This window comes from Cervus elaphus, chromosome 1, assembly GCF_910594005.1.
Source record: "Cervus elaphus chromosome 1, mCerEla1.1, whole genome shotgun sequence".
Lineage (NCBI taxonomy): Eukaryota > Metazoa > Chordata > Mammalia > Artiodactyla > Cervidae > Cervus > Cervus elaphus.
In genome coordinates, this window is record NC_057815.1 from 68,706,866 (window position 1) to 68,777,974 (window position 71,109).

Here is a 71,109-nt window from a genome sequence, read left to right on the forward strand (position 1 = left end):
CAGTTTTCATTCCAATGCCAAAGAATGTCCAAACTACCACACAATTGCACTCATCTCACACCCTAGTAAAGTAATGCTCAAAATTCTCCAAGCTTTCAACAATATGTGAACTGTGAACTTCCAGATGTTCAAGATGGTTTTAGAAAAAGCAGAGGAACCAGAAATCAAATTGCCAACATCCACTGGATCATCGAAAAAGCAAAAGAGTTCCAGAAAAACATCTATTTCTGGTTTATTGACTATGCTAAAGCCTTCGACTGTGTGGATCACAATAAGCTGTGGAAAATTCTGAAAGAGATGGGAATACCAGAACACCTGACCTGCCTCTTGATAAATCTGTATGCAGGTCAGTAAGCAATAGCTAGAACTGGACATGGAACAACAGACTGGTTCCAAATAGGGAAAGGAGCACATCAAGGCTGTATATTGTCACCCTGCTTATTTAACTTATACTCAGAGTACATCATGAGAAACACTGGACTGGATGAAAGGGATCAAGATTGCCAGGAGAAATGTCAATAACCTGATATGCAGATGACACCATCCTTATGGCAGAAAGTGAAGAAGAACTAAAGAGCTTATTGATGAAAGTGAAACAGGAGAGTGAAAAAGTTGGCTTAAAGCTCAATATTCAGAAAACTAAGATCTTGGTATCCAGTCCCATCACTTAATGGCAAATAGATGGGGAAACAGTGGAAACAGTGTCAGACTTTATCTTTTGGGGCTCCAAAATCACTGCAGATGGTGATTGCAGCCATGAAACTAAAAGACACTTACTCCTTGGAAGGAAAATTATGACCAACCTAGATAGCATACGAAAAAGCAGAGACATTACTTTTCAACAAAGGTCCATCTAGTCAAGGCTATGGTTTGTACAGTGGTCATGCATGGATGTGAGAGTTGGACTATAAAGAGGGGGAGTGCAGAAGAATTGATGCTTTTGAACTGTGGTGTTGGAGAAGACTCTTGAGAGTCCCTTGGACTGCAAGGAGATCCAACCAGTCCATCCTAAGGGAAATCGGTCCTGGGTGTTTATTGGAAGAACTGATGTTAGAGCTGAAACTCCAATACTTTGGCCACCTGATGCGAAGAGCTGACTCATTTGAAAAGACCCTGATGTTGGGAAAGATTGAAGGCAGGAGGAGAAGGGGACAACAGGGGATATGATGGTTAGATGGCATCACCGACTCAATGCACATGAGTTTGAATAAACTCCGGGAGTTGGTGGTGGACAGGGAGGCCTGGCGTGCTGTGGTTCATGGGGTCGCAAAGAGTCACACACGACTGAGCGACTGAACTGAACTGAACTGAACTGAGTTCCACATGAGATCAATCATTGTAATAATGTAACTCTAGATATGGGAAGAAGCAACAAGAGGAAATATTTTCTTGGATGAAGAGGCCAATAAGACAGGTATGGTCCAGAGAATTTTTCTACTTACAAGGTCTGGTCTAGTGACAACACATTGAGTAACCTGTCAATGGAATCTTTGTTAGACCTGGGAATGAGTCTTCCCAACACCATGGGACACAATGACCATGAAATACCCCCCAAACATGGTCAAATATGTGGCCATGAAGGGGCCGTGCTGACCGGAAGTTGGCCATTGCCAGCTGCTTCTACAAAGATTAAATCATGACCACTACAAGATGTTGACCTTCAACACCCCCTTGAAAAGAGTTCAGGATGGAGACAAAAAATAAGGCACTCTGTGCTCTGGGAAAACCCCAGAAAAACAGGCCTTCAGATAGTCAGATGTTTTCAGGTAAAGATTTTTATGAGTCCACATTCTTGCCTCTTCTCATACCCAGAGAAACACTAATGTCACAAACCAATGTTCTGGCTAGCCCCCCAGCAATTTTCCTATTTCTCTTAATCTTTGTGCCATATATCTTTTAATTTTCTTGTGAAGTTTGTTTCTCCAAGTAGTAGTACCCAAGAATATCCCCCTGCCACCACCCAGACAATGCTAGAACAAGCCGCCTTATCATTCTGTGGACTCTCATCTCCCTCTGTAAATGCACCCCGAGGTCTTCTGGCTATTCTCTCTTTGAGATCTTATATGGGAGACCACCCCCAGTAGTAGAAAATCTCAAGGGAGACCACCAAAACTAGATGATCTGGAGATGTCCCGACACCTCCAGGCCCTGGAGAAGTCTTACACCATATCGACCAGGAAACTTTAAAAAGGACACCCATTCCTTTGGGCAATTGGGTTCATTCCTATCAGCCAGGAGATGAGATATGGGTTAAAGATTAAAAGAAGGAATCATTTCAGCCAGTTTCGACAGGCCCTCACACGGTTGGCCTGGCAACCCCTACTGCTGTTTAAGTTATAGGTGTCATCCCTTGGATCCACCACACCAGAGTTAAGAAGGCAGCAGCTTCCTGTGAGGACACTTGAAAACAGTTTGGGACCCCCAAAACCCACTCAAGGTCTGGTTCCAGAAACAACAACCCTCATCCATGAAGGACACTGAGCCCTGCTCTAGTTGATCTGGAAGCTGACTAGTCATCACACAGCAGAATGCTTGAGGATTCTTCAGTCTTGTTCCAGCCACACTCTGGTAGCTGGCTGATCAATGCACAGCAGAAACTTGAGGATCTGGCTATCAAAATATCAATGGATTTTCACTGTCAACCCTGGACTCTATCCCTGATTGGTATTATTACTGTGCTCTTTGCTATAGGACTAGCTTCTGTCACACCCCAGGGCTGGGATTTGGGTCAGAAGCTGCAGTTAGCTGTCTGTTATCTCACTGTAGTGGGAAGCCTTATTCTTATTAGATGTCTCTATGATCAATTCTCCCTACTAACTAAATTGCTCCACAGTATAGTGGACCCTCCTTCATGATAGGCTCAGTTGCTATAGCCATGACAACCAAAGATGAGGAGAAAACTTTTTGCTAGTGCTCAGATATCTGATATGTGCAGGCTGCTTTGCAGCCTTTTGGTGTCCCTTGTTGTAACAGGTGGTGCCGTCCCTTATCCACCATGCACCTATCAACATTACCGTCAACCCTTGGAAAAATCGCTTACTTAACCATCAACTAGGAGAGGAAACGGCAACCCCCTCCAATATTCTTGTCTAGAGAATCCCATGAACAGAGGGGCCTGGTGGGCTGCTGTCCATAGGGTCGTACAGAGTTGGACATGACTGAAGCGACTTATCATGCATGCATGGATTGGAGAAGGAAATGGCAACCTACTTCAGTATTATTGCCTGGAGAATCCCATGGACTGAATAGCCTGGTGGGCTGCCGTCTATGGGGTTGCACAGAGTCAGGCACGACTGAAGTGACTTAGCAGCAGAGGCAGCAGTAGCAACCATTAACTAGAACAATGTATAGATAGCCAATCCTATAGGCTGATCACCTAATGCCATCATAACCATGTGATGTATATCCAGGGGCCTGGGTGCCAAAAATGTTTTCCATTTACACCTCCCACTACCGCTACCTTTCCCCCACCATAGGATCCAAACCCTGGGCGGAATTCTGCCACCATGGCATTGCCAACATGCCCCTGTGCCTCCATCTACCCCTAAGTGCCATGCAGATGTTACAACCCAGAACAGGTGTCTGTCTGCCAAATAAATGGAAAAATGTACTGGACAGGGACAATAATGCAGACAAACAAAATCACAGACCAACTTTGCCCTAAAAAATCAGGCTCTGCCTATTGGCAGTATGACCCAGGTTACAGAGTTAACCCCCTCTTAGGCCCTCATCTGTACTAGGTTCTCAGAGCAACTCATCACCTTTTTAATGACACCAACCCCCAGCTGGCCAGGGATTGCTGGCTTTGCTTATCCTTTGGAGCTCCACAGTATTTAGCTACACGAGTACCATTAAATAATTCAACAGCCATGAGAACTCCTATAAATCCATCCTTACAAGGGCCAGTCTTAAGAGCAATTGAATTAACTCAAAAGACTCCAGAATGCTTTACAAATGATGGAGGAACTGAACCTGTAGGCAATTTACCCAGGGACCAATGTAATCAAACTTTAAAAGGTGAGTGGCCCACTCATCCTCCCACAAACAGAACATGTGCTGCCCTCATCGAGGCTTTTACTTTGTTTGTGGGACAGAAGCTTAACTTATGTCTACCAGTCAATTGGATGGGTATCTGCACCTTAGCTTTCCTCATTCCCCAGATGAATATTGTCCCTAACAACTAGACCCTCACTGTACCTCTGGCAGCACATACGCAGCCAAAAACAGTCATCCAGGTTATACCCCTATTAGTCGGCCTAGGAATCATGGCTGGGATAAGTATGGAAATAGGAAGAATTGCTTCATCAGCCACCTTTTACCATACACTACCCAAAGACTTCATAGATGACATTGAGAGAGTGGCCAAATCTTTAGTGGCCTTACAGGACCAACTAGACTCCCTGGCTGAGGTGGTTTTACAGAATAGAAGAGGGCTAGACCTACTGACAGCTGAAAAGGGAGGACTCTGCCTCTTCTTGAATGAAGAATGCTGCTTTTATGTAAACCAACCAGAAATAGTCAGGGACATGACCCAACAGCTAAGGGAACAAATCATAAAAAGGAGAGAGAAACTAGCTAATTCCTGGGGTAACTGGAACAATATCTGGAGCTGGGCATTGTGGCTTCTCCCTGTAACAGGTCCTCTCTTCATACTCTTTGCAACACCATTGTTTGGCCCTTGTATTCTCAATGCAATTACCCAGTTCATAACCTCTTGGGTTGAATCCATAAAGTTACAAATGGTAATAGCTCCATATAGCCCCTAAATGATGGGGAACTCTGAATGTCCTACCAAAACATGAAACGATGCTTTCTACAATGAGTGGTAGAAGCATCAAGACAAGGGAATGAAGAGGAAAAGTTAAAATTTTACATAACCTCCTGCTCCGTCTGCCTCTGTAACTCAGCTTGCTCCTTGCAAAGTCTGGGTCACATAGGTCTCAGAAAGTGGGGACTCACAATACTAGGAACTGGAGCTTATCTTGAGAGGGTAACAGGCGGGAAGGCCAAGGGTCTCCATAGGAAGGAAATAGGCTGCAAGTGTCAGACATTTTTTTCTCTCTCTCGTCAGTGGCAGGAGGAAACAAACTAGTGATGTATTTTTTCCCCTTCTCTATACAAGTTTAAAAAGGTTTCTTTTAAAATACTGTGTTGCCATAATGACACCTGGTTCCACCTGAACTTAACTTTTTACAAATCTTGAGCTAACCAGTGCATTTTTCCTATGGAAATGTTTGTCTTAAGCTCTGTTAATGTCCTATGCATTTACCCCAAACTCTGTCTTCAAGTTGGTTCTGCAATGGCTCAGAACTGACTTGACAAACCAGTATATTATACTAAGACATTGGCCCCCTAATCTATGTAAATGAAATTATTTGTATCATAATCTGCCTCTATACAAGATTCAAGTCAATCGTTTTATGGCCTGGGCTGACTCATCTGGTGCCAAGATTATCCCAAAATACATCTTATGGATGAGGGGCCTGATGCCATTCTCTGAGTTTTAAGACATTCCTTTCTTTCATTAACAGACTGCTAGTAACTATATAACATCCAGCTAAAAACTACCAGGTGGGTATTCTTTCTGCCCCCTTCTGATGTCTATGTCAGAAGCTTTCTCTGTCTCCTTTATACTTTAATAAAACTTTATTGCACAATGAATGAATTCTCCTCCAGAGGCCAAGAATCCCGGCGTGTTTACTGGTGCAGCAACAACCTTTCAATCTCACTCACCCTTGTCCTGCTCTTTGCAATTGCCCAGTTCCTGTAAACCCACAAACCCACTTAATCATGCCTGTCTCCATATAAAACAATGTGTCAGGCGAGTGTATGCTCCTCGGGTTTTGTCTCGTCACAACAAAGATTTGGAGTGATGGACATTAAAGTCCCCCTCGGCGGGTCACAGCTCTCGGGTCTTGGACAGACCGTGTTATAACTCTCAGGTCTTGAATGGACTGTGTTTAGCTCTTAAATAAGTCAGTGTTACAGCTCCATTTTATTTAGATAATAGCAGGAAAATCCATCTTCGAGGCGTGAGGGCATGTCGATCTAGAGATGCGAAGAGAAGAGCGCCCCATCGCATGGAAGAGAGGAGAGAGAAGAGAGCTTTGGCTTCTCTTTTTATATGTTTCTCTCTCCCTAGGCTTGTCCTATGTAAATTGGGCCAGCCAGGAGTGGTGTTTGTTTTACCTGAAGTTCTCACTCCGGTCCTCGGATCTTCCTTTGTTCTATTTTTGTGGGCTTTTCCCTCCCAGGTCTTTTAGCCACCGCCATTCTGGACTCCTTTTCCCTATTCTAACTACCTAACAACTGTAACCCCTTTGTTTGGGACTCAGAGCTTGGAGTGTTAACTCCTCGGGGCCCGCCGGCATAATAAACCTGAGTTCTCCATCTCTTGGAGTGTTGTGCTTGGTTTCTTGAGTACTGGTTTCTGCAACACTGTGAGCCCAGATGACTTCCTGGAGGTGTCTGTTGAACAGGCAGTAGACAGACCCCAGCTTTGATGTCACATGGGCGAGAGCGTCATGAAACAGTCCCTCCTCCTCTTTGTAGCTTCAGCCCTGAGCTTTACACAAAAGGGAGCTCCCTAAATGTCAATATATCAATGAAAGTATTCTGATTCAGCCTTCTTCCCTTCCCTTACCCTACTCCCCAATGGGGAGCCTCCCATTTAATCCCAGCCTGACCCTGCAGCCCTGCTGCTCTGTGTCCTCTTCCCAGATGGTGGATCGGATGGGCCAGAGAATGGCATGTTACCTTTTCCTCCCTGACCAGTCAACTCCAATTCATCACCTCTGGTCTGTTCTGTGGGAGACAAGGGGGAACCTATGTATAGACATAGGGTAGACCAGCCAGAGAAGGAGCATGAATAGTAAATACCCTACGTGTCTGCAAGCAGGACAGTTGGGGACAAGCCTCTGATGAGAAGAATTCTGGGTTACTGGTCTGTGACACACATCATAAGTGAGAAGACAGGGTGGTAGGGTAGGACAAAGTACTGCGAACCTCAACACCTAGTGTGGGAAAATAACTTTTCTTTCAACAGAAGCTAATCACACAAATAAATATAAAAGCAGGCCATCTCAAGAATGTAAATATGCATCCAAGCCTGGCCCAACCCTTTTTAGTGACTATGGGCAAGCCACATTCCCTCCAAACCTCAGTTTTGTTACCAGAGAAGCAAGCCTCACAATATGCACCTAGCATCTTCTCAGTGGAAAAGATATAATGAGATAATTCATCACTCTACGTCCCATGAGGAATGTTGGGCAGCAGATATAATTATAAGTCAGGCTGTATATACGCCCGGCATCTCATGATGGCCTGTTCTGACCTGATCAGGTGGGTGCTACAGTTTCCCAAGAGAAGCGGGATTCAAGAGCAAGAGGGTTGAGAGGGGGAATGATGGCTTCCACCAGGGAAGAGGGAGGAGGTGGCAGGTGGGCTGGGCCATGAAGGAAGGTCAGATTTGCCAAGAAGAGAAGTTCCCGCCCACTGCAATTTCCCCTGTTGGGTAAGGAACCACTGCAGGCCTGAGTGTGTGAAGGCAGGAAGAAGTTATTATGTTGACACTTTTGTGGATGGTTGGGAAGTTCTTCTAGAAGTTCCTGGCCTCCCACCGACTGTGTCTTGGGACCTGCTGATCTCTTTCCCAGGATGCTCTATCTCCTCAATTTGGTCAAGCTTGTGGCAGAAGGCTTTGGAGCCCTGCTTATGGGCTTTTCCATTAACCTGGCAGTTGCCACTCACCAGACTTCTCCAGAGCAAGCCAGTCACAAAGAAGAGAGAGAGACTGAGACAGAGAGAGAGAAGGAGAGAGAGAGAGTCACACATCTTCTACCACCAAACTTCTCAGTCACTCACCATCAATTCTGCATTATTCTGTCAGTTGGATGTGAGGACCTAAGTCCAAGTCACACTCAATAGGAGGGTGTGACTTGGAAGTGAAAACACTGGGGGCATCTTGCAGGTGATACAACAGTGACAGCCCAAGAGAATTCAGAGACTGGACTAGGCAGCTCCAATGTTGTGTGTACTGCAGTAGGCAGTCTGCCTGGAGGACAAAGGCTGAGAAGCCCACATAGCAGAGCCCCAGGTGGGGCAAAAGGGTGAGCACAGTTCAGAGGTGGGAATCATGGTTGTGAGCCCAGGCCTGGCTTGGATGCAGAACAAGGGTACCATCAGACTTAGGGCCCCTGGAAGGGGGGGAGATGTGGAGAGACTGGCTGTGCCAGGGTGAGGGGGATCCCTTCATTCACTGCAACCTTGGAGTCACACAAGGAGGAAGCAGAGGGCCTGATTCAGAGGAGGGCTGCCTAGTGAAGAACCTGAATAGTCATATCTGGACTGGAGTTTATGTGAACAAAAATGCTTTGATGTGTTAAGCACTGACTCTGGAGTGTTTGTTAAGCAGTTGGCATCCCCATGGATACAGAGAGCCAGGAGCTGCACTGCAAGGGTCCAACACTACACAGCGCCTGCTACCTGACAGCCCTCTGAGTCCCCAGCCTGCCCGAAGGGACTTGCCCTTGTGAGATCTCCCACCAACACACAGGCTGACTCAGACAGCCTGAGGAGCACAAGAGCTGTCAGGTATAGTAGAGAGACTCAGAGGCCCTCAAGGTTGGGGACAGCTGGAGTCTCCTCCTAAAAGCAGGCTGCTGTTGACCTGGAACAAGTTCTCAGACTTCACTACCCACAGGGGAAAAAGGCCTGCTGGGGTCTAACCTGGTGACACTCCTGGATGGTAATGATGTGACAGTTGACAAGGGGTCAGTCAGCACAGATCTGTCAGCAACCACGTGGGCTGGCCAAACCTCACCCTCTCAGGTGGAATGGATTTTGTTAGGGTCAGGAGATGGGAGAGGTGGGAGCTGTGAGAGAGCAAAGGCAGAGAGGAGGGAGCGGTCAGAGCACACATGGGTGAGATTTCATGGTAAGAGTCAGGGTCAAAGTGAGGTTTAGGAAACAGGAGGCTAAGGTTTAGGCCTTTGTGCAGCAAACTTCTATGGAGATGGGAGTGGGCAGTGCAGACAGGGTCCCTGAGAATTACCTGCCTGCTGTCGGGGAGACTATTGTCTGGTCCAAGAGTTAGGAATTCATCACCAGGTAGGGAGGAGGCCTTGGAGGTGCTTGAGTTGAAGTGAGTCATGGACCAGATAGAAGGGCAGTGGGTGCCTCAGGATGGACTGAGCATCTGTCTTAGTGACCCCACAGCAGGGCAGAGTAAGCTGCCTCTGCAACTTGCTAGTGAGCACCTACTACGTGCTGGCTCTGGGTGGATGCTACTCATGTAGTATCTCAATGTAACTAACAATGACCTCCTCATAGAGATTAGGTTCATAACAGAGGCAAGGACCTTTCGAGAATCCTGGTCCCATTATGAAACCTGTCTGCCCAGGTGTCCTGCTCTCACCTTGGCTACTGTGTCCTCAATCTTGGCAGAACTGTACACTGAAAACACCAGTGGCATCAGCTAGGTACACGCCCCCACCCACCTGACCCCCCTGATGGCTGCATGTCCCCTCACAACACTTATTGCCTCCACTTTTTCTTATTGTAGCTACCCTCAATTAGTGGGCCTCCCTTGTGGCTCAGCTGGTAAAGAATCCACCTGCAATGTGGGAGACCTGGGTTCAATCCCTGGGCTGGGAAGATCCCCTGGAGAAGGGAAAGGCTACCCACTCCCATATTCCTGCCTGGAGAAGTCCATGGACTTGTATAGTCCATGGGGTCACAAAGAGTCGATACTACTGAGCTACTTTCATGTCACTTGATTAGTGGCAAATATTACCTCAATATGTTATGTTAAAGGTTGAGATTTTTGTATTATATCTTTTTTCTAACCTTCCAAGAACTAATCTATTTTTAATTGCTTTTGTTGTTGTTTTGGTGGTAAGTCTTGTCCAACTCTTTGCGATCCCATGAAGCATAGCCCACTAGGCTCCTCTGTCTATGGGATTTCACAAGAAAAATACTGAACTCACTTGCCATTTCCTTCTCCAGGGAATCTTCCTGACCCAATTGTTGATCCTGCATCTCCTGCATTGGCAGGCAGATTCTTTACCACTGAGCTACCAAAGAGGCCATCATTAGTAAAATACAAGATAAATTACCAAAGAAATGAAGAAAACAAACAGTTCAAATCCAGTTTTTAATTATTAGTTTCATACACATAGAACTACTCGGCCACATTGCTTTAAGGCTTCTGAGGCGTTACTCTCCAACTCTGTACTTACCTTGTCAGGAACCAGTAACAGGCAGGTCATGGACAAGGCAGGTCCTCAGACCACACAGGAGCCACACTGTCCCAGGTGTGTGGGACATAAGGTGCTCCCTGGTTCTTTACTTGTTAGGGGGTTGTGAGGTGAAGGGCACAGAACCCCTGGTGGACTGCTGAGCGCTGTACATGGGTCAGTAGGGGCCCCCACCTTAGCCCCTGATACTCAGTAGGATGAGGAGCTCTGTGAAGGGAAGTAGTTGTCTGAATTCACATAGCTGGGAGGTGGCCAATAAAAGACTGGTCTCAGCTCTCATCCATGGCTCTTCCAACCTGTCTTGAGGGAGGACCCTGAAAAATGACTGCTAGATGCACCTTCAAGAAGGAGGGGTGGTCCTAGCTGCAGAGTTGCCTGCACAGGGGCAGTAATTTTGGAGCCCCCAAAATAAAGCCTGTCACCTTTTCCGCTGTTTCCCCATCTATTTGCCAAGAAGTGATGGGATCAGATGCCATGATCTTAGTTTTCTGAATGTTGAGCTTTATGCCAACTCTTTCACTCTCTTTCACTTTCTTTTTTTTTTTAAGCTAAATTTAGATTTCTTAAAATCTTTATTTTATAATGGTCTTTTTCTTTTTTTTCCCTTTGTTTTTATTAGTTGGAGGCTAATTACTTTACAACATTGTAGTGGTTTTTGCCATACATTGACATGAATCAGCCATGGATTTACACGTGTTCCGCATCCTGAACCCCCCTCCCACTTCCCTCCCCATCCCATCCCTCTGGGTCATCCAAGTGCACCAGCCCCAAACACTTGTCTCGTGCATCCACCCTGAACTGGTGATCTGTTTCTCACTTGATAATATACATGTTTCCATGCTATTCTCTCAGATCATCCCACCCTCGCCTTCTCTCATAGAGTCCAAAAGTCTGTTCTATACATCTGTGTCTCTTTTTCTGTCTTGTATATAGGGTTATCGTTACCATCTTTCTAAATTCCACATATATGTGTTAATATACTGTATTAGTGTTTATCTTTCTGGCTTACTTCACTCTGTATAATGGGCTCCAGTTTCATCCATCTCATTAGAACTGATTCAAATGCATTCTTTTTAATGGCTGAGTAATATTCTGTTGTGTATATGTACCACAGCTTTCTTATCCATTCGTCTGCTGATGGGCATCTAGGTTGCTTCCATGTCCTGGCTATTATAAACAGTGCTGTGATGAACATTGGGGTGCACGTGTCTCTTTCAGATCTGGTTTCCTCTGTGTGTATGCCCAGGAGAGGGATTGCTGGCAGTTCTTTTTCCAGTTTTTTAAGGAATCTCCACACTGTTCTCCATAGTGGCTGTACTAGTTTGCATTCCCACCAATAGTGTAAGAGGGTTCCCTTTTCTCCACACCCTCTCCAGCATTTATTTCTTGTAGACTTTTGGATAGCAGCCATCCTGACTGGCGTGTAATGGTACCTCATTGTGGTTTTGATTTGCATTTCTCTGATAATGAGTGATGTTGAGCATCTTTTCATGTGTTTGTTAGCCATCTGTATGTCTTCTTTGGAGAAATGTCTGTTTAGATCTTTGGCTTATTTTTTGGTGGGTCATTTATCTTTATGGAATTGAGCTGAAGGCGTTGCTTGGATATTTTTGAGCTTAATCCTTTGTCTGTTGCTTTGTTTGCTATTATTTTCTCCCATTCTGAAGGCTGTCTTTTCACCTTGCTAATAGTTTCCTTTGTTGTGCAAAAGTTTTTAAGTTTCATTAGGTCCCATTTGTTTATTTTTGCTTTTATTTCCAATATTCTGGGAGGTGGGTCATAGAGGATCCTGCTGTGATTTATGTCGGAGAGTGTTTTGCCTATATTTTCCTCTAGGAGTTTTATAGTTTCTGGTCTTACATTTAGATCTTTAATCCATTTTGAGTTTATTTTTGTGTATGGTGTTAGAAAGTGTTCTAGTTTCATTCTTTTACAAGTGGTTGACCAGTTTTCCCAGCATCACTTGTTAAAGAGGTTGTCTTTTTTCCATTGTATATTCTTGCCTCCTTTGTTTAAGATAAGGTGTCCATAGGTACGTGGATTTATCTCTGGGCTTTCTATTTTGTTCCATTCAGCTATATTTCTGTCTTTGTGCCAGTACCATACTGTCTTGAGGACTGTGGCTTTGTAGTAGAGCCTGAAGTCAGGCAGGTTGATTCCTCCAGTTCCATTCTTCTTTCTCAAGATTGCTTTGGCTATTCAAAGTTTTTTGTATTTCCATACAAATTGTGAAATTATTTGTTCTAGTTCTGTGAAAAATACTGTTGGTAGCTTGATAGGGATTGCATTGAATCTATAGGTTGCTTTGGGTAGATAGCCATTTTGACAATATTGATTCTTCCAATCCATGAACACGGTATGTTTCTCCATCTGTTTGTATCCTCTTTGACTTCTTTCATCAGTGTTTTATAGTTTTCTATGTATAGGTCTTTTGTTTCTTTAGGTAGATATACTCCTAGGTATTTTATTCTTTTTGTTGCAATGGTGAATGGTATTGTTTCCTTAATTTCTCTTTCTGTTTTCTCATTGTTAGTGTATAGGAATGCAAGGGATTTCTGTGTGTTAATTTTATATCCTGCAACTTTACTATATTCATTGATTAGCTCTAGTAATTTTCTGGTAGATTCGTTAGGGTTTTCTATGTAGAGGATCATGTCATCTGCAAACAGGGAGAGTTTCACTTCTTCTTTTCCTATCTGGATTCCTTTTACTTCTTTTTCTGCTCTGATTGCTGCAGCCAAAACTTCCAAAACTATGTTGAATAGTAGTGGTGAGAGTGGGCACCCTTGTCTTGTTCCTGATTTTAGGGGAAATGCTTTCAATTTTTCACTGTTGAGGATAATATTTGCTGTGGGTTTGTCATATATACCTTTTATTATGTTGTGGTATGTTCCTTCTATTCCTGCTTTCTGAAGTGTTTTTGTCATAAATGGATGTTGAATTTTGTCAAGGCTTTCTCTGCATCTATTGAGGTAATCATATAGTTTTTATCTTTAATTTGTTAATGTGGTTTATTACATTGATTGATCTGTGGATATTAAAGAATCCTTGCATTCCTGGGATAAAGCCCACTTGGTCATGATGTATGATCATCTTAATATGTTGTTGGATTTTGTTGCTAGAATTTTGTTAAGGATTTTTGTGTTTATGTTCATCAGTGATATTGGCCTGTAGTTTTCTTTTTTTGTGACATTTTTGTCTGGTTTTGTCATTAGGGTGATGGTGGCCTCATAGAATGAGTTTGGAAGTTTACCTTCTTCTGCAATTTTCTGGAAGAGTTTGAGTAAGATAGGTGTTAGCTCTTCTCTAAATTTTTGGTAGAATTCAGCTGTGAAGCCATCTGGTCCTGGGCTTTTGTTTGCTGGAAGATTTCTGATTACAGTTTCAATTTCCTTGCTTGTGATGGGTCTGTTAAGATCTTCTATTTCTTCCTGGTTCAGTTTTGGAAAGTTATACTTTTCTAAGAATTTTTCCATTTCTTCTAAGTTGTCTATTTTATTGGCATAGAGCTGCTGGTAGTAGTCTCTTATGATCCTTTGTATTTCAGTGTTGTCTGTTGTGATCTCTCCATTTTCATTTCTAATTTTGTTGATTTGGTTCTTCTCCCTTTGTTCTTGATGAGTCTGGCTAGCAGTTTGTCAATTTTATTTATCGTTTCAAAAAACCAGCTTTTAGCTTTGTTGATTTTTGCTATGGTCTCTTTTGTTTCTTTTGCATTTAATTCTGCTCTAATTTTTAAGACTTCTTTCCTTCTACTAACCCTGGGGTTCTTCATTTCTTCCTTCTCTAGTTGCTTTAGGTATAGAGTTAGGTTATTTATTTGACTTTTTTCTTGTTTCTTGAGGTTAGCCTGTATTGCTATGAACCTTCCCCTTAGCACTGCTTTTACAGTGTCCCATAGGTATTGGACTGTTGTGTTTTCATTTTCATTCATTTCTATACATATTTTGATTTTTTCTATGATTTGTTGGTTATTCAGAAGCATGGTATTTAGCCTCCATATGTTGGAATTTTTAATAGTTTTTTTCCCCTGTAATTGAGATCTAATCTCACTGCATTGTGGTCAGAAAAGATGACTGGAATGATTTCAATTTTTTTGAATTTACCAAGGCTGATTTATGGCCCAGGATGTGATCTATTCTGGAGAAGGTCCCGTGTACACTTGAGAAAAAGGTGAAATTGATTGTTTTGGGGTGAAATGTCCTATAGATATCAATTGGGTCTAGCTGGTCCATTGTGTCATTCAAAGTTTGTGTTTCCTTGTTAATTTTCTGTTTAGTTGATCTATCCATAGGTGTGAGTGGGGTATTAAAGTCTCCCACTATTATTGTGTTATTGTTAATTTCCCCTTTCATACTTGTTAGCATTTGCCTTATATATTGTGGTGCTCCTTTGTTGGGTGCATGTATATTTATAATTGTTATATCTTCTTCTTGGATTGATCCTTTGATCATTATGTAGTGTCCTTCTTTGTCTCTTTTCACAGCCTTTATTTTAAAGCCTATTTTATCTGATATGAGTATTGTGACTCCTGCTTTCTTTTGGTCTCCATTTGCATGAAATATTTTTTCCCAGACCTTCACTTTCAGTCTGTATGTGACTGTTGTTTCGAGGTGGGTCTCTCATAGACAGCATATTATAGGGGTCTTGCTTTTATATCCATTCAGCCAGTCTTTGTCTTTTGGTTGGGGCATTCAACCCATTTACATTTAAGTTAATTATTGATAACTATGGTCCTGTCGCCATCATTTCACTTTCATTAAGAGGCTCCTTAGTTCTTCTTCACTTTCAGCCATAAGGGTGGTGTCATCTACATATTTGAGGTTATTGATATTTCTCTCGGCAATCTCGATTCCAGCTTGTGCTTCATCTAGCCCGGGAATTCTCATGATGTACCCTGCATATAAGTTAATTGAGCAAGATGACAATATATAGCCTTGCTGTACTCCTGTCCTGATTTGGAACCAGTCTGTTGTTCCATGTCCAATTCTAACTGTTGCTTTTTGACATGCATACAGATTTCTCAGAAGGCAGGTCAGGTGGTCAGTATTCCCATCTCATTAAGAAATTTCCACAATTTGTTGTGATCCACATGGTCTAAGGCTTTGGCATAATCAATAAAGCAGAAGTAGATGTTTTTTTGGAATTGACTTTCTTTTTTGATGATCCAATGGATGTTGGGAATTTGATCTCTTGTTTCCTCTGCTCTTTCTAAATCTAGCTTAAACATCTGGAAGTTCACAGTGCACAGTTCAGGTACTGTTGAAGCCTAATTGGAGAATTTTGAGTATTACTTTGAAAGTGTGTTAAATGCGTGCAATTTGTGGTTGTTTGAACATTCTTTGGCATTACCTTTCTGTGGGATTGGAATGAAAACTGACTTTCCCAGTCCTGTGGCCACTGCTTTGATTGTAGTGATGCTTCCTAAGGCCCACTTGACTTTTTATTCCAGGATGTTGGCTCTAGGTGAGTGATCATACCACTGTGGTTATGTGGGTCATGAAGATCTTTTTTGGATAGTTCTTCCGTGTTTTCTTGCCACTTCTTCTTAATATTTTCTGCTTCTGTTAGGTCTATACCCCAGCAAATAAAATGTCTGACTACACAGAGAACCAGAGAAGATATGTATCTGGACACGGCATTTATTCTGGTCTAAGTCTACAGTTTTGTGCAAAGGCCTGGCACTACTGCTCCTTAGCTTGTACAATCACATACCCAGCAGTCCCTCTGGCTTATGAGTCTGTGGGAGGAATAAGGGCACAGGGACAGGGACCAGTGAGAACTTTGTCATCACAGTCCGTCGAAGTGGCTGGCTGTGGTGGTGGAAAGCAGCTTTCCATCACAAGAGACATTTAAATCAATAAAGAGTAGAGCATGAACTTGATGAAATGATATTGAATGACTTGTAAACATTTTCAAGTGTACTCACTACCATTAGGAAAGCACTGTAACCACAGTGAAATTTCCAAGGCACCTGGGCCATCAGCCATGAAAGGCAGCGTCATAAGCACTGGATGACCAGAATATCCCTGTGTGACCACTTTGGAAAGCTCTGTGGCTATGTGGAGACTGTATCAAGGGCAGGTGAGGGGAAGTCAAGTTCAGTTTTAGACAGGCTGTGATGGAGGTGTCTAGCCGACTAACAGAGAGGATGTCAAGTACCCACCTACGTAGTCAAATCTGGAGTTTGTGGGGAAGTCAGGGCTAGGGATACATTTTAGAAGTGTTCTTCCTGTAGACAGACTCCATGACCATGAGCCTGGAGGAGGTCTCTGCGGGAGGTGGGTGGGGGGAGCGTGGAGAGAAGAAGGAAGGTCCAAGGACTGAGGGGACAGAAGGGCCCTGAAACACTTAGCCTGGTGAAGAATAAGAGCCACCACGGAGACCCAGAGGTAGATGGAGGGGCAGGAGGGAAACCAGGAGAGTGTCGTGTCCAGAGATCAAATGGTTTCAAGGAGGAGAGAAGAAACAGTTGTGTCTGAGGCTGCTGAGAGGTCAAAATGAGAGCTGAGAATTGGTCACTGTATTCAGCAGTGTGGAGGACAGTGGTGAACTTGTCAAGGGCAGTTCCATAGAACAGTGGCATCTGAAGTCTGGAAAGGGGAGGACAGAATGGAGGAGAAGGCATGGAAATCAGACTGCTCTTCCCTGAGTTTTGCTGTCCAGGCAAACTGAGGAAAAGGCAGCCAGATAGAGGAGATAGATAGTGGGGTCTAGAGATATTTATATGGGAGCTCGAACTTCTTATTTGTAAAGGGGAACCATGGTCCTGGCAGGTGAATGGAGACAATTACTGCAGCCAAATAGTTGAGTAAGTGTAAAGAGGGCAGGATTGCCCTATACTCGCTGCTTTATTTGCCAAGTAATGGGCAAGATTTGAGCAAAGGTGATCTGGCAGATAATGTATTGTCTGAAGTGGCCACTGCACTTGTCTTCCTCTGTAGTAAGTTTAGTCCAGGCAAGTTGATTTTAAATATTTCACCTAGGATACTGTTCCCTGCCAGGGTAGATGCAATGAGGCTCTATGGCTGGCTGGACACCAATCACCCTCCCACCCCCCCACCCCACCCACAAATACTTAACAAGCTCTGGCAGCAACAAAACCCAGCAGGTGTCTCAGACCACACTGGAGCTCAGAGAAGCCTCCAGAGGAAGCAGAGGAATCAGCATGGTGGAGTTTGCACCTTTGTTTTTGCCACTGGAACGCAGGCTGCAGGTCTTCGCAGTCCTGCAGTTGATCTTCTCTTACTTGGCCCTGGGTAAGGAAAGCTGAGATGGATTTGGGAGGCCATGGGCACCTGCCACTTCAGGTGCACATGGTGCATTGAAGGGGGAAAGGTACAGGTCCTAAGGTGGATGCTGAACCTAGTTTCTGGGGATAATCTGGGCTGAGGGACATCTTGCTCACGTGGCCTTGGGGGAGCTTTTCCAGCATGAGTGTGTGTCTGACTGTCAATGCCCCAGCAACCCATCCTGGGACCTCAAGTGTCCAGAGGCGGACAAAGAGGCAAGTAACCTTGGGCCTGGAGATAGAAGGAGAGCAGCTGAGAAAGGGCATCCAGCCGCTCTGATGCAAGGAACAGTAGCTTTTACCTTGTCCCTTATCTCAAAGACAAAGGGGATCCCCAGGAGGGTTTTAGGTAAAGGAGTGACAAGTCCAATCTGTGGGTGACAAACTATAATTTACGGGTCTTCTGTGTTGGTGTGTTGGGGAAGAAAGATGATGGGGAGCAGTTGTTAGCAAATCAGATTTGGGTCTGCCTCTGGGAACACAGTAAAGCTCCTATACTGACATTGGGTTGTGGTGAAAGATAGTGCAGGCTTTATTGCAGGGGCCAAGGAAGGAGTCCAGGGAACTTAGGCTCAAAATGACTGGGATCTCTTAGATTACCAGGGAACAGTGTCTAGAGACTGGGTGAGGTAGAGATGCTGGGTGCATGACCAGCCCCTAGAGAATCATCTGATTGCTTGGTGGTCAGGTAACTTGGAGTCACCATCATCAACTTTCTGGTATCCTCTGGTCTGAGTCTATGGGCTGGTGAGCAACTTCTTCCACCTATTGGGAGTTTAGTGTCTGCAAAACTGCTCTGTGATGAGTCTCAATATTATCTATAGTTCTTGGGAACAAACTAAAATTGTTTAAATTTATGGAATGATTAAAGTGTTATTTATTTTCTTGCTTGACTGTTTTCTTTCTATGTTTATGTTTCTGTTAATAATTTTATTTTTGAAATTTGGTGAAGGCTTAGGCAGCTGAAGATTTACTACAAATAAGGGGCAGGCAGAGGACATGAGGGATCTTCCCCAGGAAGGCTATATAGATCTGGATAAATTACAAGGTCTCAGTCTATAACAGGGGTCACCATGTAGACCCATGAGTGAAAACCAGCCCCCTGATTGTTTTTGTGTTTGTACAGCCCATGAGTGAAGTATGGTTTTTTCATTTTAAATGTTTGCATTTTAAATGATTCTCTGCCTATGCAATATCCTCCAAGTTGCCTCTTGAAACAGTGGCCTCAGTGTCTGAAATACTTAAAATTTGGCTTGAAAAAGATTACTTACTCTTGACTAGGGAGGCTGGCAGTGGGTGGAGAGAAGGGGCTCTTTTCCTAAGATATTAAGAGATGAATCTACAAAACAGAATGTACAGGCCTTCAGGAAAGTAAGTTTTCCCAGGAGGCCAGTAAACATTGCACATATACTGAACAGATGGTACATGATGGCCTAGTGCAGTTGTTTGAGGATGAGCGAAGATGTGGCCTGAAAGGTCAACAAGGACGTGTTACTGAGGACTCAGGCTCCAGCAACAAATACTTCCCAGTGGGTTACTTGTTTAATGTGTTTCTTTCCTCGTCTCTGTAATTGACACACTCACGCAGGAAGGTAGTTCTGTTCAGTCACTCAGTCGTGTCCTACTATTTGTGACTCCATGGACTTCAGCAGGCCAGGCCTTCCTGTCCATCACCAACTCCCGAAGTTTACTCAAACTCTTGTCCATTGAGTCGGTGATGCCATCCAACTATCTCATCCTCTATTGCCCCCTTCTCCTCCCTCCTTCAATCTTTCCCATCATCAGGGTCTTTTCCAGTGAGTCAGTTCTTCGCATCATGTGGCCAAAGTATTGGAGTTTCAGCTTCAACACCAGTCCTTCCAATGAATATTGAGGACTGATTTCCTTTAGGATGGACTGGTTGGATCTCCTTGCAGTCTAAGGGACTCTTAAAAGTCTTCTCCAACACCGCAGTTTAAAGGCATCAATTCTTTGGGGCTCAGATTTCTTTATAATCCAACTCTCACATCCATATATGACTACTGGAAAAACTATAGCCTATACTAGATGAACCTTTGTTGGCAAAGTAATGTCTCTGCTTTTAACTTGCTGTCTAGCTTGATCTTAACTTTCCTTACAAGAAATAAGCATCTTTTAATTTGATGGCTGCAGTTACCATCTACAGTGATTTTAGAGCCCCCCAAACTAAAGCCATCCACTGTTTCCCCATCTATTTGCCATGAAATGATGGGACCAGATGCTATGACCTTAGTTTTCTGAATGTTGAGCTTTAAGTCAACTTTTTCACTCTCCTCTTTCACTTTCATCAAGAAGCTCTTTAGTTCTTCACTTTCTGCCTTCAGGGTGGTGTTATCTGCATATCTGAGGTTAAAGAGGGAGTGATGGAGATAAGAGAGTGAGGGAGATGTTTAGATGGGGAAGTCTCTGATCAAGTAGAAATGCCCACAGTTTTACATTCTTTTTTCAGACTGAAAAACAAATGCATGCTATTTTAACACATGGAAACAAAATGTGTGTTCTAAAAGTCGTAGACTTTCCCCAAATCCTACCCTACAACGAACCCCTATTAACAAATGGTTTTATTCTCTCAACCTGGAAGGAAGATGGAGCAGGACGGTAAGCTCCTTTCAAATAGCTGGTGTTGTTCTCATCTGCATCTCCATCTCCTAGAAGAGTTAGTGTTGATAAATGCTTGTTGAATGAATGAATGTTGGGAGCTTGATATGGACATAATGGTAGAATTGAAAGCACCTCTCATGCTACTAGCTTTCTGTATGAGGTTAGCTAACCTGAATACCCTCTCTGGGTCTCGGTAAAGTGGGATCTTACATCCTTCCTTCTTGGTGTTATGAGGGGAAAGCCGGCGTTTCCTTTCTTAGGGACTGCAAATATACCCAAGTTTGGATTTTGCCTGCTGACAGTCGTTAAAGGAGACGCCAGAGTGAGGGAGGTGTTTAGATGGGGGAGTTCTTTCAGATCAAGTAGAAATGCCCACATATTAAAATTCTTTTTTCTGACTGAAAAACAAATACATGCTATTTAACACATCGAAACAAAATGTGTTCTGAAAGTCAAAGATTTCCTCCAAATCCTACCCCACAATGAACCACTATTAAAAACTGGTTTTATTCTCTCCACCTGGATGGAAGTTCTAGTTTCATGGGTACAGAGGTTCAGTTTATGAAGATGCAAAGAGTTCTGAGATGAAGGCTGGTATTGTTTCCACAACAATGTGAATTAATTTAATGCTGCCAAATTGACAGTCAAAAATCATTTTGAGTATATGTCCAGGAGGAGGATTACTGGGTCCTATTGTATTCTAATAGTTTTATAAGAAATCTCCATACTGTTCTCCATAAGGCCTCTGTCATGAGCTCATAGTTTGAAAAGATACAGTCTCCCGAATGTTCATAACAGCACATTTACAATAGCTAGGACATGGAAGCCACCTAAATATCCATTAGAGTAAAGCATAAAGAAGATTCAGTAATACAGGCAATGGAATATTACTCAGTCATAAAAAGGAACATATAAAAACGCCATTTACAATAACATGTGTGGACCTAGCCATTGTCAAACTGAGTGAAGATAGCCAAAGAAAGAAAAAATATTACGTGATATCACTTATATGCAGAATCAAAAAAGAGGTACAGATGTACTTATTTACAAAACAAAAGTAGGAAAAACCTATGGTTACCAGGGGATAAGGGGGAAGGATTAAATGGGAAATTTGGATTGACAAATAACACTACTGTGTATATAATAGATAACGATAAGAACCTGCTATATAGCACAGGGATCTCTACTCAATGCTCTGTGATGATCTGTATAGGAAAGGAATTAAGAAAAAAAAAACAGAGTCGATATGTGTATGAGTTTAACAGGTCTACTTTCCTACACAACTGAAACTCATACAACATGTATAAGAACTATACTGTAATGAAAACTTAAAAAAAACAAAACCAAGGTGTCATTTCGATGACTCGTGTGTGTTAAACATATTTTACTATCGTTAAAATTGAAAAGACAAAAGTGCTCCAAACACAACTCTGAAGCCAGCACCAGGAGGGCAGGAATTCCTGTCCGTTGTCCACGGCTGCAGTTGCACAACACCAGCGCCTGACACGCTGTAGGTGCTCTGCAGGAAGCGAGCCTCTGGGAGCCCCAGCCTACTTGGATTTATGCATTTTGCTTCTGTTCAGACTGGGCTTCCCCTGTGCCTCAGCACTAAAGAAACTGCCTGCAATGCAGGAGCCACAGGAGATGCGGGTTTGATCCCTGGGTCTGGAAGATTCCCTAGAGGAGAGCATGGAAACTGACTCCAGGATTTTTGCTTGGAGAATCCCATGAACAGTGGAGCCCGGAGGGCTACAGTCCACAGGGCAAAGAGTCCTGTGGAAGTGGGCCAGGTAGAAGGAATACCTTTTCTCTGGGGTTCTAAAGAATGGATACCAGAAAGAGTTCATCCTGTCACATCTCCATCAGGCATTTATCGAGCATCTGGTGAATACAGACAGAAAAGAAAGTGGAGGGGGAAGACCCAAATGAGTAAGCAATTTGGTGCAATGGGAAACTGCAAACTGAAATTTGAAATTAGGCCAACTGGTTTCAAATCCAGGCTTTCACTGTGACATTAGTGGTGTTGACTGCATTCTCTCCTCCTTGATGCCTTGGGAAGCTGGTCTCTTCCTTCTAGGGTGAGGGCTGGACTAGACAGTGCTGCTAGAGCTGGGTATATGGGGAGAGCTCGTTCCTTCATACCTCTAAAAACTGCTTTGCTTCTCAGATTTGATCTGCTGCATAGTCTTCATTGACCTCCTTTTCGCAAAATGGAAGATCAGTATCCTGTATGTGATCTGGTGGTACCTGGATCGAGACACACCATGGCAAGGGGGCAGGCAGAGTGCTTTCCTAAGGCGCAGGACCATATGGAAGTACATGAAGGACTATTTCCCCATCTCGGTGAGTATGGGGCTGACTAGGGAATGGTCAGGATAATAGTCCCCACGTGTCCATGGGGATGTCTGACCCTGTGTGCAGTGAGCAGAATACTGGGCCAGGAGCAGAAGACAGGATTCTACCACTATTAGGGGAAGAATCAGCTTCTGTCTGACTATGGTTGTCCAACTTCAGTGAGGTGAGACCACTGTGACAAGTGATGTATGAACAGGATTTGAGGAACCCATCAGGCTATGTAGTGCAGCGCACTTATGTATCTTACAGGTGTAAATCCCTCAACCGTCTAAGTTTGGGTGAAGGAATCTGTAATGAAAACAAGATTTTCGAGCTGTGGTTGACACTTTATCAGATGATGATACTGATACCCTGAGAAGTAGGAAGATGTGAGCAAGGATATAGAGCAGGTTCTTTTACTGCTTTAAAGTGTGTGCATTAGCTTGAGGTTAGAAACAAAGCAGAGAGCCCTCAGGATGTTTCCTGCCCATGTGTGTTTGATATGTTGTGTGTCCTTGGACAGAGATTTGCTCATTCTGAATCTCAGTTTCCCCAGGGATCCACTAAACAGTCTAATTCCTCCTGTTCTGCCTATCTCTTAATCTCTGATCCCTGGCTCATGGTATCTCATGTCCATTTTGTACACTGGATCCTGGACCCAAGGATCACTTCTTAGGGATTCAGGCCCCTGAATTTCAGTGAACTGACTTTTGCTCCATTCTGAATCCCAGACAGGCTAAACCCTTGGATGTAAGCAGTTGTGATGGTTGATTATCTAGTGGGGTTAGGAAGAGGAAGGCAATGAGGACATAGAGAGAAGCCAGACAGGGACAGGTGGCCCTCTCTGGACACAGGATACAAAAGTGTATATGGTGTCACTTCTGGGAGTGGACATCATAGGTTCTAATACGGGTCTGCAACGTGCCAGTGGTATGACCTTAGGTGAGTTACACATGCTATATGAGCTTCACTTTCTTCATGTGTAAAGTGGAGATGCTGCCACATACATCACTGGGTTGTGCGGATTCCATGAGATATCAGGTGATCCTGGGGCTTCTGAGGACAGCATCTGTCTCGCCTGTCACCCCTGGAACTGCTGTCGTTTGTACATCCGGCAGAAAAACTCTGCCGAGAGTCCCTGGGCCTGTCTTATCTATGTCTGTTCTGTCTCTCCTGTAGCCAGGTATCTCCTCCAGAGGATTTCCCAAATAAGACACTGTTGACTTTGTGGGAAAGGGAACCTGATTTGCCGAGACTTCATGAGCAGAGTGTTCAGGACTGTAGGCCCCTGCAGGGCTTGGCAACAACAGCTGCAGATGGTGGGCAGTACCACTGAACAGCCAGCAGAGGGAGGGATGACTTGCACTTTCACCACCCGGTCCTGGACTATCCCTCTGTCCTGGACTGAGGCCTGCAGGAGGCGCTGTGGCTTACAGTTTCTGGACTCTTGTCACCTCCCAGGACAACTTCCAAGTTATCCACTCAACTTAACAGAGCAGGCCCTGCAGGGATCTTTGGTTGGTAGTGGATAGGGGGTTCAGGGAGTCTCTACTGTCTACTGAAAAGATGTGCACAAGCTTAAAGATGTCAGGTGTGTTATTCTGAGGACTGTATTCAGAGATAGCCTCTCAGAAATTTCTGAGGAGCTGCTCTAAAAGGGAAGGGAGAAGTCAGTACTTATGGGGCTTTGTTGCAAAACACAAAACAAAACAAAACAACCCATGTAGCTAAACATCAAAAGATTACTGCCAGTGAAAAAGCAGATATCTCCAGTTAAGGATTTTCATGTTTTTCTACATATGGGAAGATACAAAATCTGGGCTCACTGCAATATTTCCTGTGATGTGCATGCTCACTCTCTACGACCAGTATCCTATTTTTCTCCATCCTGAATTCCTTTCAAGGCCCATTGTCAGTTGCAGCAACAGTTTCTGCTGGCTTGAAGGCAAGCAAGCAACATTCCTTGTCCTAAAAACTCTACTCGGGCTACTCCACATCACGTCTTTATTCTGTGATTCTACCAGCTAGGGCCTAATGATAGAGTTTCTAGAGAGCTTAGGAGACTACTTCTGAGCACTGGAGCTTTCTAAATGCACCCAGTGGGCTTCCCACAGAGGTAACATTGGAGAATCAGGCAGTGTTTCCCCGAGGACAATTGAGTCCCTCTCATCCTGAAGATCAGTTCAGAAGCTGGGTTTCTGTGTAAGATTTCATTGTCCAGGAAAGCAGTGTCTACCCAGGCCAAGGCCTGAGCAGGGGTGCATTGCTGCGGGCAGGCTGTGACCTGGTATCAGGAAGTGTTGCAGACTTGACAGGACACCTCCCTGACCCCTCTCCACCCACACCTGCAGGCATCACTAGAGAATTGATGCCCCTGCTCCCAACCTCTACCTTCAGCACCCTGGGGTCTCTTACACTGAGTCACAGGGACTCAGGGATCCAGCTCTTTACCCAGGATGGAACTCCAGATGCCACAAAACTTGGTAAGAGGCTCACTCCCTCCTGTGCTGGCTCCTTCCTTCTAGACAGGCTCTGCCCGGAGGAAGGTGTCCCTTCATATAGGACATTGGCTTATCTCCAGACTTCTTCCCAGGAGTCCTACCTCTGCCTTGGGCAGGGATCTTCCTTCCCTGGCAGGGGGCATTGGCCTCATCCATTCGTGGGTCTGTTCTCTCCCTCTTCATTCCATAGTCTCCCAGAGCATCTCTTCTGCTCCATGGTTGCACTAGGGACAGGACCCTCAGACAGGCCATCTCTCATCACAGGACACTCACATGGGGTGTGATAGCACTTGGGCCCAGGAGACACATAGAGGAGGTCAGCACAGAAACACAACAGGGAGACCGGAGTGGGGGTGGGGTGTAAGTAGGTGCAGCCCCGGTTCACCAGATTGCTGTCCCTACAGCTGGTGAAGACCGCTGAGCTGGACCCCTCCCGGAACCACCTCACTGGCTTCCACCCTCATGGGGTCCTCGCCACTGGAGCTTTCACCAACTACCTAAGGAAGACAACCTGAGCTGCCCTCCTGTAGAGGACTGTAAGGAAGTGAAACTAACACACTCCTCTGCCTGAGGCTCGCCATTCTATTAGGCATTTGCAAGGATCAAAATGTCTTCTCAGTTTGTTTCCTCACCTATATCCCAATCTATGATCCATAAAGAACTTGGCAACCTGGCCCTTCAGGATGGTTATTTGGAGAAACTAGCCTGCCGTCTTCTTGGTCATCCACTCCGAATAAAGTCCTTTCCTCGTCCCAACACTTCATCTCAGACTCAGCGGCCTATCTTGTGGCAAGCAGAGAGAGCATGGACTCAGAAAAAGTCCGAGTGCCAGTCATTGGCCCTGAGAAGAGCCATGACCCACTTGAAGTTATAAAGGAAGGCCGTGGCAGGTCTGTGAGACACCCGAGGTCTTCTACTTTTGTCCCAGGGCTCTGTCCTCTGCTCCAGTTCCTGATCACTAGGTCCTTTCAGGAGGCTAGGGGACCAGCTTGTGCCTTCTTGCCCCTCCACATGCCCTCTCTCCTGTCTCCCTCTAGGGCAGCTCTGGTGCTGATCTTCTCCTTTGGGGAGAATGACACATATGACCAGGTTGAGAACTCTCGGGGTTCCTGGTTGCAGTGGTTCCAGGACCGACTTCACAAGAGCACTAGAGGCTCCATCCCTCTCTTCTATGGCCGTGGAGTCTTCCAGTACAGCTCTGGTCTTATGCCCTACCACCAACCCATCACCACTGTGGGTGAGCCTAGACCCAGGCTGGGAAGGGGAGGTGTTACAGAGTAAGAGGCCTGGGCTTGTGCTGCAAGGGGAAATGGCTCAGTACACCCTTGACATTGTGGAGGACACTTTCTGGTGTGTGAAACAGACACACAGGTAAGCAACCCGGTGAAAGGCAGTCTAGAATGAGAAGAGTAACAGGGACACAAAGGTCAGTAGCCACTACTAATTACTGAGACACTGCAGTGTGTCAGACACTGTGTTGAGTCCTCACATGCAGCAGCTTATTTTTCCCAACTTGTGAATAGGACTCTCATCCCCATTTTATTGATTGCAAACCTAGATCCACAGAGAGATCACCCAGCATTCCAAGAGGTCACCCTGCCTTTGGTAACAAGGTTGAGGTTTGATAAGAGTATTTGCCTTTTTATTATGCAAGACAACGAGGGTTTAATTCTGACCACAGGGTCCAATGACAGTAACTGGCGAAGGTGGATACAAGACCATGGCAGCTCTGTTAGATCCCTGTGTAAAGTAGCAATCAGCAGTCTCTGAAGGAGAGCTGAAGGGATTTCCTTGTAAATAATGGACTTGGGCTTTAGTCCATAGACTTAGCACTGTCTTTCGACTATTGGCTCTCTTCTTGAATTTCAACTAGGTTCTAGTGGGAGAACTAAGAGAGCTGTTCATCTCCACTCACCCAGTCATTTCTTAGTGGAATACAGGCAAGGCCCTCTACCAAACTTTGTTTGCATTATGTGGTAATATTCTAATGAATGTTCACAGTGCTGCTGCCTCAGGGACATTCCCAAGAGAAGAAGACATGTCAGCTGCTGTCTGATCCACCTCTTCCCACAGACACAGTCTCTTCCAATCATGGCCTCTGAGACTCCAGATCCAACTTTCCCTAAGGCTAAGAGCCCATCCCCAGGGCTTATACCCTGGTACTGATTTTTTCCTGGCTATGTGACCTTGAACAAGTTATTTAACCTTCCCGGGTCTCATTTCCTCAGCTGCAGAACAGGAATAATACCAGGCTATATCCTCATAGGATTGTTAGGATAACATAAGAAATAATGCATGCATACCTGCTGGCTGTGCTGTTGATATACAGACTCTTGTAGTTGAGGTAACATCTTAGAATCTATGGTGCAAAATAGAATGGAAAGGGACGGATTTAGAGTGCTTACCCGCTGAGAGGATCATTGTAGTAGAAACAACAAGGTCCCTATGCATTCAGTGGTTCCTGCTCTGAGCCAGCACGCACCTCTGTGTCTTGCAGTGGGGAAGCCCGTCGAGGTGCAGAAGACACCACTTCCCTCCCAGGAGGAGGTGGACAGGTTTCACCAGCGCTACATGAAAGAGCTGGAAAATCTCTTCGAAGCCCACAAGCTCAAGTACAATGTCCCCAGAGACCAACACTTGGAGATCTGCTGAAAGCCACCCAGAGGAGGGGCTCCTCCAAAATGCAGAGCTGGCATAAGGGGTGGATGGCGGGATGTGCTGTGATCCCAGAAGGCTTCCTGGAGGTGGAACACATCTCCAGAGCCTTCCCTGACTCCTGCAGCTCTACCCCATGTCAGGCCCCAGGTCACCGCTGGCTCCTGGGAGGGGAGACCAGACTCTGGCATCAGTGATTTCCTCTCCAGCTGTGCCTCCTCTGTAATGGGTCCTCTTCAAGTCTGCCCACCTGAGAAATGGGAGAGAGGTTGGGAGAGAATGATGTCTGTGTCTGTGTCCTTTGTGATCCTGTCACTCAATAAGCAGGACAAAGAGCAGCTCCAGTGAGCAGGTTTTTCTTCCTCTGCCTTCAGTGACAGCACAGAAGCCACCAGCAAGTCCAAGGATTTCTCCTACAAGCTCCTCCAGTAAGACCTCCAGATTCAACCAGGCATCTTTGAGTTTCTGAGTCGTCTGAGGCCCAGGCTGGCAGCCAGAGAGGCCCATGAGGTGGGGAAGGAGACTTCAGCTCTCTCACTGGCTAAATGACCATGAGCATACCTATTCACCCTTCTTCGGAGTCTCTGTTTTCCTGAGTGACTAAGGTGATCTCTGCCCTCAGCTCTGATGTCACATAAGTTGAGAGCTCCACGAGAAAGCCCCTACTCATCCTTTGTAACTTCAGCCCTGAGCTTGACACAAAAGGGAGGTTCATCAATGTCAGTTTATCAATGGAAGGATTCTGTTTCAACCTTCTTCTCTTCTTCCACCATACCTCCCAACTGGGAACACTGATCAAAGCCTCCCATTCAATCCCAGCCTGGCCCTGCAGCCCTGCGGCCACGTTTCCCCTTCCCACATGGTGGATCCAGTGGGCCACAGAAGAGCATATTGCCTCTTCCTCCCTGACCAGTCAGCTCCAAATTACCACCTCTGCCCTGTTTTGTGGGAGACAAGGGGGAGGCTATGTACAGACACAGGGCAGACCAGGAAGAGAAAGAACATGAGGAGTGAATGGTTCTGTGTTTCTGCAAGCAGAGAAGACGAGGATATGCCTCTGATGAGAGGTATTCTGGGCCGCTGGTCAGCGACACACATCATAAGGGAGGGGACAGGATGGGAGCATAGGGCCAGTACTGTGAGTCCTAACAGCTTTGTGTGAAAATAGCTTTCCTTCCAGCAGAAACTAACAACACCAATAACTATGAGTGTGGGCCATCTCAAGGAGGTGAATATGCATCCAAGCCTGACCGAAACCTTATCATGGACCACGTGCAAGTCACATCCCCTCAAAACCTCCGTTTTGTTATCAGAGGAACAAGCATCACAATGTGCACCTCAAATCTTAGGGGTGGAATAGATTTAATGAAATAATGAACCATTTGGCATCTTGTGAGGAAGGGTGGGAAAGTGAAAGTCACTCAGGCATGTCCAACTCTTTCAGACCCATGGCCTGTAGCCTGTCAGATTCCTCTATCCATGAACTTCTCCAGGCCAGAATACTGGAGTGGGTAGCTGTTCCTTCTCCAGGGGATCTTACCAACCCAGGGATTGAACTCAGATCTCCTGTATTGCAGGTGTATTCTTTACCATCTGAGCCACAAGGGAATGTTGGTAGGTTGGTGTAATTAGATATCAGGTCAAGTATATACTCCACATCTCATGATGGCCTGTTCTGACCTGATCAGGTGGGTGCTATCAGTTCCTAAGAGAAGTGGGTATCAAGAGCAACAGGTTTGAGATGGCGAGTGACAGTTTCCACGAGGGAAGACCGAGGAGGTGGCAGGTTACCATGAAAGCAAGGCAAGATTTGCCAAGGAGATAAATTCCTGCCCACTGCAATTTCCCTTTCTTGGGTAAGAAACCACTGCAGACCTTAGTGTCTGAAGGCAGCATGGAGTTATTATGCCTTCACTTTTCTGGGTAGCTGGGTGGTTCTTCTATGAATTCCTGCTCTCACCGACCGTGTTCTGCGACTTGCTGATCTTTTTCCTTGGACACCTTATCTCCTCAAATTGGCCAATGAATGTCACCTCCTTTGCCATATCACATCTACACCCCTCCTCAATTCCAATATTCTGCCCTCCCAACTCACTCTCCTGATCACAGTCAGTGAATCAATTTGTGGGCTCACTTGGGGTGACCGGCCATGAGCATTAATGGATGAGTGGTCAACTATGTACCCTGGGCATTGGGAGCAACTAAGGCTTCCCACTCAGTTCATTCATGAGGAGGCAGCCAACCTGTTCTAGTGTGGGGGAACCAGAGCCTTGATTTGGGCTGGAGGACCCACTCTCAAGCTCACTCACAAAGCTTCTGTTAGAAGATCAGTGCCCTACTTGTGGGCTTGTCAATTACCTGGTAGTTGCCACTCACCAGACTTCTCCAGAGCAAGCCAGTCATGAAGGAGAGACAGAGGGTGAGAAAGAGAGTGTTAGAGAGCAGCAGACACCTTCTACTACCTAACCTCTGAGGCATGTGGCATCAATTCTACCTTACTCTCTCAGTTGGATTCGAGTCCCTAAGTCCAATTCACACTCCATAGGACGATGTGACACCTGGAGGTGATGTCACTGGAGGCATCTTGCCAGCATTACCACAGTGATAGCCCATGAGCCCTCAGAGACTAGACTAGGCAACTCTAATGGTGTGGGTGCTGCTGGAAGCAGTCTCCTGGGAGAACAAAGGCTGAGATGTCCACACAGCAGAGCCCTATGTGGGGCAAAGTTGTGAGCACAGGTCAGAGGTAGGAATCATGGTTGTGATCCCAGGCCTGGCTGGGACGCAGTACAAGGTGAGAATCAGACTTAGGGCTCCTGGATGGGGGGTGGGGGATGGGGAGAGACTGGCAGGGCCAGAGGGAAGGAGATTCCCTCATTCACCACAACTTTGAGCTGCACGAAAAGGAAGCAGAGAGCGTGAACTCGGAGGGTGCTGCCTAGTGAGGAACTGCAATTGTTTTATCCCCACTGGCTATTATGTGAACAAAGATGTGCTTTAATGTGTTAAGCACTGATTGTGGGATGTTTGTTATGCAGTCGGCATCCCCATGGATACAGAGAGCCAGGAGCTGCACAACAAGGGTCCAATACTACACAGCGCCTGCTACCTGACAGCCCTCTGTGTCCCCAGCCTGCCCGAAGGGACTTGCCGTCAGAGGAAGATCTCCCACCAACATGCAGGCTGACTCTGACAGTCCATGGCACACAGGAGCTGTCAGGTGGAGACTCAGAGGCCCTCAGGGTTGGCAGAGCTGGAGTCTCCTCCTGAAATCAGGCAGCTGGTGACCTGGAACAAGTTCTCAGTCATCATGACCCACAGGGGACAAAGGACCTGCTGGGGTCTAACCTGGTGACACTCGTGGATGGTAATGACATGATAGTTGACAGTGGATCTGTCAGCACAGATCCGTCTGCAATCACGTGGGCTGGTCAAGCCTCACCTTCTCCTGTGGAATGAACTTTGCTAGGGTCAGGAGATAAGAGAGGTGGGAGCGTGGGAGCTGTGAGAGAGCCAAGGCAGAGAGGAGGGAGCGGTCAGAGCACAGCTGGATGAGATTTCCTGGTAAGATTCAGGGTGAAAGTGAGGATTAGGAAACATGAGGCTAAGGTTTAGGCCTTTGGGAAGCAAACATCTATGGAGATGGGAGTGGGCAGTGTAGACAGGGTTCCTGAGAAACACTGCCTTGTGTCTGGGAGACTACGGTCCTGTCCAAGGGTTAGGAATTCATCATCAGGTAGGGAGGAGGCCTCCAAGGTACTTGAGTTGAAGCGAGTCATGGAACAGATAGGAGGACAGTGGATACCTGAGGATGGACTGAGCATCTGTCTTAGTGACCCCACAGCAGGGCAGAGTCAGCTGCCTGAGCAACTTGCTAGTGAGCACCTACTACGTGCTGGGCTCTGGGTGGATGCTCCAGGTGTAGTATCTCAATGTAACTAACAGTGACCTCCTCATAGAGGTTAGGTTCATAACAGAGGTAAGGACCTTTCGAGAATTCTGGTCCCATGATGAAACCTGTCTGCCCAGGTGTCCTGCTTTCACCTTGCCTTCTGTGTCCTCAATCTTGGCAGAATAATACTCTGAAAACACCAATGGCATCAACTGGTTATACGCCCCCACACACTTGACCCACCGGCTGGCTAAATGTCCCCTCACAACACTTATTCCCTCCCATCTTCATCTAAAAATTGTTCATCCAAAACTGAGGGTCCAATTAATGCCAGCTCTTCCTCATCTGTTCTTTTTATAAATGCTTGGAAATGGTTTTAAAAGACCTGAGAGGGTTTGTATCAATCATCAGCTAAGTATGGACTTTTTTTAGATTCCATATCTTCTTCTCACTCCCTACCAGAGAGCTGACCTGAGTGTTTCCTTCTTCTACAAGTTGAACTTGTGCCACGTCTGTCAAGTTATATCCCTAGCCAGAGCTAGATGGAAATAGATGGGCAGGAAGATTCCTTCTCTCATGAGGGGCCCTGAATATTAACAAGAACAGCATCAAGCACTGGTCTTATCAGTAAATATCAGTGCTGCAGGATTAAAAGGGCCACCTCCCTCTCAAGGTGGTAAAAATGTCAGACGTTCTTATTGTAGTTACCCTCGATTAGTGGGCCTCCTTTGTGGCTCAGCTGGTAAAGAATCCACCTGCAATGTGGGAGACCTGGGTTCAATCCCTGGGTTGGGAAGATCCCCTGGAGACAAGAAAGGCTACCCACTCCAGTATTCTGGCCTGGAGAAGTTCATAGACTGTATAGAGTCCACACTATTGAGCTACTTTCACTTCACATGAATAGTGGGAAATATTACCTCAATATGTCATGTTAAAGGTTGATATTTTTGTAATATTTCTTTTTTCTTACCTACCATGATGTTATTTATTTTTAATTGCTTTTGATGTTTTGGCAGTAAGTCTTGTCCAACTCTTTGCGATCCCATGAAGTGTAACCCATCAGGCTCCTTGTCTATGGGATTTCACAGGCAAAAATACTGATCTTAGTTGCCATTTCCTTCTCCAGGGGATCTTCCTAACCAAATGTTGATCCCTCATCTCCTGCATTAGCAGGCAGATTCTTTACCACTGAGATACCAAAGAGGACCATCCATTTGCAAAATACAATATAAATTACCAAAGATGAAGAAAACAAAAGCTCAAATCCAGTTTTTATTTGTTAGTTTCATACACATAGAAGTGTTTTGCCACATTGCTCTAAGGTTTCTGAGCAGTTACTCTCCAACCCTGTAGTTACCTTGTCAGGTACCAGTAACAGGAAGGTGTGGACAAGGCAGGTCCTCAGACCACACAGGAACCACACTACCCAGGACATAGGTTGCTCCATGGCTGCTTACTTGTAAGGGGGATGTGAGGTGAAGGGCACAGAACGCCGTAGATGGCTGAGCACTGTACATGGGTCAGTAGGGGCCCCTATCTAATCCCCTGATACCCAGTAGCATGAGGAGCTCTGGGAAGGGAAGGACTTGTCTAAAGTCACACAGTTGGGAGGTGGCCAATACAAGACTGGTCTCAGCTCTCATCCATGGCTCTTCCAACCTGTCTTGAGGGAGGACCCTGGAAAAGGACTGCTAGATGCACCTTCAAGAAGGCGGGGTGGTCCCAGCTTCAGAGTTTCCTGCACAGGAGAAACTGATCCTAAGACAGATCAGGTGGAATGTCAGCTTTGGCCACTTTAGCCCCATATAGGACTTCTTTGAGAACCTGTTTTGGTTCAATGTTTCGCTCTGCCTAATTTCACTGTCTTCTTTGATTACAAGTTTTCCAATAGGAAGAATGCAATGAATGGTCTGGTTTTCCCATCTCTTTAAGAAATTTCCACAGTTTGATGTCATCCACAGTCAAAGGTTTTGGCATAGTCAATAAAGCAGAAGTAGATGTTTTTCTGGAACTGGCTTTCTTTTTCGATGATCCAACGGATGTTGGCAATTTGATCTCTGGTTCCTCTGCCTTTTCTATTTCCAGCTTGAACGTCTGGAAGTTCACAGTTAATGTACTGCTGAAGCCTGGGTTGGAGAATTTTGAGTATTACTTTGAGAGCATTTGAGTTGAGTGAAATTGTGTGGTTGTTTGAACATTCTTTGGACTTGCCTTACTCCGGGATTGGAATGAAATCTGCCTTTTCCAGTCCTGTGGCCATGGCTGTTTCTTCCAAATTTGCTGGCAGATTGAGTGTAGCACTTTTACAGTATCATCTTGTATGATTTGAAAAAGCTCAGCTGGAATTCCATCATATTCACTAGCTTTGTTCGTAGTGATGCTTTCCAAGGCCCAGGATACTAGGTGTGTGATCACAGCATCAAGGTTATCTGGGTCATGAAGATCTTTTTTGTACAGTTCATCTTTGTTTTCTGGCCACTTCTTCTTAATGTCTTCTGCTTCTGTTAGGTCCATACCTTTTCTGTCCTTTATAGTGCCCATCTTTGATGAAATGATATCACTCTACACCCCAGAAAATTAGATGTCTGACTACACAGAGAGCCAGAGAAGATATGTGTCTGCACACGGCATATATTCTGGTCTAAGTCTACATTGGTGCTACAGTTTTGTGCAAGGCCTGGCACTACTGCTCCTTAGCTTGTGCAATCAGATACCCAGCAGTCCCTCTGGCTTATGAGTCTGTGGAAGGAATAAGGGCACAGGGACTGGAACCAGCAAAAACATTGTCATCACAGCCTGTCAAAGTGGCTGGCTGTGGTGGTGGAAAGCAGCTTTCCATCGCAAGAGGCGTTTAAATAAACAAAAGAATAGAGCATGAACTTGATGAAATGATATTGAATGACTTGTAAACAACTTCAAGTATACTCACTACCATTAGGAAAGCACAGTAACTACAGTGACATTTCCAACCCACCTGGGCCATCAGCCATGAAAGGCAGTGTCATAAGCACTGGATGACCAGGATATTCCTTGTGTGATCACTTTGGAAAGCTCTGTGGCTATGTGTAGACTGTAGCATGGGCAGGTGAGGGGAAGTCAAGTTCAGTTTTAGACAGGCTGTGTTGTAGGTGCCAAGCAGGCTGTGAGCGAGGATGTCAAGTATCCACCTACATAGTCAAATCTGGAGCTTGTGGGAAAGTCAGGGCTAGAGATACAGTTTGGAAGTGTTTGTCCTGTAGACAGGCTCCAAGGCCATGAGCCTGGAGGAGGTCTCTGAGAGCGGGAGGGTGGAGAGAAGAAGGAAGGTCCAAGGACTGAGGGGACAGAAGGGCCCTGGAACACTTAGCCTGGTGAAGAATAAGAGCCAGCACGGAGACCCAGAGGTAGACGGAGGGGCAGGAGGGAAACCAGGAGAGTGTGGTGTCCACAGATCAAGTGGTTTCAGGGAGGAGGGAGGAAAGAGTTGTGTCTGAGGCTGCTGAGAGGCCAAAATGAGAGCTGAGAATTGGTCACTGTATTCAGCAGTGTGGAGGCCAGTGGTGAACTTGTCAAGGGCAGTTCCATGGAACAGTGGCATCTGAAGTCTGGAAAGGGGAGGACAGAATGGAGGAGAGTGCATGGGAATCAGACCGCTCTTCCCTGAGTTTTGTTGTCCAGGCAAACTGAGGAAAAGGCAGCCTGATGGAGGAGATAGTTAGTGGGGCCTAGAGATATTTGCATGGGAGCAGGTACTTCTTATTTGTAAAGGGGGATCGTGGACCTGGCAGGTGAAAGGAAACAATAGGGCCGCCAAATAGTTGAGTAAGTGTAAAGACGGCAGGATTGCCCTATACTTGCTGCTTTATTTGCCAAGTAATGGGCAAGATTTGAGCAAAGGTGATCTGGCAGATAATGTATTGCCTGTAGAGTCCACTGCACTTGTCTTCCTCTGTAGTAAGATTAGTTCAGGCCAGGGGATTATAAATATTTCACCTAGGATACTGTTCCCTGCCAGGGTAGATGCAATGGGGCTCTATGGCTGGCTGGACACCAATCACCCTCCCACCCCCCCCACCCCATCCACAAATACTTAACAAGCTCTGGCAGCAACAAAACCAAGCAGGTGTCTCAGACCACACTGGAGCTCAGAGAAGCCTCCAGAGGAAGCAGAGGAACCAGCATGGTGGAGTTTGCACCTTTGTTTGTGCCACTGGAACGCAGGCTGCAGGTCTTCGCAGTCCTGCAGTTGATCTTCTCTTACTTGGCCCTGCGTAAGGAAAGCTGAGATGGATTTGGGAGGCCATGGGCACCTGCCACTTCAGGTGCACATGGTGCATTGATGGGGAAAGATACAGGTCCTAAGGTGGATGCTGAACCTAGTTTCTGGGGATCACTTGGAATGAGGGACATCTTGTTCACATGGCCTTGGGGGAGAGCTTTGCCATCAGGAACTGTCTGACTGTCCATGCCCACCTCAGCCCAGCCTGGGAACTGGGAGTATCCAGAGGAGGACAGAGAATCACCTAACCTCAAGCCTGAAATTAGAAGGAGGGCAGCTGAGAAAACGCTCCGGACACTCTGATGCCAGGAACAGTAGGTTATACCTTGGCCCTTATCTCAAGGGCAAAGGGCATCCCCAGGAGGGTTTTAGGTATTGGAGTGAGAAGGTCTAATCCATTGGAGACAAGCTGTAATTTATGGATCTTCTGTGTTGAGGTGTTGGGGGAGACAGTTGACGGGGAGCAGTTGTTAGCAAATCAGATTTGGGTCTGCTTGTGGAAACAGGGTAAAGTGCCTAAACTGACAGTGGGTTGTGGTGAAAGAAAGTGTAGGCTTTATTACAGGGGCCAAGCAAGGAGTCCAGAGAGTTAAGCCTCAAAATGCATGAAACCTATTTTGATTACCTAGGAACAGTGTCTAGAGACTAAATGAGGTAGAGATTCTGGGTGCATGAACAGCTCCTAGAGAATCGTCTGATTGCTTGGTGGTGAGGTAACTGGGAATCACCATCATTAACCTTTTGGTTTCCCCTGGTCTGAGGTTTATGGGCTGGTCAGCAGCTACTTCTACCTGCTGGGGGTTCAGTATTTGCAAAACTGCTCAATGATGAGTCTCAACATTATCTATGGCTCTTGGGAACAAACTAAAATTCTTTGAATTTGTGGAATGGTTAAACTGTTATTTATTTTCTTGATTGGGACTGTTTTCTTTCTGTGTTTGTGATTTCTGTTAATAATTTTATTTTTGAAATTTGGGGAAGGCTTTGGAAGCTGAAGATTTTCTACAAATAAGAAGCAGGCAGAGGACATGAGGGATCTTTCCCAGGAAGGCTGCATAGGTCCTGCTCAATCACAAGGTCACAATCGACATCAGCTGTCACCTCATAGACCCATGACTGAAATCTAGGCCCCTGATTGTTTCTGTGTTTGTACAGCCCATGAGCGAAGTATGGTTTTGGCACTTTAAATGATTTTGTGCCTGTGCAATATCCTCCAAGTTGTCTCTTGAGCCCCAGTGTTGAAATGCTTACAATTTGGCTCTTTGAAAGATTACTTAGCCTGGTCTAAGGAGGCTGGCAGTGGGTGGAGAGAAGGGGCTCTTTTCCAAAGATATTAGGAGATGAATCTACAAGGCAAAATGTACAGGCCTTCAGGTAAGTTAAGTTTTCCCAGGAAGCCAGTAAATGCTGCACATACAGTGAAGAGATGGTTCATGCTAGCCTGGTGCAGTTGTTTGAGGAGGGGCAAAGATGTGGCCAGAAAGATCCACCGGAACATGTTATTGAGGAGTCAGGCTCCAGCAACAAATACTTTCCAGTGGGTTATTTGTTTAATCTGTTTCTTTCCACTTTTTTAATTCACACACTCACGCAGGAAGATAAGATCCTTTCAGATAGTTGGTCTTATTCTCATCTGCATCTCCATCTGCTAGAAGAGTTAATGTCGAATAATGTTTTGTGAATGAATGTTGGGAGCATGATATGGACATAATAGTAGAACTGAAACCAGCACTTATGCTACTAGCTTTCTGTATGAAGTTAGCTAACATGAATACCCTCTGTGGGTCTCAGTAAAGTAGGATTTTACATCTTACCTTCTTGGTGTTATGAGGGGTTTCCTTTCTTTAGGGGCTGAAATTGTACACAAGTTAGATTTTTCCTGCTGACAGCACTGAAAGGAGAGGTCAGAGTGAGGGAGATGTTTAGATCGGGGAGTTCTTTCTGATCAAGTAGAAATGCCCACATTTTGAAATTCTTTTTTCTGACTGAAAAACAAATACATGCTACTTTAACACACCAAAACAAAATGTGTTCTAAGAGCCAAAGATTTCCTCCAAATCCTACCCCACAATGAACCACTATTAAAAACTTGGTTTTATTCTCTCGACCTGGATGGAAGTTCTAATTTTGTGTGTGTAGGGAGGTTCAGTTCAGGAAGATGAAAAGAGTTCTGAGATGAATGCTGGTATAGTTACAAAACAATGTGAATTAGTTTAACTATACCAAATTGACTCTCAAAAATCATTTCCACTATATGACCAGGAGGGGAGTTGCTGGGTCCTATTGCATTCTGATATTTTGTAAGAAATCTCCATACTGTTCTTCAAAAGGCCTCTGTCATGAGCCCATCATTTGGAAAGATACAATCTCCCCAATGTTCATAATAGCGCATTTACAATAGCTAGGACATGGAAGCCAACTAAACATCCATTAGAGTAATGCGTAAAGAAGATGCAGTAATATAGGCAATGGAATATTACTCAGTCATAAAAAGGAACAATTTAACGCCATTTTCAGCAACATGTACGAACCTAGAGATTGTCAAACTGAGAGAAGATAGTCAAAGAAAGACAATATCACGTGATATCATTACTATGCAGAATCAAAAACGAGGTATATGAGTACTTATTTACAAAACAGAAGTAGAAAAAAACCTATCGTTAACAGGGGATAGTTGCGAAGGATAAATTGGTAGATTTGAATTCACAACACTACTCTCTATATAATAGATAACAATAAGAATCTTCTGTAAAGCAGTGGAATCTCTACTAACTACTCTGTAATGATCTGTATAGGAAAGGAATTAAAAAAAAAAACCAGAATCAATATGCGTATGAGTTTAACAGGTTTACTTTCCTATACAACTGAAACTGATACCACATGTAAATGAACTATACTCTAAAGAAAACTTAAACAAAAAATACCTAAGAGTCATTTCGATGACTGGTATACAGTAAACATATTTTACCATTGTTAAAATTGAAAGGACAAAACAAAGTGCTCCAAACACAACTCTGAAGCCAGCACCAGGAGGGCAGGAATTCCTGTCCGTTGTTCACGGCTTAACCACCAGCATCTGGCATGTGGTAGGTGCTATGCAGAAAGCGAGCCTCTGTGAGCCCCAGCCTACTTTGATTTATAACTTTTGCTATTATTCAGACTGGGCTTCGTCAGTGCCTTGGCACTAAAGAAACTGCCTGCAATGCAGGAGCCACAGGAGATGCAGGTTTGATCTCTGGGTCTGGAAGATCCCCTAAAGGAGAGCATGGAAACTAACTCCAGTATTCTTGCCTGGAGAATCCCATGAACAGTGGAGCCTGGAGGGCTACAGTCCACAGGGTTGCAAAGAGTCAGACGCCACTGAAGCAACTTAGCACCCACACATGCACTATTCAGACTGGGTCAGAAGTCCACTCCTCCAGGAAGTCGGACTGGAATCACAGTCCGGGTTTACCCTACTTTCAGCTAGACTACAGGTAGGGGATGAACTTCTTTATGAGTGTGAGCAAAGGGCGATGAGTGGAGGGCATGGAACGTAGAGGAATCAATATTTTGTAACAGTGAGGCTCAATTATCATCAGATTAAAGACAGCCCCAAAGACCACCTGACCCTGAGTCAAAACCAGGATTAGCCTGAGACAGGACTCAGAATCATAAGTCTGGGAGGAATTGCTCACTGGGGCTGTCTCTAGCCCTGCTGCAGTCCTGATGAACGGACCAGGCATGAGGTGTCCTCTTCCTCCCTCCTTCCTTCAGCGGGACAGGGCCTGGCAGCAACGGAAAGAGCTCAGCAAAAGCTAGAGCTCAGGGCGTTGTATCAACTGAGCCACTTAGTGTAGCCGGAACATGAGGTGCATGTGGCGACTGAGACCGGAGCAAGAGGGGGTTTGGGCCACCAGTGGGGAGCTTGAGATCAGGCTGAGCTGCTTGAGCTGAGCCTCAAAGTTATAAGAAATCATGGGGGCCTTTAACTAGAGGGGAAATGCGGTGGGATGTATCTATGGAAAGATGGGCTGGGAGTAGATAGGATCTGGGCTGAATAGAAAGAATAGCTTTTCTCTGGGGTTCTAAAGAATGGATACCAGAAAGAGTTCATCCCATCACACCTCCATCAGGCCTTTATTGAGCATCTGGTAAATACAGACAGAAAAGGAGGAGGAGGGGGAAGACCCAAATGAGTAAGCAATCTGGTGCAGTGGGAAAACGCGAGTTTGAAATTAGGCCAACTGGTTTCAAATCCAGGCTCTCAGTGTGACACTGGTGTTGTTGACAGCATTCTCTCCTCCTCCAGACCTTGGGAAGCTGGTCACTTTCTCCCAGGAGGAGGGCTGAGATGGACAGTGCTGCTAGAGCTGGGTCAACAGGGAGAGCTCGTTCCTTCATACCTCTGACCACTAATGGTTCCTGCTTCCCTTCTCAGACTTGATCTGCTGGGTAGTCTTCATCGGCCTCCTGTTCACAAGATTCTGGTTGATCAGTATCCTGTATGTGATCTGGTGGTACGTGGATCGAGACACGCCACGGCAGGGGGGCAGGCAGAGTGCTTTCATAAGGCACTGGACCATATGGAAGTACACGAAGGACTATTTCCCCATCTCGGTGAGTATGGGGCTGACTAGGGAATGGTCTGGACCATAGACCCCATTTGTCCATGGGGATGTTTGACCCTGTGTGCAGTCAGCAGATTACTGGGCCGGGAGCAGGAGACAGGCTTCTACCACTATTAGGGGAAGAATCAGCTTTTGTCTGACTATGGTTGTCCAACTTCAGTGAGGTGAGGCCACTATGACAACGGATGTATGAACAGGATTTGAGGAACCCACTTGGCCATGTTGTGCAGCACACTTATGTATCTTACAGGTGGAAATCCCTCAACAGTCTAAGTTTGGAGTGTAGGAATCCATGATGAAAACAAGATTTTTAGAGCATCTGGCTGACACTTTATCAGATGATGATACTGATAGCCTGAGAGGGAAGAAGACATGAGCAAGGACATAGAGCAGGTTCTTTTACTGCTTTTAAAGTATGTGCATTGGCTCTGAGAATAGACACAGAGCAGAGAGCCCTCAGGATGTATCCAGCCCCTGTGTGTTTGCTTCGTTGTGTCCTTGGACAGAGCTTTGCTCACTCTGAATCTCAGTTTCCCCAGAGATCCACTAAACAGTCCCATTCCTCCTCTTCTGCCTATCTCTTAATCTCGGATCTCTGGCTCATGGTACCTCATGTCCATTTTGCACACTGGACCCTGGACCAAGGATCAGTCCTTAGGGATGCAGGACCCTGAATTTTAGCGAAGTGACTTTTGCTCCATTCTGAATCTCAGACAGGCTAAACCCCTGGATGTAAGCAGTTGTGATGGTTGATTATCTAGTTGGGATTGGAAGAGGAAGGGAATGAGGACACAGAGAGATGCCAGACAGGGACAGGTGGCCCTCACTGGACACAGGAGACAAGAATGTATATGGTGTCATCTCTGGGAGTGGAAACCACAGGTTCTAAAAGGGGTCTGGAAATGCCCGTGTATAACCTTAGGTGAGTTACACGTGCTCTATGAGCTTCAGTTGTTTCATGTGTAAAGGGGAGGAAACGCTTCCACAGGAATCATTGGGTTGCGTGGATTCCATGAGACATCAGGCGATCCTGGGGCTCTAAGGACAGCACCTGGCTCTCCTGTGACCCCTGGAACTGCTGTCATTTGTACATCAGGCAGAAAAAGTCTGCTGAGCGTCTCTGTGCCGGTCTTATCTGTCTCTTTTCTGTTTGTCCTATAGCCAAGTATCTCCCCCAGAGGATTTCTCACATAGGACACTATTGACATGGTGGGAAGCACATTTGCAGAAATTTCAGGAGCAGTGTTCGGGATTATAGGCCACTGCAGTCCTGGGGCAACAGCAGCTGCAGACGGCGGGCAGTTCCACCGAGCGGCCAGCAGAGGGAGCGATGACATGCACTTTCACCTCCCTTTCCTGGACTGAGGCCTGCAGGAGGTGCTGCGGCTCCCAGATTCTGGACTCTTGTCACTTCCCAGGGCAACTTCTAAGTCATTCACACACCTTAGCAGAGCAGGCCCTGCAGGGATCTTTGGTTGTCAGTGGATCGTGGAGTCAGGGAGTCTCTGCTATCTAGTGAAAACGAGTGTACAACCTTAGAGTTGTCAGGTGTTTTGTTCTGAGGCCTTACTGAGGACTGTATTCAGAGATAGCCTCTCAGAAATCTCTGAGGAGCTGTTCTAAAAGGGAAGGGAGAAGTCAGTATTTATGGGGCTTTGTTGGAAAAAACAAAAGAAAATGAAACAACCCACGTAGCTAAACGTCAAAAGATTCAGTTCAGTTCAGTTCATCGCTCCGTCATGTCTGACTCTGTGAGCCAATGAATCGCAGCATGCCAGGCCTCCCTGTCCATCACCAACTCCCAGAGTTTACTCAAACTCATGTCCATAGAGTCGGTGATGCCATCCAACCATCTCATCCTCTGTCATCCCCATTTCCTCCTGCCCCCAATCCCTCCCAGCATCAGGGTCTTTTCCAATTAGTCAACTCTTTGCATGAGGTGGCCAAAGTTTTGGAGTTTCAGCTTCAGCATCAGTCCTTCCAATGAACACCCAGGACTGATCTCCTTTAGGGTGGACTGGTTGGATCTCCTTGCAGTTCAAGGGACTCTCAAGAGTCTTTTCCAACACCACAGTTCAAAAGCATCAATTCTTCAGGGCTCAGCTTTCTTCACAGTCCAACTCTCACATCCATACTTGACCACTGGATAAACCATATCCCTGATTAGACAGACCATTGTTGGCAAAGTAATGTCTCTGCTTTTGAATATGCTATCTAGGTTGGTCATAACTTTCCTTCCAAGGAGTAAGCATCTTTTAATTTCATGGCTGCAATTACCATCTGCAGTGATTTTGGAGCCCCCCAAAATAAAGTCTGACACTGTTTCCACTGTTTCCCCATCTATTTCCTGTGAAGTGATGGGACCAGATGCCATGATCTTAGTTTTCTGAATGTTGAGGTTTAAGCCAACTTTTTCACTCTCCTCTTTCACTTTCATCAAGAGGCTTTCTAGTTCCTCTTCACTCTCTGCCATAAGGGTGGTGTCATCTGCATATCTGAGGTTATTGATATTTCTCCCGGCAATCTTGATTCCAGTTTGTTCTTCTTTCAGCCCAGCGTTTCTCATGATGTACTCTGCATGGAAGTTAAATAAGCAGGGTGACAATATACAGCCTTGATGGACTCCTTTTCCTATGTGGAACCAGTCTGTTGGTCCATGTCCAGTTCTAACTGTTGCTTCCTGACCTGCATATAGGTTTCTCAAGAGGCAGGACAGGTGGTCTGGTATTCCCATCTCTTTCAGAATTTTCCACAGTTTATTGGGATCCACAGAGTCAAAGGCTTTGGCATAGTCAATAAAGCAGAAATAGATGTTTTTCTGGAACTCTCTTGCTTTTTCAATGATCCAGCAGATGTTGGCAATTTGATCTCTGGTTCCTCTGTCTTTTCTAAAACAAGCTTGAACATCTGGAAGTTCCCGGTTCACGTATTGCTGAAGTCTGGCTTGGAGAATTTTGAGCATTACTTTACTAGCATGTGAGATGAGTGCAATTGTGCGGTAGTTTGAGCATTCTTTGGGATTGCCTTTCTTTGGGATTTTCATGTTTTTCTACATATTGGGAGATACAAAATCTGGGCTCACTTCAATTATTCCTGTGATGTGTATGCTCCCTCTCTGTGACCAGTATCCTATTATCTTCCATCCTGAATTCCTTTCAAGGCCCATTGTGAGTTGCAGCTACAGTGGTGGCTGACTTGAATGCAGGCAGGCAACATTCCTTGTCCTAGCAACTCTGCTGGGGTACTCCACTCACAGTCCTTTGTGCTGTGATTCTGTGAGCTAGCGCCTAATGGTAAAGTTTCTAGGGAATTTAGGAGACTACTTCTGAGCACTGGAGCATCTTAATGCACACTATGGGCATCCTAAAGAGGTAATGGTGGAGAACCAGGCAGTGTTTCCCCGAGGAAATTGATTCCCCCTCATCCTGTGATCAGTTCAGGAGCTGAGTTTCTGTGTAAGATTTCATATCCAGGAACAGTAGTGTCTCCACAGGCCAAGCCCTGACAGGGGTGCAGTGCTGCGGGCAGGCTGTGACCTGGTGTCAGGAAGTGCTGCAGGCTTGACAGGACACCTCCCTGACCCCTCACCACCCACACCTGCAGGCTTCACTAGAGACCGCATGGTCCTCCTCCCAACCTCTACCTTCAGCACCCTGGGGTCTCTTACAGTGAGTCACAGGGACTCGGGCTTCCAGCTCTTTACCTGGGACAGAACTCCAGATGCCACAAAACTTGGTGAGAGGCTCACTCCCTCCTGTGCTGGCTCCTTCATTTTGGTAGGGCTCTGCTTGGGAGAAGGTCTGCCTTCATATAGCACATGGCTTGTCTCGTGTCTTCTTCTCAGAAGTCCTACCTCTGCATTGCGCAGGGTTCTTCCTTTCCAGGCAGGCGGCACTGGCATCATCCATTCGTGATACTGTGTTCTCCGTCTTCATCCCAGTCTCCCTGAGTATCTACTCTACTTCATTCTTTCACCGGGGAAAAGATCCTCAGACAGGCAGTCTCATCACAGGACACTCACATGTGGAGTGGTAGCACGTGGGCTCAGGGGACACATGGAAGAGGTCAGCACAGAAACTGAGCAGGGAGGCAGCAGTGGGGGTTGCGGGGTAGTGGACGCAGCCCCGATTCACCAGATTGCTGTCCCTACAGCTGGTCAAGACTGCCGAGCTGGACCCCTCCCGAAACTACGTCGCTGGCTTCCACCCTCATGGGGTCCTCGCCACCGGAGCATTTACCAACCTGTGCACAGAGGGTACGGGCTTCTCCTCGGTTTTCCCAGGCATCCGCTCACATCTGATGATGATGCACTGGTGTTTCTGGGCCCCTGTCTACAGGGATTACATCATGTGTGCGGGTGAGTCCTTCCACTCTTTCTATCCCAGGACTATGGGGGCTGAAGACATGAGGAGGGATTTTTAATGAGGATGGCCAATTGATCTGACTTCTTCCAAGTGAATGTGTAGTGGACAAGGAGATGAGTCCCAAAGAAGCATTTCCCATAGCTCTGTGCTCAGTGATGAACTTGGCAGGGGTGTTGGGAAAAGGGGTAGTGCTCAGTGCCTGTCATCAGGGTCCTCCCAGCTGGGAAGTGGGGGACAGCCCAAGTCACATACTCCTGAACCATGCTTGCCGCCTTCACACTGTACGTGACCACCTTCCTCTCTCCCCAGGGCTGGTCTCATCAGACAAGGAGAGTGCTACTCACATTCTGAGCAGGAAAGGAGGCGGCAATCTGCTGTCCATCGTTGTTGGGGGTGTCCAGGAGTCACTGAATGCCAGGCCTGGAGCCTACAAGCTGGTGCTGCGGAACCGCAAGGGCTTCATCAGGCTCGCCCTGACGCACGGGTATTGGGGAGAGGGCTCTGGGTTCAACTGGAGATTGGCAAGGATTGTAGTTTGGAGGGAAGACGGTAGAGGCAAATGCAGATCCTATTTTGGCAGGCAGAGTCTCCATTCATTAACAATGAAGATTGTATGTTAGTGATAGAGGTACTGTCTCAGGCCCACATTCCCAGAGAAGATTCTGGAAGGAAGATTTTGTGACTAAAGAGATTAAGTCTCAAAGGTCATATTGCTATAAAGCTATTCTCCTATCTTTAAACATCTGTGAAGAGTACAAAGCTAGCTGGAGGTGATTTTCCCAGAAAGTCTGCAGATGTTTTTTTATCTTGGAGGACTCTCAGCTGTATTTGTTTTGCCTCTCATGATCCTGTGACTGAAACGGGTTAATCTTGAATTTGTGCTGGACCTGCTTCTGTGACTTTAACCCTCATCTTGCAGCTTTTGTTACCATGGGAACACATAATGGGCAGCCTAAGGAAGATAACCTGAGCTGCCCTCCTGTAGAGGACTGTAAGGAAGTGAAAACACACATTCTCCTGCCTGAGCATCCCCATTCTTGGGGACATTTGCAAGGATCAAATAGTCTTTTCAGTGTGTTTCCTCACCTATATCCCAATCTATGATCCATAAACAACTGGCTTCCTGGCCCTACATGATGGTTATTTGGATGCACTAGCATGCCATCTCCTTGGTCAGCCACTCTGAATAGTCCCTTCCTCATCCCAACACTTCATCTCAGATTCACTGTCCTATCTGTGGCAAGCAGAGCAAGCATGGACTCAGTCACAATCGAGTGCCAGGTCTTGGCCCTGAGAAGCGCCATGACCTGCCTGAAATTATAAAACAAGACCATGGCAGTTCTGGGAGACACCTGAGGGCTCCTACTTTTGGTCCAGGCCCTGTCCTCTGCTCCAGTTCCTGCTCACTAGCTCCCTTCAGGAGGCTAGGGGACCAGCTTGTGTCTTCTTGCCCTTCCACACGCCCTCTCTCCTGTCTCCGTCTAGGGCAGATCTGGTGCCAATCTTCTCCTTTGGGGAGAATGACATATATGACCAGGTTGAGAACTCTCCTGGTTCCTGGTTGCGGTGGTTTCAGGACCGACTTCACAAGAGCATTAGAGGTTCCATCCCTCTCTTCTATGGCCGTGGAGTCTTCCAGTACAGCTTTGGTCTTATGCCCTACCGCCGACCCATCACCACTGTGGGTGAGCCTGGACCCGGGCTGGGAGGGAAAGGGCTATAGAGTAAGAGGCCTGGGCTTGTGCTGCAAGGAGACCTGGACATAGAGCAGTATACCCCTGACTTTGTGGAGCACACTTCCTGGTGTGTAAAAGAGACACAGGCAAGTAACCCTATGAAAGGCCGTCTAGAATGAGAAGAGTAACAGGGGCACAACGGCCAGTAGCCACTACTGATTACTGTGCCCCTGCTTGTGTCAAGCACTGCACTGGCTCCTTACATGCAATGGCTTAGTTTTCCCAACAACTTGTGAGGAGGTACTCTCACACCCATTTTATTGACTGCAAACACAGACCCACAGAACGTAAAGCAATTCCAAGAGACACCCTGCCCTTGGTCACAAAGTTGAGGTTTGATGAGGGTATTTGGCTTTTTATTATGCAAGACAAGGAGGGTATAATTCTGATCACAGGATCTAATGACAGTAATTGGAGAAGGTGGATGCATGATCATTCCAGGTCTGTTAGAATTGTGTGTAAAGTAGAAATCAGTAGGCTTTGAAGGAGAACCAGAAGGATTTCTTTGTAAATAATGGGCATGGGCTTTAGTCCATAGACTTAGCACCATCTTTCAGCTATTAGCTTACTTTTTGAATTCCAACTAGATTCCAAGGCAGTACTAATAGAGCTGTTCATCTCTACTCACCCAGGCAGTTCTTAGTTGAACACAGACAACCCCCTCTATCAAACTTTGTTTGCACTGTGTGGTGCATTTCTTGAATGTTTATAGTGCTGCTACCTCCAGGCCATTCCCAAGAAAGACAACATGGCAGCTGCTTTCTGATCCACCTCCTCCCACAGACACAGGCTCTTCCAATCATGGCATCTGAGAATCCCAGATTCACCTTTCCCTGAAGCTAAGTGCACATCCCAAGGGCTCACTCCCTGGTACTGATTTTTCCTGGCCATGTGACCTTGAACAAGCTATTTAACCATCCTGGGCCTCATTTCCTCAGCAGTCAAACAGGAATAATACCAGGTTATATCCTCGTAGGATTGTCAGGATAACATAAGAGATAATGCATGCAACTGTGCTGGCTGTATTGTTGATATATCAGAATCTTGAATTTGACCTAACATCTTAGTAACACAAAAGAGAATTGAAAGGGAGGGAGTTACAGTGCTTACCTGCTCAGATGACCATTGCAGTGGGAACACCAAGGTCCCTGCGCCTTCATAGTTTCCGGCTCTGAGCCACCACTCACCTCTGTGTATTGCAGTGGGGAAGCCCATTGAGGTGCAGAAGACACCGCATCCCTCCCAGGAGGAGGTAGACAGGCTCCACCAGCGCTACGTGAAGGACCTGGAAAATCTCTTCGAAGCCCACAAGCTCAAGTACAACGTCCCCAGAGACCAACACTTGGAGATCTGCTGAGCACCTCCCCAGAGTAGGGGCTCCTCCAAAAGGCAGGGCTGGCATTAGGGAGGATGGCGGGAGATGTTGTGATCCCAGAAGGCTTCCTGGAGGTGTCTGTTGAACACATCTCCAGAGCTTTCACTGACTTCTGAAGCTCCACCCAAAACCAGGCCTTGGGTCACAGCTGGCTTCTGGGAGAGGAGACCAGACTCTGGCATAGGTGATTTGCTCTCCTGCTGTGCCTCCTCTGTACTGGGTCCTCTTCATGTCTGCCCACCTGAGAAATGGGAGAGATGCTGGGAGAGAATGATGTCTGTGTCTGTGTCCTTTGTGACCCTGTCACTCAACGAGCAGGAGAAAGACCAGCTCCAGTGAGCAGATTTCTCTTCCTCTGCCTTCAGTGACAGCACAGAAGCCACCAGCAAGTGCACGGCTTTCTCCTAGAAGCTCCTGCATCCTGCATCCTTCCTGTCCCAGCTCCTCCCTCCCAGAGCTGGAGAGGAAGGCCAGACCACAACCTCCTGATTCGTCCAGGCACCTTTGAGTTTCTGATCATCTGATGCCCGGGCTGGCAGCCAGAGGGGCCCACGAGGTGGGGAAGGAGAATTCAGCTCTGTCATTGGTTAAATGACCATGCACAGCCCTCTTAACCCTTCCTCTGTGTCTCTGTTTTTCTGGTTGAATAAAGTGACCTCTCATCTCAGCTCTGATGTCACATGAGTTGAGAGCTCCATGAGATAGCCCCTACTCATTTGTTGTAACTTCAGCCCTGAGCTTGACACAAAAGGGAGCTCCATCAATGCCAGTTTATCAATGAAAGGATTCTATTTCAGGCTTCTTCTTTCCTTCCACCCTACTCCCCAGCTGGGAACACTGATCAAAGCCTCGCATTTAATCCCAGCCTGGCCCTGCAGCCCTGCTGCCATGTTTCCCCTTCCCACATGGTGGATCCAATGATCCAGAGAATGGCATGTTTCCTCTTCCTCCCTGACCAGTCAGCTCCAAATTACCAGCTCTGCCCTGTTCTGTGGGAGAGAAGGGAGAGGCTGTGTGCAGATACAGGGCGGACCAGGAAGAGAAGGAACATGAGGAGTGCATGGTCCTGTGTGTCTGCAAGCAGGGAGAGCAAGGACATGCCTCTGATAAGAGATGTTCTGGGCCACTGGTTAGTGACACCTATCGTAAGGGAGGGGACAGGATGGGAGCAAAGGGTCCGTACTCTGAGCCGTAACATGCATGTGGGAAAATAGCTTTTCTTCCAACAGAAGCTAACAACACCAATAACCGTGAATGTGGGTCATCTCAAGAATGTAAATATGCGTCCAAGCCTGACCTAACCCTTAGCAGTGGCCATGCGCAAGTCACATCCCTTCCAAACCTCACTTTTGTTCTCAGAGAAAAAAGCATTACAATGTGCACCTTGAATGTTAGGAGTGGAATGGATTTAATAAAATAATTAACCATTCTACATCCTGTGAGGAATGGTGGGAAAGTGAAAGTCTCTAAGTCCTGTCCAACTCTTTGTGACCACAATGACTATAGCTTGCCAGACTCCTCTGTCCATGGACTTCTCAAGACCAGAATACTGGGGTGGGTAGCTGTTCCTTCCCTAAGGGATCTTACCAACCTAGGGATTGAACTCAGGTCTCCACATTACTGGTGGGTTGTTTACCCTCAGAACCAGAAGGGAATGTTGGTGGGCAGCTATGATTATAAGTCAAGTTGTATATGTACCCAGCATCTCATCATGGCCTGTTCTGACCTGATCAAGTGGGTGCTATAGGTTCCCAAGAGAAGAGGGAATCAAGAGCAATAGGCTTGAGATGGGGCATGATGGTTTCTACCAGGAAAGACCGAAGAGGTGGCAGGTGGGCATGACCATGAAGGCAAGGCACGATTTGCCAAGGAGATAAATTTCTGCCCAATTACTGCCCAGTTACTATGCCTTCACTTTTCTGGGTAGCTGGGTGGTTTTTCTATGAGCTCCTGCTCCCTCACCTACTGTGTTCTGGGACCTGCTGATCTCTTTCCTTGGTCACCGTGTCTCCTCAAATTGGTCAGTGAATGTCACCTCCTTTGTCACATCAGCTCCACAGCTCCTCTCAATCCCAATCCCCTTCACTCCCAAATCACTCTCCTGATCACAGTCAGTGAATCAATTTGTGGGCTCACTTGGGGTGACCGGCCATGGGTATTAATGGATGAGTGGTCAATTATGTACCCTGGGCATTGGGAGCAACTGAGGCTTCCCACTCAGTTCATTCATGAGGAGGCAGCCAACCTGTTCTAGTGTGGGGGAACCAGAGCCTTGATTTGGGCTGGAGGACCCACTCTCAAGCTCACTCACAAAGCTTCTGTTAGAAGATCAGAGCCCCGCTTGTGGGCTTGTCAATTACCTGGTAGTTGCCACTCACCAGACTTCTCCAGAGCAAGCCAGTCATGAAGGAGAGACAGAGGGTGAGAAAGAGAGTGTTAGAGAGCAGCAGACACCTTCTACTACCTAACCTCTGAGGCATGTGGCATCAATTCTACCTTACTCTCTCAGTTGGATTCGAGTCCCTAAGTCCAATTCACACTCCATAGGACGATGTGACACCTCTAGGTGATGTCACTGGAGGCATCTTGCCAGCATTACCACAGTGATAGCCCATGAGCCCTCAGAGACTAGACTAGACCACTCCAATACTGTGGGTGCTGCTGGAGCAGTCTCCTGGGAGAACAAAGGCTGAGGTGTCCACACAGCAGAGCCCTATGTGGGGCAAAATTGTGAGCACAGGTCAGAGGTAGGAATCATGGTTGTGATCCCAGGCCTGGCTGGGACGCAGTACAAGGTGAGAATCAGACTTAGGGCTCCTGGATGGGGGGTGGGGGATGGGGAGAGACTGGCAGGGCCAGAGGGAAGGAGATCCCCTCATTCACCACAACTTTGAGCTGCACGAAAAGGAAGCAGAGAGCGTGAACTCGGAGGGTGCTGCCTAGTGAGGAACTGCAATTGTTTTATCCCCACTGGCTATTATGTGAACAAAGATGTGCTTTAATGTGTTAAGCACTGACTGTGGTATGTTTCCTATGCAGTCGGCATCCCCATGGATACAGAGAGCCAGGAGCTGCACAACAAGGGTTCAATACTACACAGCGCCTGCTACCTGACAGCCCTCTGTGTCCCCAGCCTGCCCGAAGGGACTTGCCGTCAGAGGAAGATCTTCCACCAACACACAGGCTGACTCAGACAGTCCATGGTGCACAGGAGCTGTCAGGTGGAGACTCAGAGGCCCTCAGGGTTGGGCAGAGCTGGAGTCTCCTCCTGAAATCAGGCAGCTGGTGACCTGGAACAAGTTCTCAGTCATCATGACCCACAGGGGACAAAGGACCTGCTGGGGTCTAACCTGGTGACACTCCTGGATGGCAGTGAAGTAACAGTTGACAAAGGGTCTGTCAGCAACCACGTGGGCTGGCCAAACCTCACCCTCTCATGTGGAATGGACTTTGCTAGGGTCAGGAGGTGGGAGAGGTGGGAGTGTGGGAGCTGTGAGAGAGCCAAGGCAGAGAGGAGGGAGCGATCAGAGCACTCGTGGCTGAGATTTCCTGGTAAGATTCAGGGTGAAAGTGATGTTTAGTAAACAGAGGGCTAAAGTTTAGGCCTTTGTGCAGCAAACTTCTATGGAGATGGGAGTGGGCAATGCAGACAGGGTTCCTGAGAAATACTGGCTGCTGTCTGGGGGAACTACTGTCCAGTCCAGGGTTAGGAATTCATCATCAGGTTGGGAGGAGGCCTTGGAGGTGCTTGAGTTGAAGTGAGTCATCGACCAGATAGAAGGGCAGTGGATGCCTCAGGATGGACTCAGCATCTGTCTTAGTGACCCCACAGCAGGGCAGAGTCAGGTGCCTGAGCAACTTTGTAGTGAGCACCTAGCATGTGCTGGTTCTGGGTGGATGCTACACATGTAGTATCTCAGTGTAAATAACAGTGTCCTCCTCATACAGATGTAGTTATATCAGAGGTAAAGACCTTTCTAGAATCCTGGTCGCACTATGAAACCTGTCTGCCCACGTGTCCGGCTCTCACCTGGCCTTCTGTGTCCTCAATGTTGGCAGAATTGTACACTGGAAACACCAGTGGCATCAACTAGGTACACACCCCCACCCACCTGACCCCTCTGATGGCTGCATGTCCCCTCACAACACTTATTCCCTCCCATCTTCATCTATAAATGGTTCATCCATAACTGAGGGTCCAATTAATGCCAGCTCTTCCTCATCCGTTCTTCTCATAAATGCTTCCACATGGCTTTAAAAGACTTCAGAGGGTTTGTATCAATCACCAGCTAAGTATGGACTTTTTTTAGATTCCATGTCTTCTTCTCACTCCCTACCAGAAATCTGGCCTGAGTGTTTCCTTCTTCTACAAGTTGAACTTGTGCCACATCTGTCAAGTTATATCCCTAGTGAGAGCGATGGAAATAGTAGGCAGAAAGATTCCTTCCCTCAGCTATTTTATGAGGGGCCCTGAATATTAACAAGAACAGCATCAAGCACTGGTCTTATCAGTAAATATCAGTGCTGCAGGATTAAAAGGGCCACCTCCCTCTCAAGGTGGTAAAAATGTCAGACGTTCTTATTGTAGTTACCCTCGATTAGTGGGCCTCCCTTGTGGCTCAGCTGGTAAAGAATCCACCTGCAATGTGGGAGACCTGGGTTCAATCCCTGGGTTGGGAAGATCCCCTGGAGACAAGAAAGGCTACCCACTCCAGTATTCTGGCCTGGAGAAGTTCATGGACTGTATAGTCCATGGGTTCACAAAGAGTCCACACTATTGAGCTACTTCCACTTCCCTTGAATAGTGGGAAATATTACCTCAATATATCATGTTAAAGGTTGATATTTTTGTAATATTCCTTTTTTCTAACCTACCACAAAGTTATGTATTTTTAATTGCTTTTGATGTTTTGGCAGTAAGTCTTGTCCAACTCTTTGCAATCCCATGAAGTGTAGTCCATTATGCTGCTTGTCTGTGGGATTTCACAGGCAAAAATACTGATCTTAGTTGCCATTTCCTTCTCCAGGGGGTCTTCCTGACCAAATGTTGATCCCTCATCTCCTGCATTAGCAGGCGGATTCTTTACCACTGAGATACCAAAGAGGACCATCCATTTGTAAAATACAATATAAATTACCAAAGAAATGAGAAAACACACATTTCAAATCCAGTTTTTAATTGTTAGTTTCATACATATAGAACTGCTTTGCCACATAGCTCTACGGTTTCTGACCAGTTACTCTCCAACCCTGTACTTACCTCGTCAGGAGCCAGTAACAGGCAGGACCAGACAAAGCAGGTCCTCAGACCACACAGGAGCCACACTACCCAGGACATAGGTTGCTCCATGGCTGCTTACTTGCAAGGGGGTTGTGAGGTGAAGGGCACAGAACCCCGGTGGACGGCCTGAGCTCTGTACATGGGTCAGTAGGGGCCCCCATCTTAGCCCCTGATACCCAGTAACATGAGGAGCTCTGGGAAGGGAAGGACTTGTCTGAAGTCACACAGTTGGGAGGTGGCCAACACAAGACTGGTCTCAGCTCTCATCCGTGGCTCTTCCAACCTGTCTTGAGGGAGGACCCTGGAAAAGGACTGCTAGATGCACCTTCAAGAAGGCGGGGTGGTCCCAGCTTCAGAGTTTCCTGCACAGGGGCAACTGATCCTAAACCAGACCCAGGTAGAATATCAGCTTTGGCCACTTTAGCCCCATATAGGACTTCTTTGAGATCCTGTTTTGGTTCAACTTCTCCCTCTGCCTAATTTCACTGTCTTCTTTGATCATAAATTTTCCAATCGGAAGAATGCAAGGAATAAAGTCATGTTCACCATTCATGACGAGGAAATGTAAATCAATACTATATCCTGATATCACTCTCAGTTCAGTTCAGTTCACTTGCTCAGTAATGTCCAACTCTTTGCAAGCCCAAGGACTCCAGCACCCCAGGCTTCCCAGTTCATCAGCAACTCCGGGAGTTTACTCAAACTCATGTCCATAGAGTCGACGATGCCATCCAATATCTCATTCTGTGTTGTGCACTTCTCCTCCTTCCTTCAATCTTTCTAGCATCAGAGTCTTTTCCAATGAGTCTGTTTTATGCATCAGGTGGCCAAAGTATTGGAGTTTCAGTTTCAGCATCTGTCCTTCCAATGAATATTCAGGATTGATTTCTTTTAGGACGGACTTGTTAGATTTCCTTGCAGTCCAAGGGACTCTCAAGAGTCTTCTCCAGCACCACATTTCAAAAGTATCAGTTGTTTGGTGCTCAGATTTCTTTAAAGTCCAACTCACATCCATACATGACTACTGTAAAAACCATAGCTTTGACTAGACAGACCTTGGTTGGCAAAGTACCATCTCTGCTTTTTAATATGCTGTCTAGGTTGGTCATAGTTTTTCTTCCAAGGACCAAGCGTCTTTTAATTTCATGGCTGCAGTCTCCATCTGCAGTGACTTCGGAGTCCTCCAAAATAAAGCCTGCCACTGTTTCCATTGTTTCCCCATCTTTTTGCTATGAAGTGATGGGGCCGGATGCCATGTTCGTAGTTTTCTGAATGTTGAGTTTTAAGCCAAGTTTTTCCCTCTCACTTTCATCAAGAGGCTATTTAGTTCTTCTGTACTTTCTGCCATAGAGGTGGTGTCATCTGCATATCTGAGGCTATTGATATTTCTGGCAATCTTGATTCCAGCTTGTCCTTCATCTAGCCTGGGAATTTTATATGTACTTTGCATATATGTTAAGTGAGCGGGGTGACAATATACAGCCTTGCCATACTCCTTCCCTATTAGGAACCGGTCTGTTGTTCCATGTCCTGTTCTAGCTATTTCTTCCTGACCTGCATACAGATTTCTCAGAAAGCCGGTCAGGTGGTCTGGTTTTCCCATCTCTTTAAGAAATTTCCACAGTTTAATGTCATCCACACAGTCAAATATTTTGGCATAGTCAATAAAGCAGAAGTAGATGTTTTTCTGGAACTGGCTTTCTTTTTCAATGATCCAACAGATGTTGGCAATTTGATCTCTGGCTCCTCTGCCTTTTCTATTTCCAGCTTGAACATCTGGAAGTTCACAGTTCATGTACTGTTGAAGCCTGGCTTGGAGAATTTTAAGTATTACTTTGAAAGCATTTGAGATGAGTGAAATTGTGTGGTTGTTTGAACATTCTTTGGACTTGCCTTTCTTTGGGATTGGAATGAAAACTGACTTTTCCAGTGCTGTGGCCATGGCTGAGTTTTCCAAATTTGCTGGTATACTGAGTGTAGCACTTTTACAGTATCATCTTGTAGGGTGTGAAAAAGCTCAACTGCCATGCATTGACAAAAACCAGAATAATATTGTAAAGTAATTAGCCTCCAACTAATAAAAATAAATGGGGGAAAAAAAAAAAGAAAAAGCTCAGCTGGATTTCCATAACCTCCACTAGCTTTGATCATAGTGATGCTTTCCAAGGCCCAGGATACTTGGCACTAGGTGTGTGATCACAACATCAAGGTTATCTGGGTCATGAAGATCTTTTTTGTACAGTTCATCTTTGTTTTCTGGCCACTTCTTCTTAATGTCTTCTGCTTCTGTTAGGTCCATACCTTTTCTGTCCTTTATAGTGCCCATCTTTGATGAAATGATATCACTCTACACCCCAGCAAATAAGATGTCTGACTACACAGAGAGCCGGAGAAGATATGTGTCTGCACACGGCGTATATGCTGGTCTAAGTCTACATTGGTGCTACAGTTTTGTGCAAGGCCTGGCACTACTGCTCCTTAGCTTGTGCCATCAGATACCCAGCAGTCCCTCTGGCTTATGAGTCTGTGGAAGGAATAAGGGCACAGGGACTGGAACCAGCGAAAACATTGTCATCACAGCCTGTCAAAGTGGCTGGCTGTGGTGGTGGAAAGCAGCTTTCCATCGCAAGAGGTGTTTAAATCAACAAAAGAATAGAGCATGAACTTGATGAAATGATATTGAATGACTTGTAAACATTTTCAAGTGTACTCACTACCATTAGGAAAGCACTGTAACCACAGTGAAATTTCCAAGGTGCCTAGGCCATCAGCCATGAAAGGCAGCGTCATAAGCACTGGATGACCAGGATATTCCCTGTGTGATCACTTTGGAAAGCTCTGTGGCTATGTGGAGACTGTACCATAGGCAGGTGAAGGGAAGTCAAGTTCAGTTTTAGACAGGCTGTGTTGTAGGTGCCAAGCAGGCTGTGAGCGAGGATGTCAAGTATCCACCTACATAGTCAAATCTGGAGCTTGTGGCGAAGTCAGGGCTAGAGATACAGTTTGGAAGTGATCGTCCTGTGGACAGGCTCCAAGGCCATGAGCCTGGAGGAGGTCTCTGAGAGCGGGAGGGTGGAGAGAAGAAGGAAGGTCCAAGGACTGAGGGGACAGAAGGGCCCTGGAACACTTAGCCTGGTGAAGAATAAGAGCCAGCACGGAGACCCAGAGGTAGACGGAGGGGCAGGAGGGAAACCAGGAGAGTGTGGTGTCCACAGATCAAGTGGTTTCAGGGAGGAGGGAGGAAAGAGTTGTGTCTGAGGCTGCTGAGAGGCCAAAATGAGAGCTGAGAATTGGTCACTGTATTCAGCAGTGTGGAGGCCAGTGGTGAACTTGACAATGTTAGTTCCATGGAACAGTGCCGTCTGAAGTCTGGAAGAGGGAGGACAGAATGGTGGAGAGGGCATGGGAATCAGACCGCTATTCCCTGAGTTTTGTTGTCCAGGCAAACTGAGGAAAAGGCAGCCAGATGGAGGAGATAGATAGTGGGGCCTAGAGATATTTGCATGGGAGCAGGTACTTCTTATTTGTAAAGGGGAATCTTGGACCTGGCAGGTGAAAGGAGACAATTAGGGCCGCCAAATAGTTGAGTAGGTGTAAAGAGGGCAGGATTGCCCTATACTCGCTGCTTTATTTGCCAAGTAATGGGCAAGATTTGAGCAAAGGTGATCTGGCAGATAATGTATTGCCTGAAGTGGCCACTGCACTTGTCTTCCTCTGTAGTAAGATTAGTCCAGGCCAGGGGATTATAGATATTTCACCTAGGATACTGTTCCCTGCCAGGGTAGGTGCAATGAGACTCTACAGCTGGCTAGACAACACCCCCCACCAACTCCCACAGCTTAACAAACTCTGGCAGCAACAAAACCCAGCAGGTGTCTCAGACTACACTAGAGCTCAGAGAAGCCTCCAAGGAAGCAGAAGAATCACCATGGTGGAGTTTGCACCTTTGTTTGTGCCACTGGAACGCAGGCTACAGACCTTCGCAGTCCTGCAGTTGATCTTCTCTTACTTGGCCCTGCGTAAGGAAAGCTGATATGGACTTGGGAGGCCATGGACACCTGCCACTTCAGGTGCACATGGTGTATTGATGGGGAAAGATACAGGTCCTAAGGTGGATGCTGAACCTAGTATCTGGGGATCACCTGGGGTGAGGGACATCTTGTTCACATGGCCTTGGGGGAGCTTTGCCATCAGGAACTGTCTGACTGTCCATGCCCACCTCAGCCCAGCCTGGGAACTGGGAGTATCCAGAGGAGGACAGAGAATCACCTAACCTCGAGCCTGAAATTAGAAGGAGGGCAGCTGAGAAAACGCTCTGGACACTCTGATGCCAGGAACAGTAGCTTGTACCTTGGCCCTTATCTCAAGGGCAAAGGGGATCCCCAGGAGGGTTTTAGGTATTGGAGTGAGAAGATCCAATCCGTTGGAGACAAGCTGTAATTTATGGATCTTCTGTGTTGGGATGTTGGAGGAGACAGTTGACAGGGAGCAGTTGTTAGCAAATCAGATTTGGGTCTGCTTGTGGAAACAGGGTAAAGTGCCTAAACTGACAGTGGGTTGTGGTGAAAAAAGTGTAGGCTTTATTACAGGGGCCAAGCAAGGAGTCCAGAGAGTTAAGCCTCAAAATGCATGAAACCTATTTTGATTACCTAGGAACAGTGTCTAGAGACTAAATGAGGTAGAGATTCTGGGTGCATGAACAGCTCCTAGAGAATCATCTGATTGCTTGGCGGTGAGGTAACTGGGAATCACCATCATCAACCTTCTGGTTTCCCCTGGTCTGAGGTTTATGGGCTGGTCAGCAACTTCTTCCACCTGCTGGGGGTTCAGTATTTGCAAAACCGCTCAATGATGAGTCTCCATATTATATGGCTCTTGGGAACAAACTAAAATTCTTTGAATTTGTGGAATGGTTAAACTGTTATTTATTTTCTTGATTGGGACTGTTTTCTTTCTGTGTTTGTGATTTCTGTTAATAATTTAATTTTTGAAATTTGGGGAAGGCTTTGGAAGCTGAAGATTTTCTACAAATAAGAAGCAGGCAGAGGACATGAGGGATCTTTCCCAGGAAGGCTGCATAGGTCCTGCTCAATCACAAGATCTCAGTCGACATCAGCTGTCACCTCATAGACCCATGATTGAAATCTAGGCCCCTGATTGTTTCTGTGTTTGTACAGCACATGAGCGAAGTATGGTTTTGGCATTTTAAATGATTTTGTGCCTATGCAATATCCTCCAAGTTGCTTCTTGAGCCCCAGTGTTGAAATGCTTACAGTTTGGCTCTTTAAAAGATTACTTAGCCTGGTCTAAGGAGGCTGGCAGTGGGTGGAGAGAAGGGGCTCTTTTCCAAAGATATTAGGAGATGAATCTACAAGGCAAAATGTACAGGCCTTCAGGTACAGGCCTTAAGTTTTCCCAGGAGGCCAGTAAATGCTACACACAGAGTGAAGAGATGGTTCATGCTAGCCTAGCGCAGTTGTTTGAGGAGGGGCAAAGATGTGGCCAGAAAGGTCCACCGGAACCTGTTATTGAGGAGTCAGGCTCCAGCAACAAATACTTTCCAGTGGGTTATTTGTTTAGTCTGTTTCTTTCCTCTTTTTTAATTCACACACTCACGCAGGAAGATAAGATCCTTTCAGATAGTTGGTCTTATTCTCATCTGCATCTCCATCTCCTAGAAGAGTTAATGTTGAATAATGGTTTGTGAATGAATGTTGGGAGCATGATATGGACATAATAGTAGAACTGAAACCAGCACTTATGCTACTAGCTTTCTGTATGAAGTTAGCTAACATGAATACCCTCTGTGGGTCTCAGTAAAGTGGGATTTTACATCTTACCTTCTTGGTGTTATGAGGGGAAAGAATTGGTGTTTCCTTTCTTTAGGGGCTGAAAATGTATGCAAGTTAGATTTTTCCTGCTGACAGCACTGAAAGGAGAGGTCAGAGTGAGGGAGATGTTTAGATCGGGGAGTTCTTTCTGATCAAGTAGAAATGCCCACATTTTGAAATTCCTTTTTCTGACTGAAAAACAAATACATGCTACTTTAACACTCCGAAACAAAGTGTGTTCTAAGAGTCAAAGATTTCCTCCAAATCCTACCCCACAACGAACGACTATTAACAACTTGGTTTTATTCTCTCGACCTGGATGGAAGTTTTAATTTTGTGTGTACAGAGGTTCAGTTTAGGAAGATGAAAAGAGTTCTGAGATGAAGGCTGGTATAGTTACACAACAATGTTAATTAAATTAACTATACCAAATATAGTATATATTTTTGACTCTCAAAAATCATTTCGAGTATATGTCCAGGAGGGGAATTGCTGGGTCCTATTGTATTCTCATATTTTATAAGAAATCTCCATACTGTTTTTCAAAAGGCCTCTGTCATGAGCCCATTATTTGGAAAAATACAATCTCCCCAATGTTCATAATAGCGCATTTACAATAGCTAGGACATGGAAGCCAACTAAACATCCATTAGAGTAATGCGTAAAGAAGATGCAGTAATATAGGCAATGGAATATTACTCAGTCATAAAAAGGAACATATTAAGACTGTTTTTAGCAACATGTATGAACCTAGAGATTGTCAAACTGAGAGAAGATAGTCAAAGAAAGACAAATATCACATGATATCACTAATATGCAGAATCAAAAGAGGTACATGAGTACTTATTTACAAAACAGAAGTAGAAAAAAACCTATCGTTAACAGGGGATAGGTGTGAAGGATAAATTGGGAGATTTGGATTCACAACACTACTCTCTATATAATAGATAACAATAAGAATCTTCTGTAAAGCAGTGGAATCTCTACTAACTACTCTGTAGTGATCTGTTTGGGAAAGGAATTTAAAAAAAAAAAACAAACAAGAATCAATATGTGTATGAGTTTAACAGGTTTACTTTCCTATACAACTGAAACTAATGGCACATGTAAATGAACTATAATCTAATGATAACTTAAGAAAAATACCAAAGAGTCATTTCGATGACTGGTATACAGTAAACATATTTTACCATTGTTAAAACTGAAAGGACAAAACAAAGTGCTCCAAACACAACTCTGAAGCCAGCACCAGGAGGGCAGGAATTCCTGTCTGTTGTTCACGGCTTAACCACCAGCATCTGGCATGTGGTAGGTGCTATGCAGAAAGCGAGCCTCTCTGAGCCCCAGCCTACTTTGATTTATAACTTTTGCTATTATTCAGACTGGGCTTCGTCAGTGCCTCAGCACTAAAGAAACTGCCTGCAATGCAGGAGCCACAGGAGATGCAGGTTTGATCTCTGGGTCTGGAAGATCCCCTAAAGGAGAGCATGGAAACTAACTCCAGTATTCTTGCCTGGAGAATCCCATGAACAGTGGAGCCTGGAGGGCTACAGTCCACAGGGTTGCAAAGAGTCAGACGCCACTGAAGCAACTTAGCACCCACACATGCACTATTCAGACTGGGTCAGAAGTCCACTCCTCCAGGAAGTCGGACTGGAATCACAGTCCGGGTTTATCCTACTTTCAGCTAGACTACAGGTAGGGGATGAACTTCTTTATGAGTGTGAGCAAAGGGCGTTGAGTGGAGGGAATGGAACGTAGAGGAATCAATATTTTGTAACAGTGAGGCTCAATTATCATCAGATTAAAGACAGCCCCAAAGACCACCTGACCCTGAGTCAAAACCAGGATTAGCCTGAGACAGGACTCAGAATCATAAGTCTGGGAGGAATTGCTCACTGGGGCTGTCTCTAGCCCTGCTGCAGTCCTGATGAACGGACCAGGCATGAGGTGTCCTCTTCCTCCCTCCTTCCTTCAGCGGGACAGGGCCTGGCAGCAACGGAAAGAGCTCAGCAAAAGCTAGAGCTCAGGGCGTTGTATCAACTGAGCCACTTAGTGTAGCCGGAACATGAGGTGCATGTGGCGACTGAGACCGGAGCAAGAGGGGGTTTGGGCCACCAGTGGGGAGCTTGAGATCAGGCTGAGCTGCTTGAGCTGAGCCTCAATGTTATAAGAAATCATGGGGGCCTTTAACTAGAGGGGAAATGCGGTGGGATATATCTATGGAAAGATGGGCTGGGAGTAGATAGGATCTGGGCTGAATAGAAAGAATAGCTTTTCTCTGGGGTTCTAAAGAATGGATACCAGAAAGAGTTCATCTGATCACCTCTCCATCAGGCCTTTATTGAGCATCTGGTAAACACAGACAGAAAAGGAGGAGGAGGGGGAAGACCCAAATGAGTAAGCAATCTGGTGCAGTGGGAAAACGCGAGTTTGAAATTAGGCCAACTGGTTTCAAATCCAGGCTCTCAGTGTGACGCTGGTGGTGTTGACAGCATTCTCTCCTCCTCCAGACCTTGAGAAGCTGGTCACTTTCTCCTAGGAGGAGGGCTGGGATGGACAGTGCTGCTAGAGCTGGGTCAACAGGGAGAGCTCGTTCCTTCATACCTCTGACCACTAATGGTTCCTGCTTCCCTTCTCAGACTTGATCTGCTGGGTAGTCTTCATTGGCCTCCTGTTCACAAGATTCTGGTTGATCAGTATCCTGTATGTGATCTGGTGGTACGTGGATCAAGACACGCCACGGCAGGGGGGCAGGCAGAGTGCTTTCATAAGGCACTGGACCATATGGAAGTACACGAAGGACTATTTCCCCATCTCGGTGAGTATGGGGCTGACTAGGGAATGGTCTGGACCATAGACCCCATTTGTCCATGGGGATGTTTCACCCTGTGTGCAGTCAGCAGATTACTGGGCCGGGAGCAGGAGACAGGCTTCTACCACTATTAGGGGAAGAATCAGCTTTTGTCTGACTATGGTTGTCCAACTTCAGTGAGGTGAGGCCACTATGACAACGGATGTATGAACAGGATTTGAGGAACCCACTTGGCCATGTTGTGCAGCACACTTATGTATCTTACAGGTGGAAATCCCTCAACAGTCTAAGTTTGGAGTGTAGGAATCCGTAGTGAAAACAAGATTTTTAGAGCATCTGGCTGACACTTTATCAGATGATGATACTGATAGCCTGAGAGGGAAGAAGACATGAGCAAGGACATAGAGCAGGTTCTTTTACTGCTTTTAAAGTATGTGTATTGGCTCTGAGAATAGACACAGAGCAGAGAGCCCTCAGGATGTATCCAGCCCCTGTGTGTTTGTTTCGTTGTGTCCTTGGACAGAGCTTTGCTCACTCTGAATCTCAGTTTTCCCAGAGATCCACTAAACAGTCCCGTTCCTCCTCTTCTGCCTATCTCTTAATCTCGGATCTCTGGCTCATGGTACCTCATGTCCATTTTGCACACTGGACCCTGGACCAAGGATCAGTCCTTAGGGATGCAGGACCCTGAATTTTAGCGAAGTGACTTTTGCTCCATTCTGAATCTCAGACAGGCTAAACCCCTGGATGTAAGCAGTTGTGATGGTTGATTATCTAGTTGGGATTGGAAGAGGAAGGGAATGAGGACACAGAGAGATGCCAGACAGGGACAGGTGGCCCTCGCTGGACACAGGAGACAAGAATGTATATGGTGTCATCTCTGGGAGTGGAAACCACAGGTTCTAAAAGGGGTCTGGAAATGCCCGTGTATAACCTTAGGTGAGTTACACGTGCTCTCTGAGCTTCAGTTGTTTCATGTGTAAAGGGGAGGAAACGCTTCCACAGGAATCATTGGGTTGCGTGGATTCCATGAGACATCAGGCGATCCTGGGGCTCTAAGGACAGCACCTGGCTCTCCTGTGACCCCTGGAACTGCTGTCATTTGTACATCGGGCAGAAAAAGTCTGCTGAGCATCTCTGTGCCGGTCTTATCTGTCTCTTTTCTGTTTGTCCTATAGCCAAGTATCTCCCCCAGACGATTTCTCACATAGGACACTATTGACATTGTGGGAAGCACATTTGCAGAAATTTCAGGAGCAGTGTTCGGGATTATAGGCCACTGCAGTCCTGGGGCAACAGCAGCTGCAGACGGCGGGCAGTTCCACCGAGCGGCCAGCAGAGGGAGCGATGACACGCACTTTCACCTCCCTTTCCTGGACTGAGGCCTGCAGGAGGTGCTGCGGCTCCCAGATTCTGGACTCTTGTCACTTCCCAGGGCAACTTCTAAGTCATCCACACACCTTAGCAGAGCAGGCCCTGCAGGGATCTTTGGTTGTCAGTGATAGTGGAGTCAGGGAGTCTCTGCTATCTAGTGAAAACAAGTGTACAACCTTAGAGTTGTCAGGTGTTTTGTTCTGAGGCCTTACTGAGGACTGTATTCAGAGATAGCCTCTCAGAAATCTCTGCGGAACTGTTCTAAAAGGGAAGGGAGAAGTCAGTATTTATGGGGCTTTGTTGGAAAAAACAAAAGAAAATGAAACAACCCACCTAGCTAAACGTCAAAAGATTCAGTTCAGTTCAGTTCATCGCTCCGTCATGTCTGACTCTTTGTGAGCCAATGAATCGCAGCATGCCAGGCCTCCCTGTCCATCACCAACTCCCAGAGTTTACTCAAACTCATGTCCATAGAGTCGGTGATGCCATCCAACGATCTCATCCTCTGTCATCCCCATTTCCTCCTGCCCCCAATCCCTCCCAGCATCAGGGTCTTTTCCAATTAGTCAACTCTTTGCATGAGGTGGCCAAAGTTTTGGAGTTTCAGCTTCAGCATCAGTCCTTCCAATGAACACCCAGGACTGATCTCCTTTAGGGTGGACTGGTTGGATCTCCTTGCAGTTCAAGGGACTCTCAAGAGTCTTTTCCAACACCAGAGTTCAAAAGCATCAATTCTTCAGTGCTCAGCTTTCTTCACAGTCCAACTCTCACATCCATACATGACCACTGGATAAACCATATCCCTGATTAGACAGACCATTGTTGGCAAAGTAATGTCTCTGCTTTTGAATATGCTATCTAGGTTGGTCATAACTTTCCTTCCAAGGAGTAAGCGTCTTTTAATTTCATGGCTGCAATTACCATCTGCAGTGATTTTGGAGCCCCCCAAAATAAAGTCTGACACTGTTTCCACTGTTTCCCCATCTATTTCCTGTGAAGTGATGAGACCAGATGCCATGATCTTAGTTTTCTGAATGTTGAGCTTTAAGCCAACTTTTTCACTCTCCTCTTTCACTTTCATCAAGAGGCTTTCTAGTTCCTCTTCACTCTCTGCCATAAGGGTGGTGTCATCTGCATATCTGAGGTTATTGATATTTCTCCCGGCAATCTTGATTCCAGTTTGTTCTTCTTTCAGCCCAGCGTTTCTCATGATGTACTCTGCATGGAAGTTAAATAAGCAGGGTGACAATATACAGCCTTGACGGACTCCTTTTCCTATGTGGAACCAGTCTGTTGGTCCATGTCCAGTTCTAACTGTTGCTTCCTGACCTGCATACAGATTTCTCAAGAGGCAGGACAGGTGGTCTGGTATTCCCATCTCTTTCAGAATTTTCCACAGTTTATTGTGATCCACAGAGTCAAAGGCTTTGGCATAGTCAATAAAGCAGAAATAGATGTTTTTCTGGAACTCTCTTGCTTTTTCAATGATCCAGCGGATGTTGGCAATTTGATCTCTGGTTCCTCTGTCTTTTCTAAAACCAGCTTGAACATCTGGAAGTTGCCGGTTCACGTATTGCTGAAGTCTGGCTTGGAGAATTTTGAGCATTACTTTACTAGCATGTGAGATGAGTGCAATTGTGCGGTAGTTTGAGCATTCTTTGGGATTGCCTTTCTTTGGGATTTTCATGTTTTTCTACATATTGGGAGATACAAAATCTGGACTCACTTCAATTATTCCTGTGATGTGTATGCTCCCTCTCTGTGACCAGTATCCTATTATCTTCCATCCTGAATTCCTTTCAAGGCCCATTGTGAGTTGCAGCTACAGTGGTGGCTGACTTGAAGGCAGGCAGGCAACATTCCTTGTCCTAGAAACTCTGCTGGGGTACTCTACTCACAGTCCTTTGTGCTGTGATTCTGTGAGCTAGCGCCTAATGGTAAAGTTTCTAGGGAATTTAGGAGACTACTTCTGAGCACTGGAGCATCTTAATGCACACTATGGGCATCCTAAAGAGGTAATGGTGGAGAATCAGGCAGTGTTTCCCTGAGGAAATTGATTCCCCCTCATCCTGTTATCAGTTCAGGAGCTGAGTTTCTGTGTAAGATTTCATATCCAGGAACAGTAGTGTCTCCACAGGCCAAGGCCTGACAGGGGAGCAGTGCTGCGGGCAGGCTGTGACCTGGTGTCAGGAAGTGCTGCAGGCTTGACAGGACACCTCCCTGACCCCTCACCACCCACACCTGCAGGCTTCACTAGAGACCGCATGGTCCTCCTCCCAACCTCTACCTTCAGCACCCTGGGACAGTGAGTCACAGGGACTCGGGCTTCCAGCTCTTTACCTGGGACAGAACTCCAGATGCCACAAAACTTGGTGAGAGGCTCACTCCCTCCTGTGCTGGCTCCTTCATTTTGGTAGGGCTCTGCTTGGGAGAAGGTCTGCCTTCATATAGCACATGGCTTGTCTCGTGTCTTCTTCTCAGAAGTCCTACCTCTGCATTGCGCAGGGTTCTTCCTTTCCAGGCAGGCGGCACTGGCATCATCCATTCATGATACTGTGTTCTCCGTCTTCATCCCAGTCTCCCTGAGTATCTACTCTACTTCATTCTTTCACCGGGGAAAAGATCCTCAGACAGGCAGTCTCATCACAGGACACTCACATGTGGAGTGGTAGCACGTGGGCTCAGGGGACACATGGAAGAGGTCAGCACAGAAACTGAGCAGGGAGGCAGCAGTGGGGGTTGCCCTGATTCACCAGATTGCTGTCCCTACAGCTGGTCAAGACTGCCGAGCTGGACCCCTCCCGAAACTACGTCGCTGGCTTCCACCCTCATGGGGTCCTCGCCACCGGAGCGTTACCAACCTGTGCACAGAGGGTACGGGCTTCTCCTCGGTTTTCCCAGGCATCCGCTCACATCTGATGATGATGCATTGGTGTTTCTGGGCCCCTGTCTACAGGGATTACATCATGTGTGCGGGTGAGTCCTTCCACTCTTTCTATCCCAGGACTATGGGGGCTGAAGACATGAGGAGGGATTTTTAATGAGGATGGCCAATTGATCTGACTTCTTCCAAGTGAATGTGTAGTGGACAAGGAGATGAGTCCCAAAGAAGCATTTCCCATAGCTCTGTGCTCAGTGATGAACTTGGCAGGGGTGTTGGGAAAAGGGGTAGTGCTCAGTGCCTGTCATCAGGGTCCTCCCAGCTGGGAAGTGGGGGACAGCCCAAGTCACATACTCCTGAACCATGCTTGCCGCCTTCACACTGTACGTGACCACCTTCCTCTCTCCCCAGGGCTGGTCTCATCAGACAAGGAGAGTGCTACTCACATTCTGAGCAGGAAAGGAGGCGGCAATCTGCTGTCCATCGTTGTTGGGGGCGTCCAGGAGTCACTGAATGCCAGGCCTGGAGCCTACAAGCTGGTGCTGCGGAACCACAAGGGCTTCATCAGGCTCGCCCTGATGCACGGGTATTGGGGAGAGGGCTCTGGGTTCAACTGGAGATTGGCAAGGATTGTAGTTTGGAGGGAAGACTGTAGAGGCAAATGCAGATCCTATTTTGGCAGGCAGAGTCTCCATTCATTAACAATGAAGATTGTATGTTAGTGATAGAGGTACTGTCTCAGGCCCACATACCCAGAGAAGATTCTGGAAGGAAGATTTTGTGACTAAAGAGATTAAGTCTCAAAGGTCATATTGCTACAAAGCTATTCTCCTATCTTTAAACATCTGTGAAGAGTACAAAGCTAGCTGGAGGTGATTTTCCCAGAAAGTCTGCAGATGTTTTTTTATCTTGGAGGTCTCTCAGCTGTATTTGTTTTGCCTCTCATGATCCTGTGACTGAAACGGGTTAATCTTGAATTTGTGCTGGACCTGCTTCTGTGACTTTAACCCTCATCTTGCAGCTTTTGTTACCATGGGAACACATAATGGGCAGCCTAAGGAAGATAACCTGAGCTGCCCTCCTGTAGAGGACTGTAAGGAAGTGAAAACACACATTCTCCTGCCTGAGCATCCCCATTCTTGGGGACATTTGCAAGGATCAAATAGTCTTTTCAGTGTGTTTCCTCACCTATATCCCAATCTATGATCCATAAACAACTGGCTTCCTGGCCCTACATGATGGTTATTTGGATGCACTAGCATGCCATCTCCTTGGTCAGCCACTCTGAATAGTCCCTTCCTCATCCCAACACTTCCTCTCAGATTCACTGTCCTATCTGTGGCAAGCAGAGCGAGCATGGACTCATCACAATCGAGTGCCAGGTCTTGGCCCTGAGAAGCGCCATGACCTGCCTGAAATTATAAAACAAGACCATGGCAGTTCTGGGAGATACCTGAGGCCTCCTACTTTTGGTCCAGGCCCTGTACTCTGCTCCAGTTCCTGCTCACTAACGCCCTTCAGGAGGCGAGGGGACAAGCTTGTATCTTCTTGCCCTTCCACATGCCCTCTCTCCTGTCTCCGTCTAGGGCAGCTCTGGTGCCAATCTTCTCCTTTGGGGAGAATGACATATATGACCAGGTTGAGAACTCTCCTGGTTCCTGGTTGCGGTGGTTTCAGGACCGACTTCACAAGAGCATTAGAGGTTCCATCCCTCTCTTCTATGGCCGTGGAGTCTTCCAGTACAGCTTTGGTCTTATGCCCTACCGCCGACCCATCACCACTGTGGGTGAGCCTGGACCCGGACTGGGAGGGAGAGGGCTATAGTGTAAGAGGCCTGGGCTTGTGCTGCAAGGAGACCTGGACATAGAGCAGTATACCCTTGACTTTGTGGAGCACACTTTCTGGTGTGTAAAAGAGACACAGGCAAGTAACCCTATGAAAGGCCGTCTAGAATGAGAAGAGTAACAGGGGCAGACCGGCCAGTAGCCACTCTTGAATACTGTGCCCCTGCTTGTGTCAAGCACTGCACTGGCTCCTTACATGCAATGGCTTAGTTTTCCCAACAACTTGTGAGGAGATACTCTCACACCCATTTTATTGACTGCAAACACAGACCCACAGAACGTAAAGCAATTCCAAGAGACACCCTGCCCTTGGTCACAAAGTTGAGGTTTGATGAGGGTATTTGGCTTTTTATTATGCAAGACAAGGAGGGTATAATTCTGATCACAGGATCTAATGACAGTAATTGGAGAAGGTGGATGCAGGATCATTCCAGGTCTGTTAGAATTGTGTGTAAAGTAGAAATCAGTAGGCTTTGAAGGAGAGCCAGAAGGATTTCTTTGTAAATAATGGGCATGGGCTTTAGTCCATAGACTTAGCACCATCTTTCAGCTATTAGCTTACTTTTTGAATTCCAACTAGATTCCAAGGCAGTACTAATAGAGCTGTTCATCTCTACTCACCCAGGCAGTTCTTAGTTGAACACAGACAACCCCCTCTATCAAACTTTGTTTGCACTGTGTGGTGCATTTCTTGAATGTTTATAGTGCTGCTACCTCCAGGCCATTCCCAAGAAAGACAACAGGGCAGCTGCTTTCTGATCCACCTCCTCCCACAGACACAGGCTCTTCCAATCATGACATCTGAGAATCCCAGATTCACCTTTCCCTGAAGCTAAGTGCACATCCCAAGGGCTCACTCCCTGGTACTGATTTTTCCTGGCCATGTGACCTTGAACAAGCTATTTAACCATCCTGGGCCTCATTTCCTCAGCAGTCAAACAGGAATAATACCAGGTTATATCCTCGTAGGATTGTCAGGATAACATAAGAGATAATGCATGCAACTGTGCTGGCTGTATTGTTGATATATCAGAATCTTGAATTTGACCTAACATCTTAGTAACACAAAAAAGAATTGAAAGGGAGGGAGTTACAGTGCTTACCTGCTCAGATGACCATTGCAGTGGGAACACCAAGGTCCCTGCACCTTCATAGTTTCCGGCTCTGAGCCACCACTCACCTCTGTGTCTTGCAGTGGGGAAGCCCATTGAGGTGCAGAAGATACCGCATCCCTCCCAGGAGGAGGTAGACAGGCTCCACCAGCGCTACATGAAGGACCTGGAAAATCTCTTCGAAGCCCACAAGCTCAAGTACAACGTCCCCAGAGACGAACACTTGGAGATCTGCTGAGCACCTCCCCAGAGTAGGGGCTCCTCCAAAAGGCAGGGCTGGCATTAGGGAGGATGGAGGGAGGTGTTGTGATCCCAGAAGGCTTCCTGGAGGTGTCTGTTAAACACATCTCCAGAGCTTTCACTGACTCCTGAAGCTCCACCCAAAACCAGGCCTTGGGTCACAGCTGGCTCCTGGGAGAGGAGACCAGACTCTGGCATCAGTGATTTGCTCTCCTGCTGTGCCTCCTCTGTACTGGGTCCTCTTCATGTCTGCCCACCTGAGAAATGGGAGAGATGCTGGGAGAGAATGATGTCTGTGTCTGTGTCCTTTGTGACCCTGTCACTCAATGAGCAGGAGAAAGACCAGCTCCAGTGAGCAGATTTCTCTTCCTCTGCCTTCAGTGACAGCACAGAAGCCACCAGCAAGTGCACGGCTTTCTCCTAGAAGCTCCTGCATCCTGCATCCTTCCTGTCCCAGCTCCTCCCTCCCAGAGCTGGAGAGGAAGGCCAGGCCACAACCTCCTGATTCGTCCAGGCACCTTTGAGTTTCTGATCATCTGATGCCCGGGCTGGCAGCCAGAGGGGCCCACGAGGTGGGGAAGGAGAATTCAGCTCTGTCATTGGCTAAATGACCATGCACAGCCCTCTTAACCCTTCCTCTGTGTCTCTGTTTTTCTGGTTGAATAAAGTGACCTCTCATCTCAGCTCTGATGTCACATGAGTTGAGAGCTCCATGAGATAGCCCCTACTCATTTGTTGTAACTTCAGCCCTGAGCTTGACACAAAAGGGAGCTCCATCAATGCCAGTTTATCAATGAAAGGATTCTATTTCAGGCTTCTTCTTTCCTTCCACCCTACTCCCCAACTGGGAACACTGATCAAAGCCTCGCATTTAATCCCAGCCTGGCCCTGCAGCCCTGCTGCCATGTTTCCCCTTCCCACATGGTGGATCCAATGATCCAGAGAATGGCATGTTTCCTCTTCCTCCCTGACCAGTCAGCTCCAAATTACCAGCTCTGCCCTGTTCTGTGGGAGAGAAGGGAGAGGCTGTGTGCAGATACAGGGCGGCCCAGGAAGAGAAGGAACATGAGGAGTGCATGGTCCTGTGTGTCTGCAAGCAGGGAGAGCAAGGACATGCTTCTGATAAGAGATATTCTGGGCCACTGGTTAGTGACACATATCGTAAGGGAGGGGACAGGATGGGAGCAAAGGGTCCGTACTCTGAGCCGTAACACGCATGTGGGAAAATAGCTTTTCTTCCAACAGAAGCTAACAACACCAATAACCGTGAATGTGGGTCATCTCAAGAATGTAAATATGCGTCCAAGCCTGACCTAACCCTTAGCAGTGGCCATGCGCAAGTCACATCCCTTCCAAACCTCACTTTTGTTCTCAGAGAAAAAAGCATTACAATGTGCACCTTGAATGTTAGGAGTGGAATGGATTTAATAAAATAATTAACCATTCTACATCCTGTGAGGAATGGTGGGAAAGTGAAAGTCTCTAAGTCCTGTCCAACTCTTTGTGACCCCAATGACTATAGCTTGCCAGACTCCTCTGTCCATGGACTTCTCAAGACCAGAATACTGTGGTGGGTAGCTGTTCCTTCCCTAAGGGATCTTACCAACCTAGGGATTGAACTCAGGTCTCCATATTACTGGTGGGTTGTTTACCATCAGAACCAGAAGGGAATGTTGGTGGGCAGCTATGATTATAAGTCAAGTTGTATATGTACCCAGCATCTCATCATGGCCTGTTCTGACCTGATCAAGTGGGTGCTATAGGTTCCCAAGAGAAGAGGGAATCAAGAGCAATAGGCTTGAGATGGGGCATGATGGTTTCTACTAGGAAAGACCGAAGA

The 71,109-nt window shown here is 46.4% G+C and overlaps 2 protein-coding genes and 1 pseudogene across 3 annotated transcripts; all 3 read left to right on the forward strand.

The window, feature by feature from the left end:
- Positions 1 to 17,381: 17,381 nt before the first annotated feature.
- On the forward strand, positions 17,382 to 27,726 carry LOC122702514 (2-acylglycerol O-acyltransferase 2-like). Its single transcript, XM_043916117.1, has 5 exons — positions 17,382 to 17,515; positions 22,334 to 22,509; positions 25,406 to 25,503; positions 26,039 to 26,238; positions 27,499 to 27,726. The coding sequence occupies exons 1-5, from the start codon at positions 17,425 to 17,427 to the stop codon at positions 27,651 to 27,653; spliced, it is 720 nt and encodes a 239-aa protein (XP_043772052.1). The 5' UTR covers positions 17,382 to 17,424; the 3' UTR covers positions 27,654 to 27,726.
- A 7,933-nt stretch (positions 27,727 to 35,659) lies between these two features.
- On the forward strand, positions 35,660 to 48,558 carry LOC122697117 (2-acylglycerol O-acyltransferase 2-like). 2 transcript variants are annotated; one of them, XM_043907595.1, is made up of 7 exons: positions 35,660 to 35,798; positions 40,227 to 40,405; positions 44,569 to 44,773; positions 45,090 to 45,264; positions 46,266 to 46,465; positions 47,719 to 47,886; positions 48,257 to 48,558. In XM_043907595.1, the coding sequence occupies exons 1-6, from the start codon at positions 35,708 to 35,710 to the stop codon at positions 47,871 to 47,873; spliced, it is 1,005 nt and encodes a 334-aa protein (XP_043763530.1). In that variant the 5' UTR covers positions 35,660 to 35,707; the 3' UTR covers positions 47,874 to 47,886; positions 48,257 to 48,558. The 2 variants fall into 2 exon arrangements, with proteins under 2 accessions (XP_043763530.1, XP_043763521.1); XM_043907586.1 differs by having other exon boundaries at positions 47,719 to 48,558.
- An 8,476-nt stretch (positions 48,559 to 57,034) lies between these two features.
- Positions 57,035 to 69,793, forward strand: LOC122697128 (annotated as a pseudogene).
- Positions 69,794 to 71,109: the final 1,316 nt, after the last annotated feature.

Coding starts and splice junctions, on each gene's coding strand:
- LOC122702514 (XM_043916117.1), top strand. CDS start 17,425: ATGGTGGAGTTTGCACCTTTGTTTTTGCCACTGGAACGCAGGCTGCAG. Junction 25,504..26,038: donor GCTTTCACCAACTACCTAAG/GAAGACAACCTG, acceptor GTCTCCCTCTAG/GGCAGCTCTGGTGCTGATCT. Junction 26,239..27,498: donor CCAACCCATCACCACTGTGG/GTGAGCCTAGAC, acceptor TGTGTCTTGCAG/TGGGGAAGCCCGTCGAGGTG.
- LOC122697117 (XM_043907586.1), top strand. CDS start 35,708: ATGGTGGAGTTTGCACCTTTGTTTGTGCCACTGGAACGCAGGCTGCAG. Junction 44,774..45,089: donor GGATTACATCATGTGTGCGG/GTGAGTCCTTCC, acceptor CTCTCTCCCCAG/GGCTGGTCTCATCAGACAAG. Junction 46,466..47,718: donor CCGACCCATCACCACTGTGG/GTGAGCCTGGAC, acceptor TGTGTATTGCAG/TGGGGAAGCCCATTGAGGTG.